The sequence below is a fragment of the Macaca nemestrina genome, chromosome 1 (genome assembly GCF_043159975.1).
Source record: "Macaca nemestrina isolate mMacNem1 chromosome 1, mMacNem.hap1, whole genome shotgun sequence".
NCBI lineage: Eukaryota > Metazoa > Chordata > Mammalia > Primates > Cercopithecidae > Macaca > Macaca nemestrina.
Genome location: NC_092125.1, coordinates 123,116,766 through 123,187,103, shown reverse-complemented (window position 1 = coordinate 123,187,103; position 70,338 = coordinate 123,116,766). Strand labels below are relative to the sequence as shown.

The 70,338-nt window shown below is 50.3% G+C and overlaps 1 protein-coding gene and 1 long non-coding RNA gene across 4 annotated transcripts; both read left to right on the top strand.

Annotated features, from left to right (window-relative positions):
• The first annotated feature begins 19,708 nt into the window (after positions 1–19,708).
• Positions 19,709–42,247, top strand: LOC105479259 (uncharacterized). Its single transcript, XR_985782.2, has 3 exons — positions 19,709–20,178; positions 40,599–41,128; positions 42,057–42,247. It is a non-coding gene; the product is annotated as an uncharacterized lncRNA (long non-coding RNA).
• Positions 42,248–47,119: 4,872 nt separating this feature from the next.
• LOC105479257 (colony stimulating factor 1) lies at positions 47,120–67,260 on the top strand. 3 transcript variants are annotated; one of them, XM_011737183.3, is made up of 9 exons: positions 47,120–47,444; positions 50,709–50,831; positions 52,064–52,126; positions 53,726–53,896; positions 58,120–58,267; positions 59,432–60,456; positions 61,042–61,094; positions 61,410–61,468; positions 65,128–67,260. In XM_011737183.3, exons 1-8 carry the CDS (start codon positions 47,406–47,408, stop codon positions 61,453–61,455), a joined length of 1,668 nt encoding a protein of 555 aa, XP_011735485.2. In that variant the 5' UTR covers positions 47,120–47,405; the 3' UTR covers positions 61,456–61,468; positions 65,128–67,260. The 3 variants fall into 3 exon arrangements, with proteins under 3 accessions (XP_011735485.2, XP_011735486.2, XP_011735487.1); XM_011737184.3 differs by lacking the exon at positions 65,128–67,260 and adding an exon at positions 62,329–63,006; XM_011737185.2 differs by having other exon boundaries at positions 47,123–47,444; positions 60,326–60,456.
• The last annotated feature ends 3,078 nt before the right edge of the window (positions 67,261–70,338 follow it).

Below are 70,338 nucleotides of genomic sequence, written 5' to 3'. Positions count from 1 at the left end.
CAAAACAAAAACAAAAACTGAAACAAAAAACACACATACAAAAAAGTAACATTGAATAGTGATTTGCTATACATCGTTAAGCAATATAGTGTCCAAGTGCTATTTGTGGCAATAGCAAGCAGTTTCAAGAGATGAATACATAGCTCAAGGGGGAAGTAGAATGTGATTGCTTTCTCATTTTAATGTCTCTCTGGGACTGATGATTTAAAAGGACTCACATTCCTCAACTATAAGTTCTTTTCTTTCCTCATGAGCAAAACCCTCTCCCTGCTGCCTGTGCATTGTTGTAGTTTACGCAGTGTTTGGCGGAAGGAACCCAGGCTCTCTCTGATGCTGCCATCTCTATCACTGTTGAAACTAGAACTCCTCCACTCCCTCCCCAGCTCCTGATGCACTGCTGCTAATGTCACAGGGTGAACCCCCAAATTAAGGTTCAGCCTGGGAGGCCTCGTGAGTTCTTGGCTTTGCACAAGAAGGAATTCAAGAGCGAGCAAGCAAAGTGAAAGCAAGTTTATTAAGAAAGTAAAAGAATAAAAGGGGGGCTACTCCATAGGCAGAGCAGCCCTCGTGGGCTGCTGGCTGGCTATACTTATGGTTATTTCTTGATTACATGCTAAATATGGGGTAGATTATTTGTGAGTTTTCTAGGAAAGGGGTGGAGATTTCCCGGAACTGAAGGTTCCTCCTCTTTTTAGACCATATACGATAACATTCAGTGGTTGCCATGGTATTTGTAAACTGTTGTGGTGCTGATGGGAGTATCTTGTGGCATGCTAATGTATTATAATTAGTGTATAATGAGCAGTGAGGACCACCAGAGGTCACTTTTGTTGCCATCTTGGTTTTGGCTGGCTTCTTTACCACATCCTATTTTATCAGCGGGGGGCTCTGTGACCTACATCTTGTAAACCAGTCCTGCCAAAGTCCTATCACACAAACAGTCCAGCTCCTGACACAAGCTGCATTGAGTCCTCCCGCAGTGTCATGCTTAGACAAGACTGCACCACATATGGGCTGCTACACACAGACACCCCTCTGGTGAGGCAGCTGGGCTGCAGGGGTGCGTCAGCCTCAGCCATGCACCGTGCCAGAGGACAACCAAGCCATCGTTTCACACCTCCTCTTCCACTTGGGTGGGTGCAGTGGGAGTGAGCAGTGGTTCTTGGTCATTTCAGGTGGAACCTAGCCATGGATTCAGGTATGACCATTTCAGCCCATCAGAGTTACATTTTGCCTCAAACGAGAAGGCAATGGTTCGGATCCGTCTTCTCCCAGAAGGCTCCTTGTGCGCCGGTATAAATTTGTCCAAATGCTTCAGCAACCAGCTCCTCATACCAAGAAATACGGAGAACAGCCTTTGTCAAGCCACACAGTTGGAAAAAATGTCCAGTTATATCCTCTTCTCAGGATGATGGGTGCCTAGCTGCCCACATTTACGTAACTGAAGGAGACCATTCACACGATTGTTCTAAGAACAAAGACTTCCTCTTAGAAGATTGGCTGCCTCCTCTTGCTAGCTGGCAACCTTTAAGTGGCAGTTTATTGAGGCAGAAAGATGTAAAATTCCACTTTCTAGGCACTCCATTACAAATCTAGTCCACACTTGTACCATGAATTAATGTTGTTTGGAAGTCAGAGGTCGTTAAATTTACCCCATTTACACATTCTTCCGTTTTGAAGACTGACAAACATTTCACACTTCCCTGGCTGTTGGCTTCTTTCCCAAATTTCTCAGAAATCATGGACAGTAGTTCTGCAATCACATCCCCGAGTTCCGAGGAGATTCCTCTAAAACCAGAACTCGAATGTGGCCAGATGCTCCCACCACCTCCTCAGGGCTGCGCTCCACGTTCTTCTGGAATTTGCCTTTACACTTTCCGGTTTGAGAATTACTCTTCCTGAGGGAGAAAAACATTCTGCATTAAAAAATTTGCCTCCTCCACTAAGTGTGGGGCCTGGATCTTCCCGGTTGTTTTCCTTGCTTCAGATGATTTTTCTAAAACAAGGTTTCTGGTTTCTGTCATTTGTTTAAACCTCAGTTCATTTTACATGTTAGTATTCCTGACCCCAGTCTTGTGGGCTGGTGCTCCTTTGGGCGTTTGTTTTTGGCCCTCTGCCCCTTCCCACTGCTATACCTGCTCTTTGAAATTCTGAACTCACCGTGTATTTGAGGTGGTTTCTTTAGATGGCTGCTCTGGGCCCAGTCCACCTTCCTTCTCAATGAGGTTATTAATTATTCCTTGTTCTATGTTTGTGGAGCCCCTACTACGTGCTGGGTACAGCACGAGGAACTACTGATATACCAGGGAACAAAAGCAGATATGGTGCTTGCTCTTACAAACTCAAAGAAAGAGACACTACTCAACTAATTACACAAATAAATATAAAATTACAGCTCAATAACTGTGAAGAGGCACATAGCTAAGCATTTATAAAGAACCTTTCTTCTTTCTTAAATCTAGTTAAAGGTGCAAGAAAGGGATCACTGAGATCTAAAAGATGAGTGAGAAGGATTGACTGAGGTCAAAAAGGAAGGAAACGACTCAATTTAGAAATGAGCAAAAGATCTGAATAGGCATCTCACCAAAGTAGATACATAGATGGCAAGTAAGCCTATGAGCAGGTGCCCAACATCATAGTCACTAGGAAATTAAAGATCAAGGAATTTTTAGGGTAATAAAACAGTAAGGGTGGGTATCTATCATTATATATTTGTGTAAACCCACTGACTGTACAACACAATGAATGAATCATAATGTAAGCTATGGCCTTTGGGTGATAATGACACATCTATGTTGGTTCATCAGTTGTAGCAAATGTCCCACACTATTTCAGGATATTGAGGGTGGAGGAGGCTGTGTGTGTATGGGGATGGGGGTGGGGGTGGGACAGGGAACTCTTTGTGCTTTCCACTCAATTTTGCTATAAACCTAGAACTACTGTAAAAAAAAAATAGTCTATTGATTTTAAAAAGGGTTAGGGGTGCAGATAGGGGGAAGAGAAGGAGCTTTCCAGGAAGAGACTTGCACATGCAAAGGCCCTGTGACACAGGAAAATTTGGTGATTGAGACTAAAGGAAGGCCGTTATGGGTGGAGTAAAGAGAGTAAGACGGAGCTTGATGAAGCTGGAGAGACAGGTGATGCCCAGACTTGGCAGGGTCTGGTAGGTTATTAAAGCTGTTTTTCTTTATCCTGGAGGTGCTAGGAAGCCAGCAAGTGGTTCTAAGGGTGGGAGGTAGGATAGGGATGATGGGATTGCAATCAGATTTATATTTCAAAATAATCACTGTGGGTATAGTGTGGAGGGTGGAGAATGCCTTAAACTCTAAAAGGGGCCAGAGTTGATATGGGGAGACCAGTTGGGAGCCCAGGTGAAAAATAAAGGTAGTCTGAAGGAGAGTGGGTGATACGGGAATGGGAAGAAGCAGCAAGACAAACTTAGGATTTAAATTGGACAGAATTTAAAGGAGGATGAAAAAGGAAACTAGGAAGAAGGTGGGGCCCAGCATGTTTCCTTGGTTCATTTGTGATTACATAATGAGCATTTTACTTCTTGGAAATTTCTGTCCCTCTTTAGCCATATTCTCCTTTAATGTTTTTGACTCATGCAAATTTCCCAACTTGTCGAAATCTGCTTTTCTTGAGTGAGATGAACAGGTCACTCCTGCACCATAAAGAGCTCCACAAAGCCATTACTTTCTCCCAAGCTCTAGTCACTTCTACATCATAAACCAATATTGACATATGTTTTTAACATTAGATCTAACAAAGGAGTTCCTCTTATTTCTTCTACTTTTGGAGAGTTGAGTTCATAAAGCAAATTAAACATTCTTGTGCTGTCTGCAGGATAAGTGATGGCCATGGTTATATAGAGCTTACCATGTACCAGGCACTGTTTTGAGCACATCATTAGCTCACTGAATTCTCCCAAGAACCCAATGAAGTAATACAATTATCATCCTTATTTTAGGGGGAAACAGACACAAAGGGGTTAAATAACTTCATTATGTCCACACAGCCAGGATTTGAACTCTGGTTCTGGAGTCCATGCTCTTAGCCATTATTCTAATTGCCCTCCCCCCGCAAGCATGGTCTTTCTGAAGGATTTTTCAAGCCAGTTCTGGAGAGAGAAATTCTTTTGTCTCTGGGGTCTCAAAAATGGAGAATAGAAATCTGCAGGTGTGGCCAGGTGCGTTGGCTCATGCCTGTAATCCCAGCACTTTGGGAGGCCGAGGCGGGATCACGAGGTCAGGAGATGGAGACCATCCTGGCCAACGTGGTGAAACCCTGTCTCTACTAAAAAAAATTAGCTGACCCTGGTGGTGTGCATCTGTAGTCCTGGCTACTTGGGAGGCTGAGGCAGGAGAATCTCTTGAAGCAAGGAGGCGGAGGCAGGAGAATCTCTTGAAGCCAGGAGGCGGAGGTTGTAGTGAGCCCAAATCATACTACTGCACTCCAGCCTGGCAACAGAGCGCGACTCCATCTTAAAAAAAAAAAAAAAAAGAAAAAGAAAAAGAAGAAATCTGCAGGTGCATATTGTATGGGGAAAAACAGGAAAAGAACAAAGCTGACCCACAGGATAATCTAAAATGGGAGAAGGAAAAGGATGGAGAAAGACAGAGAAACAGAGAGAAAAAGAAAGAGATTTTAAATGGCTGTGGGCCAGGCACTGTGGCTCACGCCTGTAATCCAACACTTTGGAAGGCCAAGGCAGGCGTATCGGTTGAACTCAGGAGTTCAAGACCAGCCTGGGCAACATGGTGAAACTCTGTCTCTATAAAAAAAGCACATAAAAATACAAAAATTAGCCAGGCATAGTGGTGTACTCCTGTAGTACCAGCTACTCAGGGGCTGAGGTGGGAGGATTGCTTGAGCCCAGGAGATGGAGGTTACAGTGAGCTGAGATTGTGCCATCGCACTCCAGCCTGAACAACAGAGTGAGACCCTGTCTCAATCAATCAATCAATCAGCTGCAGAAGATTATGATGGCCAAGAAATGAAAAACAATCAATGCCAGCAACTCTCAAGGACTACTGACTATTTTCCTGACAGTCAGAAGGTGAATGTCAATCTTCTGGGAGGCATGAGCAAACACAGGGTGGACACTTGACTCCTAAACATAGGCCTAAAAGCCAGGTAACTGGAAGAACTTAAAGAAGACCAAGGCAGGTTCACACCTTGGCTATGGTTCTTAATGGAGAATTTATGTAAGGTCTCCAAGGAAATGGAGACCTTAACCTGACACAAGACTTACAGAATCTCTTGGAGTGGGATTGACCCTAGGCATCTATAGTTCTTAAAAGCTTCTTAGGTGATCCTGATAGGGGTCCTTGGTTAAGGCCTCCAGCTGATGCCTGTGAGAGATCTCCTGGGGAAGAATTTACTGGGTGCTTAAGAGTGAAAAATAAAATCCCAACACAAAAGTCTACTTGAGGGTCCTGGAATTAATAGAACCTTGAAGAAGCTTGGGCCAGAGGCCTTGACTTATCCATCTGGACTCCAGGTGGGTTAACTGTGTTCCATGAGGCAGAAGTAGCCTGGCCCCATCTTGAGACAAACCAGAGAATGGGACTAGGAAAAGTGACTCTCCCCTTAAGGAAGGCCTGGGTCTCACATGAAACTCAGGCACCTCAAAACCTCCCTTTACTAGGAGTGTGGAATATGACCACACACATTCAGGGGCTGAACTGCAACTTCTGAACCAAGAATGGGTATTATTGGAATGAGCTAGATGGTTTGAGGAATAATTGAGATGGCATTTTGTTGGTTACCATTATGTCAACACTTGCTGCTTGAGTGTAGAATGTATGTATGTATGTATGTATTTTTGAGACAGAATCTTGCTCTGTCACCAGGCTGGAGTACAGTGGTCCAATCTCGACTCACTGCAACCTCCGCCTCCCAGGTTCAAGTGATTCCCCTGCCTCAGCCTCCTGAGTAAATGGGACTATAGACATGTGCCACCACCCCCAGCTAATTTTTTGTATTTTTTTTTTTTTTTTTTTGAGACGGAGTCTTGCTCTGTCGCCCAGGCTGGAGTGCAATGGCGCAATCTCGGCTTACTGCACGCTCCACCTACCGGGTTCACACCATTCTCCTGCCTCAGCCTCCCGTGTAGCTGGGACTACAGGCGCCTGCCACCACACCAGGCTAATTTTTTGTATTTTTAGTAGAGACAGGGTTTCACCGTGTTAGCCAGGAAGATCTCGATCTCCTGACCTCGTGATCCGCCCGTCTCGGCCTCCCAAAGTGCTGGGATTACAGGCGTGAGCCACCGCGCCCGGCCCAATTTTTTGTATCTTTAATAGAGGCGGGGTTTCGCCATATTGGCAGGATGGTCTCAATCTCCTTACCTCCTGATCTACCCACCTCGGCCTCCCAAAGTGCTGGGATTACAGGTGTGAGCCACCCCGCCCGGCCAAAATTTATTTTATCTAACAATGAAAACCCTTTCCTCTCCCTTTCCTTCTCATAGAACTGTCAGGAAAAAAACGCAAGGAGAGGACTTTGCAAGCGACTGGCAGTTACACAGTAAATGCAATAAAACTATTTACGAAGAAAAGATAAACGTGAGATTTGAGATCATGTTTGTCTCAAATAGAAACAGTGTGGAGGGGTTGTGTACGTGAGGGATGTGGAATAGGAGTGACGGTAAGGTTAGGGATGCTTTTGTTCAGAGTGTTAGCTTTGTGGGTACTCATTGCATTATCAAAATAACTAGCAAACTACTAACCAAATAAATAAATGGAAATAGCCATGCCTGGACTAATGATAATGGTGTGTAACGAAACAAGGATGATAATGAACACTATTCTGTGTACCTAAGGGCCAATTTAGAAATAAATAAAGAGTCAGCCTGGGCAACCTAGTGAGACCCTGTCTCTACAAAAAAATTTTTTTTGATTAGCCAGGTGTAAAAGGCACATAACTGTAGTCCTAGCCACTTAGGAAGCTGAAGCAGGAGGATTGCTTGAGCCCGGGAGCTCGAGGCTGCAATGAGCTATGATTGGGCCACTGCATTCCAGCCTGGGTGACAGAGTGAGATCGTATCTCAAAACATTAAATTAAGAAGTACATATAGAGAAAAAAAATTATCTACAAAAATCCCACCACATTTCCTTTCCAGATATTTTTGTAAATCTTTTTTTTTTTTTTTTTTTTTTTTTTTTTTTTTTTTTTTTTTTTTGAGACAGAGTCTCTCTCTGTCACCCAGGCTGGAGGGCAGTGGTCCGATCCTGGATCACTGCAACCTCTACCTCCCGGGTTCAAGCGATTATCCTGCCTCAGGCTCTAGAGTAGCTGGGACTACAGGCACACATCACCACACCAGGCTAATTTTTGTATTTTCAGTAGAGACGAGGTTTCACCATGTTGGTCAGGCTAGTCTCGAACTCCTGACCTCAGGTGATCCACACACCTTGGCCTCCCAAAGTGCTGGGATTACAAACGTGAGCCACCACGCCCAGCCAAATCTATTTTTCAATAGAGTTGAGATCATACTGTAGCTATGATTGTTTTGTATTCATTTCTTTTTTTTTTTTTTGAGGCAGAGTCTCGCTCTGTCGCCCAGGCTGGAGTGCAGTGGCGCGATCTCGGCTCACTGCAAGCTCCGCCTCCCGGGTTCCCGCCATTCTCCTGCCTCAGCCTCCCGAGTAGCTGGGACTACAGGCGCCGCCACCACGCCCGGCTAATTTTTTTTGTATTTTTAGTGGAGACGGGGTTTCATTGTGTTAGCCAGGATGGTCTCGATCTCCTGACCTCGTGATCCGCCCGTCTCGGCCTCCCAAAGTGCTGGGATTACAGGCTTGAGCCACCGCGCCCGGCCTTGTATTCATTTCTTAAAAGAAACTATTACATTTTATTTTTTAGAGTTGTTCTAGGTTCACAACAAGTTGGTAAGATATACTCCTCTTTTTACTTAACATTAGGGCATACCTATATTTTCATTTCATCAAAAGCTTCTCAAAAACATATTTTTTAATTGTCAACATAATATTTCCTTATATGAATATAATATGGTTAATTTAGCCCTACTGCCCCGGACATTAAGATTGTTTCAAATTTTTTGTGACATAAGTAAAGTGGGGATGAACATTTTGGTGCATAACTCCCCCTACCCCATGCATTTAGCATTTTTTAGGACAGATTATTAGAATTGTTGACTGAATAAATATGAACATTTTAAGGCCTAGTTTACCAAACTGCTAACTTGCTTTCCAGAAATTTTATGAAATTTTACAACTTTACCAAAAGAATTTGAGAGGATATACTCATTGTACTCTTACCAGTTGTGATTGAATTAATTGTTCCTCCCCGCAAAAATGTCTATGTCCTAATCTTCAGAACCTATGAATGGATTGTCTTTCGTGGAAAAGGGGTATTAAGATTGCTTATCTACTGGCCTTGAGATGAGAGAGTATCCTGGATGATCTCGATGGACCCAATATGATCACAATGGTCCTTAAAAGTGGAAGAGGGTGTCCGAAGAGGACCAGAGAGACACCCATGTGAGAAGGACTCGGCCTTATGTTGCTGGTTTTGAAGATGGAGAAAGGGGCCACAAGCCAAGGAAAGCGGGGGACTTCTAGAAGCTGGAAAAGGCAAGGAAACAGATTCTCCCCTATAGCCTCCAGAATGGAACACAGCCCTGCCAACCCCTTGATCTTAGTCCTGTGAGACCCCTGTTGGACTTTTGACTACAGAACTGTAAAAGAATACATTTGTATTGTTTTAAGTCACCAAATTTGTAGTAATTTGTTACTGCAGCAATAGAAAATAATATACCAGCATAGGGTATTTTCATTTCATCCCAATTTTCTTTCTTTTTTTTTTTTTTTGATATGGAGTCCTGCTGTGTTGCCCAGGCTAGAGTGCAGCGGTGCACTCTCGGCTCACTGCAACCTCCGCCTCCCAGGTTCAAGTGATTCTCCTGCTTCAGCCTCCTCCCAAGTAGCTGGGATTACAGGCACGCACCACCACACCCAGCTAATTTTTTTTTTTTTTTTTTTTTTGCACTTTATTAGAAATGAGGTTTCACCATGTTAGGCAGGCTGATCTCAAACTCCTGACCTCAAGTGATCTGCTGGCCTCGACCTCCCAAGTGCTGGGATTACAGGCGTGAGCCACTGCATCCAGCCATTTCATCCCAATGGTATTTGTAGTTTTAATATGCATTTTTTAAATTTTTGGGTAGAACAATTCTACTGTTCTGTTCTGTCACATTTTATTGTTTAGAAAATACCCTTCTTCTGGGAAATGCTCCTTCACCTCCTTTTAAACATGTGGTCCAAAATAGAGCTGAATAACTGAGCCAAACTAAGCCATTCAGAGTCTGTCTTAGTGATTTAAAATGTTTTGATTAGAGAAAACAAGCCTCATCCTTCTCTGTTGGTGAGTCACAGCAGCCGCCAGAGGCATTCTCCTGCCATCTGCACCAACCCTGTGTGAGAGAATGACGCTGATGTGCAGAGAGAACAAGGATGAGGGCTGGAGAGAGTCTCCGTGATCACCTTTGGTCACTGGAGCCAACTGCACTCTGCTCTTCTCCTGGCCACATGATCCTTCCAACAAAATGTTTCTTTGGCCAAAATTAGTTTGAGCTGTGTTTCTGTCACTTACTACTAAATGAGTCTTAGTGCAGAAATTGGAACTTGAAGTAGGATGTGGAAACTGGCAAGCTTCAAATGGCTGAATTAAGGTTGGTTAGTGAGAGCATCCCCAGATCCTAGGCTGGGAAGATTGCATTCCCTAATTTTCTCAAGGAGGAGTTAGACCACTTTCCAGTGTTTCTTGGGACTCAGACCATGTGCTATGCAGGCTTATGCTTTAGGAGACCTGGTATGAAAATATCAGAATAATAGAATGTATTAACAGGATTCATTCTAATTTAGTGATTCAGTGATTTCCTGCAGCCTTTGGTAGGGTGCTGTGAGGGAGAGAAAGAGAAGACCCAGAAGAAGAAGCAAGCAGTCAAGGCACCCCTGGGCAGAGAGGTGCAACTTTAAGAGAGGTCTTTCTGTTAGTCTCCAGAAGTCCCAAATGGCCAAGTCATGCCCTTTGTTCATCTTCATGGCCTTTGTCCAACAGCAAAAACCCAATTCTCTTCCCACACTAAAGTTTCTGCACTGATTAAGAAGCTGTAGAATCCTGAAAACTGAAATAGCGATACCTGGAAAAAGCCATAACCAGCCAAGCATGTTGTGTTGTGCCCTCCTTGCCTGACAAGGAATTACCAACCTCTCCCCACCCCACCACAGTGCAATGTGAAAGTCCCCATAGCAGAAGTAACGTAGCAGAACAGAGTAGCCCTGCCTTCCCTCCCCAGTTTCCTGCTGAGCCCTGGGGGATGGGCAGAGTCTCCAGAGCTGCTGGTAAGAGGTTGAAGCCACATGGGCAAGGGCCAACACACTTCTTGTACCTTCAACATTGCTGGAGTTGGTTATTAGTCACAGAGACCCTCAGAGTGAAACTCACAGTAAGATGATGCAAGGTTTAAGGGTTTGCATGCTAAAAAACCACAAGTTTGCCAAATGGAAGTGTGTGATTGCTCAATCACTAAGGTGGTTATTTTCTAAACTTTCCTGACAATAAGAATCCCTTGGGATGATTGTCAAAAACACAGATTTCAAAGCACCTCCCCTGGAGATTTCATGAATTTGAGGTGTGATTGGAGATCTGTATTTTCACTAAATTTCCTAGGAGATTTCTATCATCCAACAAGTTGGGGAAACTCTACTGTGAGGTAATCTACAGGTATGTAGACCAACAGGAAGTGATTTGTGAGGCACTACAGCCTCAAGCAGGGGGATCCTTTGTACCCCCTTGCTCACTAGGGGTCTTGTGGATGTGGGCAAAGGGAATGTTCCCAACAGGCAAAACCTTCAGAGCCAGACTGGCCAACCAGAGATCTCACTCCTTGCCAAGGATGGAGTGATATTATTCAGCCACAGCCCTGACCTTCCTGTCCCTATCCAGCTGGATGTGGTTTAAATGTTGGACCAGTGTCCATTGAACGTTATTTCCTTGTTACCCAATTTAAATGGTAGCATTTACAATGGTTACCTTGCTTCCCACCAGCATTGTGCATGAAGTGTGTTGGAGGTGGCTGGTGGTTGTGATAATCACATCACCAATGAGGACAAGACTAGATAGTTTAGTCCAAGTATCCTAAACTTGGACTCGCCATCAAATGACCCTCTAAGTTAATGCTTTGAGCACCACTTTCATACACACTAAACTCAATTATTTTCTCCAAATATGTAGAAATAACCCCAACATTTATTAAACACTAACTATGTCCTAGGCATAGTCTATGTGCTTTATATGTGTTAGCTCATTCAACTCTCCCAAAAACCCCATTAGGTAAGTGCTATTATTATCCCCCAGTGAACAGATGAGGAAATAGAAGCTCAGAGAACTGAAGAAGGCTGCCCAAGGCTGTGCAGCTATTAAATCATGGAGATAGGAGCCCTGGCAGCGTGACCCCCGAACCTGAGCTCTTCACCGTCACTCTAAGCTGCCTCCCCAGTGAAAAAGGGGAAAATAAAACAATGCTGCCACATTTCAAAAGAAGCTAAACATTGCCATGGATAAGAAACAGGAAAACTAATATGAGGAAACACTGCCAACAAAAGCAGTCAGCAGGGAACAAACTCCCTCCAGATGAAAAGAAAGTAGTCGAGCAAGATGAAAATGGTTGTCAACTAAGCTGGTTTAGAATCCTCAAAAGATAAAAGAAGAGAGGCCAGGCTTGGGGGCTCACGCCTGTAATCCCAACAATTTGGGAGGCCAAGGTGGGCAGATCACCTGACATTAGGAGTTTGAGACTAGCCTGGCCAACATAGTGAAACCCCATCTCTACTAAAAATACAAAAATTAGCCCGGCATGGTGGCGTGCGCCTGTAGTCCCAGCTGCTCAGTAGGCTGAGGCAGGAGAATCGACCCCAGAAGGTGGAGTCTGCAGTGAGTGGAGATTGCGCCACTGCACTCCAGCCTGGCCAACAGAGTGAGACTCTGTCTCAAAAACAAAACAGAACAACAACAAAAAGATGCCCACTGAGTTCTTAGTAGAATAGGTAGTAAATTCACATCTGTACAGGCTTTTCTAAATCTGCAGAACATCAAGAAGAACAAGAAAATCTTAACAGCTATCAGAGGAAAAAAGAGATTTCTAATTTAGTAGATTCTGAACTTAGAACTGCATGCGGTTGCTGGATAAGACTTGAGTTACATTGCACTGAGATGGGATGGTTGTATTATGTTAAGAGAGGACATTTGGAGGCATTATTTGTATGGGAAGAAAAGTGTGTATATGGGGAATCCAGGGGATATTCATTGTTTTGCATGCCCAGAAGAACACCCACCTCCTCTGAGCAGCCAAACGAAGAAGAGAGAGAGAGTGACTCTTGCCAGTGTGTAAGGATCTCTTCCTAGCTATCTCCTCTAAATTCCCTCTTTAATTTAACTCGTAAAAATTAAAATTATATTCTTTTCAGCCAAATGAATCTTAGTTAATGAAATGTGAGACTGATATTTTGTTATTATTTAATTATTTACATGTTTCCTTTTGGGAAATGTTTTTTTCTTGTTTATCTACTGAGGGCTGCATGGTTTTTTGTTTGTTTGTTTTAAATGTGCAAGACTCCTAAACAAAATTTCTATTCTCCTGATCCCAATTCTCTTTCTCTTTTGCCTTTCTTAGCTACAGGCTTCCCTATCGTCCCACACATCCAAGCCAAAGGTCTCAAGATCATGAAGGAATTCTCTTGAATTCACCTCTCATACCCACAAGCAGCCACCAAATTCCATCAATTCTATCTTTTAAAAATCTCTTTCAAATCCATCCACTCAGACTTTAACAATGACAAACCCACCGACTGAAAGGGCGGCAGGCAACAATCTCATTTGCTGCCGAGTGGAAACTGGAAACACTTTTCTCAGAGAAATTTAAAAGTAAGTTTCAGTGATCTTAAAAATATTTATATCTTTTGACTTAGCAGTTGTACCCCTATGAATAAGGGGAAGGGGAAATCAAAGATAAGAACAAAGACTGTTTAAAAAAAAACGGATGTTTACAATAATGTCATGTTTTAAAATGTATTTTAAAATGTATTTAATAGAATGAGGTGTGGCTTAAGATACAATGTTAACTATGAAAGAATATGAAACATATATACCGTATAGTTCTCATAAAAATATATGTCCAATTCGATGATGATTCAGAAACAGAATAATCAATAGGCTTCTGTTCTTCTGTCTTTGTTCTCTAGCCAGCCAGCTGCTCTTCCTTTCTGTGGATCAGGTGGGTGGGATTAAACGGTGACAGCCTCCTGGTTGCTTGGGGCTTTTCTTAGTTCAGCCTACAGAGTCCTGAGTGTGGTAACATTTTCAACATCTTTACCTTGTGCTTTTTGGGACAGTAGAGACCCCCCTTGCTTCAAATGCTGTTTTCTATTACTTTCACCATCATACAACCCCACACTTCACACTTGTTCATTTTTATCCCCACACAGATCACGTTTTGGTTGGGTTTTACTCTATTTGTCTATCTACATAAAAAACAATAAGTAAACACTAAAATGTTCCTTCTGTGTGATGGAAGTTTGTTGGTTTTAATATTCTCCTGTACCTTTAAATATTGTTGAGAATGGAATTGCTGATGGCCACTTAGCATTCTGACATATGGGGACACTCTAGCCGATTTAATCAAACTCCTTTTCTTGAACATTTAGGTAACTTGCCATTTCCCCTTGCTGTAAGCAATGCTTCAGTCAACACATTGGTACACAAATCTCTGTGCCAACTGGGCCCTGCAGAATCATACAGACGTGAACCAAAAAGGTGACGGCCTTCCCCTTTTCTCCTTAGTAGGGGAGAGCAGACATGTATAGCAATAACTGTACTATAAAACATAACGTGTTAGAAGGATTTCAATCCAGGTAGGGACCAGGCTGCCTGGAGGAGGAGGCATTTGAGCCAGGCTCCTCAAGCAGAAAACTGGAAAGAGGGAGCTCATCTCCCTGGTAACCACAGAGAGTCCTCTCAGTGAGCGACTCCCTCCACGGTTCCTGAGAGCTGGGAAAACAGGCCTTCACACCAGAGCCAGAGAATCTGGGGCCCCGGTCCCCAGCCCTCTTGGGAATACGGCAGCTCTCTTCAAGGGGCAGGAACAGCATCTCTCATCTACAGAAGCCAGGAGATTTCCCCCGACTTCCTTCCAGCTCCACCAAAATCACCCCACACTTAAAGTCCCTGCGTTGGGGGAGGGAGGGTCTTGAGAGCCCCCTGCAACCCCTGCCCCCACCCTGTGCCCGCAGGGAGCAGGGCCGAGGAGCTGTTCCCTGACAGTGCTGAGCCATGCGGCAGGCCCACAGGCTCCCATTCCTGCCGGCTCTCAGCGTCTCCTGCCAAACCTCAACTCCTGGGGTTAAAGGAATGTTGAGCAATCTTAGGAATTTTTCAGTGAGAAATAAGTACTTTCGAATTCCGTTCAGGCCTCCTGAGTAGGGCGCACTGCCTGCAGCGCCTGAATCTTCCTGAACCGGCATCAGGGAGCACTGGGGGACTTTTCAGTGTTTGTTTTCTCCTCCTGCTGGCCAGGCTGTAGGACACTATTACAATGAGGTCATGGGGCCCTGCCCCACTGCGTCCATGGGTGGCTGAGCAGCCAGGATCTTTCCCTTCACAGGCTGGCTCGGGTGTGCACAGGGTTGTACTGGAGGATGGGCGAGGTCAGAGCCCAAGCTCAGCCTGCACCCCTCAGGGCCTCCCTGCCCCATCACTGCTAGGTCTTATTCCCTTTCCGGGGCCTGGCCTTGGCCTAGGATCTTGGGACCACACTCTGTATCTAGTCTCGTGTGGGCTGTGTGAGGAAACTAGTTTTTACTTGCTAGAGATAATGGAACAGTGCCCTGCAACTAGTTCTCAGCTCAGATGGCACCTCCTCTGGGAAGACTCTTGAAACTTCCTCCACAATGTCAAGTTCCCCTATTATACATTCTCATGGTAGCCTAAGCCTCTCCATCTAAGTTCTTGCCTCTGTTATTAATAATAATTATTTGTTAACACAAATAATTTTAAAAAATTTGTGTATTTGCTTAATGTCTGTCTTGCCCACAGACAGTGGGCACCTTGGGGTGCACCATGAGGGCAGGAGTCCATTTTGTTCACTGCTGTATCCCCAATACCAACTGCAGTGCTTGACATATAGTAGGTGCTTTATGGATTGCATTACGCCAAGCAAAGTTTCTCAAGAAAGTATAAGGAGTCTGCCTCTTAAGGCACTCTTGCCAGGACACGATCTCCTCAGGATTTTCTTTTCTTAAGAGACAGGTCTCACTATGTTGCCCATGCTGGACTTGGAATTCTTGGCTCAAGTGATCCTCCCACCGCAGCCTCCTGAGTAGCTGGAACTACAAGTGTGCACCACTGCACCCAGAAATTCCTCTGGGATCTTGTACCAGATTTGGGGGTACCTTCAAGCATGGCCCCACTGTTGGCCTCAATTTCCCTCTGTGTTCCAGGTCCTCCAATTTCTGCCTTGTCTACAACCAGGTAAGTGGGAGACCAAAGTGTCACTGTTTAACTGAAAGCAAATCTCCTTTGTCTGTGATCAAATTGCAAGTTCCCAGGCAAGGGGACCTGACCAGGCAAGGGGTCCTGACCAGGCAAGGGGGAATTTTGAAGATACCGGCTGTGTCAGAATTCCTGGCTCTGGGGCAGGTCCTGACCCCACCTGCATGCCTCCACTTTATTTTAGCTTTGCGTAAGGTTTGAAAGTTCCCAAAGCCCATCACACTGTTATTTCATCTGTACCTCCCACCAGCATTACCCTTCCCATTTTACGGAAGAGAGAACTGTCCCAGAGAAGCGAGCTTCTTTAGTCATGACTAGGAAATAGCAGGGTGAGGTTTCTAGCTCCACGGGCAGGATGAGGAATGTGGGAGACAGGTAGCAGGTGGGAGTTGGGCCCCAGGAAGGGGGAGACACAGGCCAGGCACCTAGAGAGTCATGCCAGGGTCCTGAGGTAGGAACACAGCCACCTCAGAAGGTACTGGAAACACAGCAGTCCCTTCTGCTTTGAAAGAAGGCTTCACTTTGTAAGCCAGACAGTTTTTATGATTCTTATGTTCTCTGTGTTAATTTCCCTGATTTCCTCCCTTAGTGGGAAGTAGGAAAGACTCAGGAAAGTTCTAGTTGGCCTCAGCTGTGCAGAAGGGAGCCAAAGGAATAGGTTTGCATCTCTGCATGTGCCGGAGTGTTTCAAGTGGCCAGCATGCTGGGTGGGGGAGTCATAAAGGGGAGGGGGCTGGGCATTCCTGGGGGCCATTTTCACCCTGACCCTGACCCCAGACACTTGGAGAGAATCACAGCTTAAGCATGGAAAACTTGGAGTTTCTGTCATTAAAATAAGTAGGCTGACTTAACCACCTCATAGGATTGTTGTGAGATTATATCACTCACACACAAATATTTTTTGAGTTCTAAGTGTCTAGGATACATCAGGGAACAAAACACAGATTAAATCAGTAGATTACATGGGAAGCTAGAATGTGCTAAGTGCTGTGGGCAAAAGGACCTGTGAAGTAGGCCAGGCATGGTAGCTCACGCCTGTAATCCCAACACTTTGGGAGGCTGAGGCGGGTGGATCACCTGAGGTCAGAAGTTCAAGATCAGCCAGGCCAATATGATGAAACCCATCTCTACTTAAAAATATAAAAAGTTAGCCAGGCGTGGTGGTGGGTGCATGTAATCCCAGCTACTTGGGAGGCTGAGGCAGGAGAATGGCTTGAACCCGGGAGACAGAGGTTACGGTGAGCCAAGATTGCTCCACTGCATTCCAGCCTGGGCAACAAGAGCAAAACTCTGTCAAAAAAAAAAAAAAACGACCTGTGAAGTAGGTAAAGGAATGAAGGGGGTCTGGGCTAGGGGCGGGGAGCAGTCAAGGTAGGCCTCATAGGAAAGGGGAGACTGAGTCGTGGGGTATCGGGGGCGTGCGCCCCAGGCAAGAGGAGCCTATGCCTGTGTGCTGAGATTCAGGAGGGCAGAGGAACCAGGAGAGAGTGGTGGGAGTAGAGGTCAGGGCGGTTAGCACAAGGGGCAGATCACGAGCTGTCTTCCTGGCCATTGCATGAACTTGGGTGAAATAGGGAGCCATGGAGAGTCTGATTTCTCTGGCTTCTGTGCTGAGAAAAGACCGAGGGGTCACTGGGGGACACGCCAGGATGCTGCAGCCATAACCCAGGTGAGGGACAATGGTGGTGTGGACGCGGGCAGAGCAATAGGAGATGGTGAGAGCAGGTGGGGTCCTGGCTGTGGGGAGAGATGACAGCTTTTGCTGATGGTTCTGGTGTGGGATGTGAGAGAGAGAGGAGTCAGGGATGATTCGATGGTTTTTGGCTTGAGATGGTGGAAAGATGGAGTTGCCATTAGCTTAGATAATTTGTGTTATTCTAGCTACTGACTGCAGACTCTGGGCCAGGGCCTGGGTCAACCACTTTTCACCCTGATCGCATTCAATCTTCACAACCCCACAGGTAGGAACTTGTCCCTTCAGCTAAGAGAGGGTAACTAGCTGACCAAGGTCACCCAGCACGTAAGTGGTGGGGTTCAGATGCCACAGGCTGGTCTGATCCCACCAAGCAAATGTGGATATCCTGTCCCCAGGACTTGGGACACCAGTTCCCTCACCTCACCTGACCTTGCCTGGATTTGCACCTCATTCCGTTTTTACCCTATAGCAAGCTGCCTCAAAGCTACAAAGCTCTCATGGCCTGATGTTGTACACATCCTGAGGCTTCTCTCAGAGGCACTTTAAAACTCCTTATTTGGATATCTGAAATTAAGTAGAGGGGTGGCCAGGACTAGTGTGTTTGGGGACTTCCTCAGAGGCCTTGGGCAGACAGGTGGGCCGTGACTCAGGGGCAACGGGTGGAGGGGACACAGGCAGGCTCTGTAGCTGTAGCAATAAAAATCTGAGATTCTTGTAAATACAGTCAGCTACCCGGCCCACCACCCCCGCGCCTAAGCTGGAGGCACTGCTCTCCCACCCACAGGATTTGTTTTGCTCTTCTAGACCACCATATTCCCAGTTTAGAGGAGAAATGCGTGGGATCAAGGATTTGAAACTGACTTACTCAGACATGGGAGCAATGCTTGTGGGTGTGTGGCGGGGAGGGGGACATCCACAGCACAGCATGACAAGTGCAGCACGGTGGTGTTCAGGGCTCTGACCTCTGCCTGCCCAGGACCTTTTAGAAGCAGGGTGCTAAGAGCTGACTTAGCACTGAGCTCAGGCTAGGGGCTCCTGGATGGCTCTCTGCGCTCCTAAGTTGTGCTGAGGAGTTGGGGATACAGCCCCACCGCCTGCCCTAGTCACAGGGAGAAGAATTTAAGCATGAATAAGCACTTGCTCTGTGCCAGGCGCTCTCACACACACCACCTGCTTTAATTCTCATAACTGTGAGGTCAAGACAAAACTAAGTTCGGAGAGCTTAGAGGCCACACAGCTGGGGGACCCTGATTTTACCCTTGGCTATCTGACTTCAAGGCTCGCAGGACCCGAAGTCTTTGATATCTCTGGCACCCATAACTCAGGCTCCTCTGCACCTCCTCCTGGCTAAGCGACGAATCTGCTGAGGAACAATTCTGGGTCAACCCGGCTTCCTTACCAGAGGTCTTGCCCTCGCTGGAGCCTCCCAGCCAGGCCTGGGATGTGGAGAAGCCCACAGGGAAGGCTGACGCCCTAGGGTAGGAAGTCGGGGAGTTGTGCCGACGTATCTTTGGCATTTTTCTGACTCCCCCATCCTTTTGGACAGAGAGCAGACAAGGACTAAGCATGTAAGCAAAGAAAGGGCATCCCTCTTCTCAGGAGGTGGTCCTGCGGCTGAATGGGGTAACATCTATCTCCACTGATATTCTTAGATGCACTGTCTCCTAAGCCCACTCCTCAGCTGCTGCTCCAAAGCTCCGGACCTGTCTCCCAGAGCTCACTTTCAGCCAGTGGGGTACTAGATGTCTTCACTGGCCCAGCTGCTGAGCCCCTACCTCTGGAGTGTCTCCCCTTTCCCCAGGCCCTATACCCCTACCCAGCTTTTGAGCCAGTTTCTCCTGGCTCGTTCAGTGGTTGGGACTGATGCAGGTGACTGCATGACGAGGTCCTATAAGACAGTGCTTATCCCAGAGGAAGGAACTGCTAGAAAGTGGTTGTCTGACCTCATGGAGGGATGCGTTGCATAGCGCCTGCCCCTGACATTATCAAAACATCAGGGAGATGTGCTGTCCTGGGCTCAAGGCTTCAGGGTCTCAAGAGGCCAATTCAGAGCTTCTTGGAGCCCTAGATTTCTAGGACTGATGCGTACTGACAAGGGCCACCTCTGTGCCTTGGCCTTGAGGTTTGGGGTAGGAGGGGGACTCTGAGCTGTGGTCAGAGTTCAGCTATCCGGGGTGTGACAGGCACATACCTTCTCCACTTACCATGCTGCTGGGTATCCCTACCGCCAATGTCCCCCTTCTAAACTCCCTTCTAACCAGCACTAACCCCTTGTCTGGATGCTGCCTCTCCTCAGATCCTGTGTCTGAGAGCCGCTGCAGAGAACCAAGGGATTGACACATGCAGAAGGCCCCGGTGGAGGCCAGAGACAGAGCCCTAGACGGGGGCAGGGCGGGCGCACAGACAGCCTCTGTTGGCCTGGGAGGCAGGGAACAGTGGCAACTCAAATACTGTTGTTTGCAAATGAACAACCTCAAGCCTAGAAGACAGCTCATCTTTGTTTGCCATGGTTGGTGCTGATGTGGCTTCTGCCCCGCCCCCCATCTGGGGTTCTTTTTTTCTTGCTCACTGCAGCCATGGACCCAGGGAAGCAGGGACAGGGGTGAGTTGAAGCCCAGGCCTGAGGCACCTGATCTCAAGGATTGAGTTCTGGCCCCATGGCCTCTCAGGTGTGACCCCTCTCACCTAGCGCTCATGAGAAGCTGTGCTTAGGATCACAGGCTCCAGACCCCTCCCTGCTGGCCTGGACCTCTGCCTCAAGCTCAGCGTGTTCTCAAAGCCTTGTAGCAACGAGGCTGCGGCTCTGTGCCATGCCCCATCTGAATCCTAGGATACCAGGGAAACTTGGTGTGTGGATAAAGAACCTAACTCCTGAGACGTCAGGTAATTTGCCCAAAGTCACACAGCTGGTGAGTAGCTGAGCTGGCTCTCTATGCTCTTGGAGGCATTCTCTTCCCATTTTTCCTGTGGGCTCCTCCCAGACCCCAGCCCACCCAGGAGAGCCCAAGCTGGGCTGGGATGAGCTCTCTCTCCACACATGTGGTGCTTATCAAGCAAACGTGGCCTCGATGGGTTTCGCAATGAGCCTTGTGTTCTGGTCCCCGCAGTGGGCTGGGAGCTCCAGGAGAGTGGAGGCCCTCCTTTGCTGTTCTCTAACTGCTGCCCAGGTTGCTGTCCCATGCACATCAAGGGGCAGGGCCCAGCAAATCCTTACTCAATGAGAGAAGAGACTAGCAAAACCTGGAGAGGAAATGGACTTAGGACGGTTCAGACTGTTTTCTCTCTGAGGGAACAGAGCCACGCGTTGTGCAGGAAGGCAGGGAGATGTTTGTAGGCTCCAGTTTAGGAAAGGGACTTGTAAAACAGGGAGGTGGCCAAATTCATTCAGATTGGCCTTGGAGCAGGCCCTACGCATGGAGCCAATTGAAATATTCAGAACTGCAGGCCAGCAACCTGTCCCCAGAGGCTGAAGGAGGAAGGCCCAGTCTAGAGCCCACAATGGCAGAATCAGGATCAGGAAGACCTGGGCTGGCAGAGGATGCCTAGGAGAGGTTCATGGTCCTCAGGGAGCAGTGAGGGGGGACTTCTCTGGGAGGCCTTCTTTCTAGGATTAATTAACCCCTCCTCCTCCGCATTCAGCCAGTTAATCAATCGCCTTTCCCATGAGCCCAGTGTGGTCCTAGAGTGCTAGAGGCCTAGAATGGATTGGGGGAGGCAGACACCAGAAATATGAGCCAGTGTCTGCCTTCAAGGGGTCTGTAAAATAGTTGGAGAAAATAAGCAAGCACGTGCAAATCAGACCATGGTTAAGACAGATTAAATAGCAGACCATAGGGGACCAAGTGCAATGGGGTAGGGAATGTCCTATCCGCTGTGTCTCAACACTGGCTTCTGGTCTTTTATTTTTTGTCTTTCCTTCAACCATCCCCCCAGTCCACACAGAGTCCCCTGCATAACAGGGCCAGCAGTCGAGGCTAGGGAACAATTTCCTAGTAAATCAGGGACTCTATGAAACCTTGGCAACATCTCAATTCTCATCTTGAATTTATAGCTCTCAGGGCTCTCGCCGCTGGCCACCAATCCCAGCGCACTACCAACATCTTCAGTTTATTGACTGACAGGCTGATTATCGCTGTGCAAGGCGGCCAGTGCTGGTGGTTTGCAGAAGGATGGCACACAGGCAGGAAAAAGCTGAGAGCAACTTGGCAAAATGCAACAAGCATTCTTCCTGTAGGAAGAAGGGAAAGCGTTAGAACAGCTCTCTAATGACTTTCCCAGAGCAGATTCTTTGGTTCCCACTTCTGAGCCTTCACACTTTCCCCACAGCTGGAACTTCCCCACCTCCTCTCATCCAAAAGCTCCTCCCCAATTTTGAAACCAACTTCTAGGGAAACCGGCTCTAGGTCTTACGCCTGACTAAGCCCATTGGACCTTCCCTGCTCTGTCGATTGAGCTTGGGTGGCCCAACTGTCAGTCTCTAAGGGCCAGGATTGGACGCTGGGGTCCTTCTTGTGCATACACAAGTTTTCTACTCAGTGAACCCTTCTGAGTGCCTGCTCCGTGCCTAGCTCCAGGCTACATCAGTGGGAGACAGTGGGGCAAGCCAGGCCTAGATGCCTACAAGTTCACAGTCTTGTTAGGGAGGGAACACAGACACTCACCAGAACAAGCTTAACCCTACCAGGCGGCCTGGGGTCAAAGTCCAGTGAGCAGAAGCATCATGGCCTTCTTTGTTTTGCTTTGTTTATTATTTTATTTGTTTATAGCGGCTCTATTCACAATCTCTAAAAACTATAAACAAACGATGTGTCCCTCAAAAGTCACTACCTGTAAAAAGTTCAGGGGAGAAAGATGCTTCTGAGTGCTGGGAGATAGCCCAGCTCCTTGAAGAATCTGAACTGTGAAATAATGTGGACAGGTGGAGAAGAAGAGAGAGCATTCCAGGAGAGGGAAATTGCCTGAGTCCAAGGGTGGAGGGCTGCAAGACGTGGGCAAATATATGGCACACGTGCCAGCCCTCTTCTATCTCCTGTCCGTGGCAGACATTGTTGATGTACTGTTTCCTCTGACTCACTGCAGCCGTCACCAATCAATCAAAACTGAGGAGTGAGAATCAGCCTATCTGTCCTGGTGGTCTAGAGTGTGTAGAAGGCATGGGAAAATGGGTCGGGCTGGAGCAGAACATTTGTGCCATGGAGAAAGGCAAACTCATCGAGTTGTAGGATGACAGAGTGGGAATGGGCCACGTAATCTAGCTCCCTAGTCTAACGCTAGAGAAAAAAGAACTTGCCTGAGGTATATGGAAGTTATTGGCAGGAGTGTTGGAACTCAAGCCTCCTGAACCCTGGGCAATGGATTGGGGCCAGACATTCAGAAGGGCCTTGAGCACTCAGCTGCTGAATTGATATCTAATCTTGTGCAATCGAGTTGGACACGCAGGAGCCAAGGCAGGACAGGAAGATCTTCTAAGCTCATTCTTTACTTCCTGACACTCTCTCCTCGCTGTCCAAACTCTCATTCCTCCTGTGCTGGGAGTCCAGGAGGGTGTCCTGGGAGCACTGAGGCAGAGAAACAGGTGGACTCTCCTCCCAAAGACCAAAGGAAAGCACTTTCTCCCCCCGAGCCTGAGGCACCCTGAGGGACTGAAGCACCAGTGAAGAAGCCCCCCGCCACCTCCCCCAGCTTCCAGACCACAGACTTTGAGCATGAAAATGTTATGATAAAGTGATATTTACAAAATATTATTATAAGAGATTAATCTGTCCTGCGTCCTTTTAGGAGAAAATACATCCTGTGGGACATTCCTGGATGACTCTGAAGCTCTGAGGAATGAGGTTCCCCCCTGCATGAGGGCTCCAAGGAATAGGGTACCCGCTGGAGGTGAGGGGGCCACTGGAGGAGTTGAGTTATGGTGGAGAAAAGAAGGGGACCTTTCCCTCAGGAACAAATCCATGGGTCAGAATCCACTGCGGCCCCCAAGGGGGTCAGAATCAAAGCCAGGAGCCATATCTAGCTGCAGGAGCTTTGGATGTGTGTCAGGCTTCATAACTCCCCATCTGGGGTGGGCATGTTCTGCTTGTTTTGCTGTTTGTTTCCCTGAAGGAGATGTGAGTAAAGGATGTTGTAGGCTTGTCCTGGGAGGTAGAACAAATTGGAGACTGGGGACCATCTCTGCAGGCAGGATGTGGGGATCTGAGCAGGAAGAGTGGGAAGCAAACTCCAGGCAGAAGAGTGGGTGACGGCAAGAGAGGGCAAAGAGAAGGATGCAGCCTGCAGGAGCCCTCTCAGGACCCAGAGGGTCAGCCGGGAAGAACCCTGGTCTAAGAAGGGCAGGACTGAGCAGCAGCAGTGCCTAGAGATCCCATTAGCCTGTAAGCCTCCAAAGGTTGGGGACCAGACCCCTGCCTTCCTCATCACAGTCCCAGGTTCTGGAAACTGGACATATAAGCCGTGACCTTGCTTGAATGGAATTGACTTTATCTCTCTTTCTGACCATTCTCCAAATCAGAAACAGTTCTTCCACTTGTAGAAATGGGCAGGGAGGAGCAGCGTTGCCCCTGCCCACAGAGGTGCTATCAGAGGGAAGGTAGAAGGAGCTGGGACCGGAGAGATGAGCTAATTTTTCTCTTCATAGGTCATGTCTGACGTCCTTTTTTCCAACCCTGGGAGCCACTTCTCAGCGTTCACCCTTTCTGGGGCAGCTGACCATGTTGCTCAAGCTTCACTTCTTTAAAAGTTACTCCCTTGGTTTCCGGCCTTTGCACCTTCATGGTTCTCCCTTGAGGCCTCTAGTTCCTCTTTCCCCATTTCTGGTTTAGTTTACTCTTCTTCCTAAGCCCCTTAAATCAGGTGTCCCCAAAGTTTTATCAGTAGTACCTTCTGCTTGGACATCCCCATGATCTCCCTAGGGATGCTCACTACTCACATAGCTCTGATGGTCACTTGCTTATTGGTGAATCCTAAATCTACACCTTCAGCCTGATCGTCCTTCAATTCTAGGCCCTCGTTTGTAACAGCCTGCTGAATAGGTACAACTGGATGCCCTCCACAATCCCCAAGCTCAACACACCCATTGTTCTGGAGTCTTCCATGGGACTTGGGAGAGCCTTGCTGGAGGCCGCACTTCAGTAGCCAGGCCTGGAGATGAAGCCGCCTGGGTTGCTGTACCTTCACTTCCGCTCACCAGCATCAGCCCCGCCATCTCCCCGCAGGAGGCTGCCAGCCCTCACTCTTGTCTCTGGTCACTCTGCCTTCTGATCGTTCCTGTTGACATTCAGGATTCAGATAAACCTGGCTGAGTGATTGGTGTTGGGACTGGAGGATTGACACCCCCACTTAGGCACATCATGGTGTGTAAATTCTAAATCTATTTGAAAACATTCAGTTTTAACAGATGCTCTGCACTGAGAGCTCACAGGAAGGTAAGAGGAGACCTCCAAGGCTGAATGGGGAGAAAAGCTACTCCCTTATTTATCCTTGAAGCATTAATTGAGCTCCTTGTCTGTGCCAGGGACTATGCCAGGGGCTCAGAATCCAATAGAGAAGACAGAGTCCTGCTCTTGTGGCATTCACAGTCTAACAGAGAACCAGGCATTGGCCAGGCCATTAGAGGGTGACAAGTGATCCACAAGGGAAAAATAGGATTGAGGGAGAGCAAAGGACAGAGCCTGAGACCTAAGGGATTATCATTAACTAAGAGGAAAAGAGGGAGAGGAGGAGAGGATTGTTCCAGGCAGAGGGACCAGCATGAGGGAAGACCCAAGGCCAGAGCAGCACTTTCGAGGAACTGAAAGAAGCTCAGTGTGACTGTGGAGCATTGAGAAAGGGGAAGAATGGCCCAGAAACAGGAGGGAGAGGTGAGCAAGGGCCACGTTAGGCAGGGTGTCGGGACCCTGGTAAGACAAGGCATTAGGACCCTGGTAAGGGTTTCCGATTTCAGAATTTAAACCAGTGACATCCATGATAAAATATGAATTTAAATAAGACCATTGGGCTGTTTGTGGCAATCACGTACTAGAGACCAGCCAGGATGGTGTAGCAGGTAAAAGATGGGGTGGCCTTGACTAGGATGATGGCTATTGCTGGAGAGAAGAGGTCAGATTTTAGGGATATTTTAGAGGATTTGGGAGCTAAAGAAGAACAGAGGAGCTCATTCCTGTTGACATTCAGGATTCAGATAAACCTGGCTGAGTGACTGGTGTTGGGACTGGAGGACTGACGTAGCATTTTTCATTTGTACAATGCAGTGGATGGTTGAGTTTGTTTCATGGGAAGTCAGCTGTGGAGATACTGAGTGGAGCTGCTGCGAGGGGTCTCAAATAAAGGTGTCAAGTCTTGCAGGGTTGCCAGATCAAATATGGATGCCCAGTTACACCTGAATTTTAGATAAACAACAAATAATGTTTTAGTACAAATCTGTCCTATTACTTTGGGCGTTGTCATACTAAAAAAGCATCCATTGTTTATGTGAAATTAAATTTAACTAGGCATCCTGTGTTTTTATTCGCTAAATCTGACAACCCTACAGGCAATTGAACCTGTGGATCTGAAGCTCGGGAGGGGTTTAGAAGAGAGGTGTGCTTCATAGCTGCCAGCCTAGAGCAGCACTTGGAGCATTAGGAGTGCAAGGGGTGGCTTAGGGGCAATAAACAGAGGAGACAGGTCTAGGGTGGTCTCAGTAAGTCCAATATTTAGGGTTTGGGTAGAGGAGGACAAACAGGAAAGTGTAACGGAAGCCACGGGTAGGAGAAAGAAGAAGTGACCCTCAGTGGAAAATTCAAACACGCGAGGGCTAAAACTGTTCACTGAATGTATGGAGAAGGTCATTAGTAGTTTGGATGCAGTTTATTTATATTTTGTGAGGGAGGAAAAATCTATCACAGTGAGTTGAGGCGTAAATGGAAAGTGTTTGAGATGTTTTCCTAGGAAGGAGAGGGTAATCATTGGAGGAAGAGATAGAATCAAGGGAGGGCCTGATTTCACATTAGAGACTTGAATGTGTTTAAATGATGGGGAGCTGAGAGTAAAGAGGGAGAAGTTGAAGATAAAGGGAAAGAGGGGATAGGCCAGGTCCCTGAGATGGCAGCAAGGGTTGGGATCCAAAAGCTAAGTGGGCAAATTAGATAGAAGAGTGTGTGCCTTCCATTAAACCAGGAGGCAAAGTGGAGAGGACCTGCACAGCCAGTAGATAGGAGAAGCTGCAGGATGGCCCAAGACTCACTGCCTCAAGGCTTCTGTCTTATTTATTTATTTATTTATTTATTTATTTATTTAAGATGGAGTCTTCCTTTGTCACTCATGCTGGAGTACAGTGGCACAATCTTGGCTCACTGCAACCTCTACCTCCTGGGTTCAAGCGATTCTCCTGCCTCAGCCTCCCCAAGTAGCTGGGACTATGGGTGCGACCACCATGCCCAGATAATTTTTTTTTTTTTTTTTTTTGTATTTTTAGTAGAGACAAGATTTCACCATGTTGGCCAGGCTGGTCTTGAACTCTTGACCTCAGGTGATCCGCCCGCCTCGGCCTCCCAAAGTGCTGGGATTACAGGCGTGAGCCACCGTGCCCGGCTGGCTTCTGTCTTATCTTTGAAAGGAGTAAGAGATAGCATCAGCTGAGAATTCAGATGGAAGTACAGATGTGGAAAGTTTGAGGACAGGGATACTTTTCAGGTAATTCCACCATGTAGTAGAATTACCAGTTTATAGGGTGGTTTTTCCAGGACTAGAAAAGGCATGGCAGGCAGCACTGAGGACCCAGTTGAGCTTGGTGGTCACAGTGCTGGAGGACCTGGCTAGCTTGCTGCTGTGGCCTTCTCCTGCAGAATCACCTGTTACGCCAGTGCAGTTCAGAGGAAGGACAGCTGCTTCATCCACCAGTGGAATTTTGGCAGGTGATGCAACAAGGTGCAATTTATGTTATAGGAGACAATGAATAAAATTCTGAGCTGTGCATCTCAGGTATGAGAAAAGAGAGTGCAGGAAGAAGCAGGGTGCTGGATTGAAAGAAAACAGAGGGGTCCATGGATGGGGCACCTGATGGGGTTAGAGGTCAGGAGGAGACAAAGTGATTGAGTAGAGAAGCTGAGAGGATAGAGAAGGCCGTCAGGATTAGTGATTTCAGAGGTGAGGGAGTTCTGGGTGGTGACTAAGTCTAGGGAGTGGTGATGGGAGTGGGTGGCCAAGTCACAGTGGGACAGAAGGTTGTCAGAGGTGGGGAAAGCCAGCAGCTGAGAGGCTAGGGTGTGGGCTGCCACTCTCACGGACATGAAGTCATCCCAATGATAGCAGGGGCTCCCTGTACACACCACATCTTACCTCTCTTGGCAACACCCCACTGTGTCTCAACCACGTGGGTTGCTGTGGTGGTGGGTGTACGTGGTGTGGTGATAGTTAAAACTGGGAGGGCTCTGTGAGATGTTTCCATAATAGGAAGAGATTTTGTCACTTGTGTAAGCTTTGTGCAAAGTGGGTTCCTCAGAGCCCTCACATAGCTTGTTATCAAGATGAATCAGGATTGAGAAAATCTAAGATTCTTCCTCTACTCCCATGCTGATGGCAGCCCAGAATGGAATGCCTCCTCCCCTTCCCCCACTCCCGGAGCCTGCTCCTCTCTCATGTCCCCCCAGCCACTCTGTGTAGATAATTCAGTCTCACTCCCATGTCACCAACTCTGCCTCTGTCTATTTATTCCCACTGTGCCTGTTCTGATTCATGTTATTGCCATCAGTCTGCTAACATTACATTGTTTCTTAACTGATTTATCTGCTCCACACTTTCCCCCCAACTTTCCCCAGCTCCCCCTTCCAGGGGAGAGAGGCCAAAGAGAGGACACTCCTAGAAATGCACTCTCCAAAATACACCCTCCCCACAGCCATCAGCACAGCCTCTGCAAAATGCGGGTTAGTTTAGATGACTCCTGTCATGGAACCTTCTCAGAGGGTCTCTGTGTCTACAGAACAAAGACGACACTCCTTGCTTAGCATGGTACCAAGACTCCTCCTCACCTGACCACCTACATCTCCTCCTTCCATGTCCTATGCACCAGTTCCTGTGGGCTTTTGTACGTTAGCTGTAACAAGCCATGTACTTTCCTGACTCATGCCCTCCTCCTGTTTCTCTGGCTGGCAAGAGCCTGTGCATCCCGTAGGGCTTAGCCGCAGTCACACCTTCTCTTTGGTGCCTTTTTTATCCTCATCATTTAGAATTAATCAGCCCTTTCTCTACAACAAAGCCAGCATGTCAAATCTCTGTTTAGCATACATTGTCAGCCTTGTATTGCAGTCAACTGTTTAGAAGTGGTTCAGGTAACACTTATCTATAAATATGTTTAGTTGTGTGAGACACTGAGGACACAAAGACAGAAGGCCAATTCCTGCCTTCAGAGTGCTCATGTTCTGGTGGCAGGGGGATGGGGGTTGCTGCTAGGCTGCTAGGCAATGACACAGCTTAGTGGTGTATGCTGTGATGCTTGAAGGACAAGGGTCAGGGAAGACTTCCTAGGGGAAGATGACATTTCAGGCTGCAGGGAGGAGCTGCCTGGCTTTTCAGGTAATTCCACCATGTAGTAGAATTACCAGTTTATATGTCTCTCTCCCCAGCTGCAATCTAAATTACTAAAATTCAGAGAAATGTTTTACTTATCACTGAGTCCCCACACCTCATCCCCAGAGCCTGGCACATCTTAAAGCACAGTGATGGCTGTTAGGATGGGCCTCTGGACTCCTGGAAAGCAGGAGCTCTGTCTTCTCCATTCTTTTATTCTTCTCCCTTCCAGCGCCTTGTCGTGAAGCCTTGGCAGATTGGGAGTTTGTTGAAATGAGTTATGAGAGAGCTTCCCGGAAGTAGCAGGTGCTCTGGGGACCCACGAGCAAACAGTTGGCCTGGGATGTGTCTCAGACTAGACAAGTGCGCACGACTCATGTGACTGCCGTCTAGACCCCAGATGCCAGCAAGCTGATGCTCATCCCGGCTGGGCTCCCTGAGGCTTTCTGACTGAACAAGACCTCCCAGTCTTGGCCTGTTGTCCATCATTCTTTCCTACACACTGCCAGGAAAGGGACAGGGAAGAGACACTTCCAGCAAGCAGAGACAGGGCCAAGAACTCCAGGGACCAGGCTGGAGTGACTCACTGGGACAGCGTGGGGGCACGCTGAGAAGCACCAGCAGAATGCCTCCTGCCCTGGCTGGAGACTGGACCCCAGCATAGTTTTGGAGGCTATAGATTCAGCAGTTGTGGTGTCAGCCATTGAGTCACTCATCTCAAATAAAGGACAGGGGGGACTATTCCCTCAGTGTGAGGCCCAAACAAGAAGCTGACAGGCAGCTTCTGATTTCTCCTGGGGAGAAATTATTGGCTCCTGGGCTGGGTAGTAAGGGAGGGTCCTCCAGTGGAACCTCCTTCCTCCACCTCCCCGCCCGCCACCAATTTGTATTGGGGAGGGGTAGGTATGCAGAGGGTGAAGACATTATTATGAAAACAGGAAAGTGTCCTGAATTCCAGGGCTGAGGAAAATCTCCCCAGGGCTCTCCAGTTCCTACCAGGAAGTGGGGAATTCCCAGCAGCTTGCGGTGGGTGGTGGGGAGGTGGAAAGGGAGAAGTTTCCAGAGGGTCGGGGCTTCCTTAGGGAGGGCCCTCCCATCCTGAGGCAAATCCCTGCTCATCCCTTGAAGATAGAAGTGGACTTTGGGATCCAAGGTGCCCTTTAGCTTAGGATGTAGGGCATGGAATTCTTACTCACAGGACAGCCTCTCTCCTCATGCCTTGGCAAGGAGCCAAGACAGACGCCCTCCCCCTCCAGCAGTCAGCTCCTTCGGGTTCCTCCTCCTCCTCTCCTCCGAGTGCTCCTCCCTGGACTTCTTTATTCCCCTCATTGTCTTCTCATCTCTCCACTGAAACTAGGAGAAGGTGGAGAGTGGGCCTAGACTGTTCTTCTCTGAAAGGGTCCCTGAGTTGGGTAAGAAGAGCTGGTTTGTGGTCACGGCCTGCAATCCAATAAGCTCGGGCTCTGCCTGTGGCCAAGTTGCTCAGCTACTCCAAGTCCAGGCTTGCTCATCTGCAAAATGGGGATGCCCCTTTCCAAAACTGTTGTGCTGAGCCATTGCATGTTAGACTCTTTGCAAATTTGCTTTAGAGACTGTTGTTCATTAGTCGAACATCCATTCGGCACATTTATTGTGTGCTCAGTATGTGCTATGTGCTGTTCTGTGGGCTAAGAATGTAGAGTGAACAAAGCAGACAAAACCCCTGCCCTCCTGGAGCTCACACTTTAGTGAGGAAGATGAACAGGAAGGAAGCCAGCAAATACACAAACATGTAATACATAATAAATACAATTGCCTGCCATGCAAAAAATAAGGAAAGGTGACAGAGGGTGGAGAGTTCTATCTTAGGATGCTCAGCAAGATCCTCTCTGAGGAGGTGACATTTGAACAGAGGCCTGGATGTGGTGAAGGGGATGGCCAGGTGACAATGTCTGGGAGGGCCTTCCAGGCAGAGGGAGCAGTGCCAGCCAGTGCTCTGAGGCAGGGAGCAGCTTGCTCAGGGACCAGCAAGGAGTCTGAGGGTCAGGAGTGGAGTGAGCAGGACACAGTTCCAGGGAAATTAGGTCAGAGGACAAGGTAAGGCCAGGTCTCCTAGGGCCTTGTTTGTCACTTTAGGGAGCTTGCATTTTATTCTAAGTAACGGTTTTGAACAAGGGAGTGACATGATCTGATTTATGTTTTTAAAAGATTCCTCTGCGTGGAGAATTTGCTGGCAAAGCGGGGCCAGGAGAGCAGTCAAGAGGCTGTGGTCATTATTCACCACAGTGCTCCCCTTCTTCCATCTCTCCTCAGCCAAACTCCTCGTTGCCTCCCTACTGCGCCTGGAGTCTGTCTGCACACTCTGGAAGCTGCAGTGGGCTTCCCCCAGGGGCTTTGGCAGCCTCCAGCTCTCTGAGGCTTGCGATGCTCTTGGTCCGCTCCTCCTGTTGGGAACCTCCACTCCCTGGCACCTCGGTGCTGCATCACACAACCTAAAGCGCCCATTCGGGACACAAAGCACAGCACCTGTATGAGGTCCACTCTCTGACCATCCCTTCTTTCCTCCTCTGCGGGCTCCTCTCCTCTCCCTGAGGCAGAGGTGTTCTGTTCTGACTGCAGTTCTGCTGTCACCCCCACCATCCCGTTCCCTGCTGCAGGTGCAGCTGTGGTGCTTCCTGGTGAGTCAGATGCTCCCAATTGCATCCCGTCACCGGTGTCTACTAGGTGTCCACTCCGGGCATGCCTCAGGCACCTCCAAACTGAAGGCAAAGAAGGCAGACTAAACCCCTCCCCTGAGGGAGGTCTCATTCTAGTGGCGGAGATAGAAAAACACATGCACAACCTATGATCTATCAGTCGGGGAATGATAAATGCCAAGATTAAAATTAAAGCAGGGAAGTACATTGAGAATGATGGGGGTCAGGGTCCACTCTAGACAGAAACCTGGATTATTTGGATGCGCAAGTCATGTGAGTGTCAAGGGAAAGAGTGTTTCCGGCAGAGGAAAGAGCAAGTGCGTGGCCCCAGTTGGAAAATGAGCTCCTAAAGAAGGCGAATGTGGCTGGAGGGTGAAGGGGAGCACGACTCACACCCCCATGACCGTGGCCCAGACCATGTAAACTCTTCCCATGTAAAGTCTCTCCACCTGCAGCTCACCCTCCTCCAATCTGTGGTCCCCACTCCAGTCACCCTGGACTTTCCAAGGTGAAATTTTGCACACTGGGAACCTCTGCTATAAACCATTCACTGGCTTCTCATGGCTCTTAGGATAAAGACCAAACTGTGAGGGACCACTGGGCCACTCCCCGCCTCTTCTCACCACCCACCTCACACCCTCTACTCCAAATTTTATGACCAACTTTCAGTTCCTAGAATGCACTGACTCTTGACTGAGGTCTTCCTACTTTCTGGTTCCTCTGGTCCACACATTTTTGCTGCCAGCCTCCAGCCCTTGCTCCCTTACCCACCTACCTCCTACTCACTCGCCAGGAAATCAGCAGGGGTGTGACCTCCAGCCGCCTTCCGTGATCTCAAGGTGGGCGAGGTGTCCCTCCCAGGTGCTACATTGCAAGTGCCTGAGTATGTCTCTGTACCTCTACAAGCCTGACAGGCCCATGAGTGCTTGTCTAGCTCATCAGAGGTGGAAACTTCAGCTCATAGCACGGGACTTGGCACACAGAAGGTGCTCATTAAATATTTTTTGAATAGATGGAAGGGTGATGTGGGAATTGAAATGGGAATGGTGCATCTGGAAAGGAAAAGGCATTCCAAGGAGGGGGATGATGGAGAAGGGCATGGCAAAGGCAGAATTGTGGAGACGGCCGTGTGTGCTATGTCACATGCAGCAGCAAAGGAGGCCAGCCCGATGGAGCAGAAGGTGAGGAGGTCAAAGAGGAGGTTGGGGCCAAGCGAGGGCATTTGGACTTTATTCTGGAGGCAACAAGGAGCCTCTGAAGATTATAATCAAGATGTGACATGGTCACAGCTGTGTTTAAGGACATCAATCTGGTATGACCTGCAGGTGAAACTGCAGGGCAGGGAGGAGAGAGGGGAGGGATTTGGAGACTACCCCCACTTTTGGGGGTCAGCAGGCAGACTATTCTAAACCCCTTCTTCAGCAGTAAGACCTGGTCTAGCCACAAGCCTCAGTGACCCTGGACAGTGAGCCTCTCCTCCCAGGGTTCCTCCTCCCCTCGGCAGAGGCGGATTGCCCTTCCTGGTGACTCACCCCAGAGGGGTCAGCTCCAAGCAGAAAGTCATTGTTGACAGGAAGAGGGGTCAGACTTTCCCTTCTCCGGCCAGCTTCCTGGGTACCAAAATAGCAACGCAGCACAGCAAAGAGCTGGGGTAGTGGAGGCCTCCCAAATGGGTTGGAGGACACATTGGCCCCACCCCATGCTGCCCACCCGCCCATGGGACCCACCATGCCACATGACAGCCAGCCTGACAGCACCATTCGCTGGTGAGTCAGGCAGCCCTGGAAACCCTCTCACAGCCAGCCGAGGAGATGGGAGGGACACAGAGACAGGAGGTGCCATTTCAGCCCCCCGTGCCAGGCAGGTCGGGGTGAGAAGGGCACACCAATTAGGGCTGGTTCTGAGGCTCGCATCCGGAGGGAGATGCTGGAACCAGGGGGCATCCGAGTTGGGGACACAGTCTGGGAAGGTGTCTAAAGGAAGTGAGAATTGAAGGAGGGACAGAGTGCTACCCAGAAGGGCATAAATAGAGGCTGGGACCAGGTCAGGAAACATGTCCCTCTGGTGTAGAAGCTGCAAGTGAGAAACCACTGTGGTAGGAACCTCAGCAGGCTGCCTCCAGCTCCAGAAGCTGTTGGAGTTGAGGATTTGTTCTCTGTAGAAGAGCGACATCACCTGTGTGGTCTGGTTCCTAGGCTAGACCATCCTCTAGAATTCTGTGTGAGCCAGAATGTTCAACTAATAAGAGAAGGCTGCATACTGGGGGTAAAGGGCGGGAAAGAAGGGGGGCTTGCAGCATCTGCAGGGGCCAGAAATCACATGCACAGAGGTGCTTTCTCAGTCAGAAAAGAGCTTAGGAAACATTGAACCAGAGAACAATGCAAGCAAACCTATGTCCGGGAGTGGCTCCAGTGAAACCCACCTCATTCTCTGTGTATGGAATTCCAAACACCCCTTGTACAGGAGGAAGCAGCTACAGACTGTCCTACTCACCAGCTGGGTGGCACCTCCCGCTTTAAGTAATGGGTAAACTGGCTCAAGCAAGCCTGGGACTCAGAGACAGATGTGCGAAGCAGAGATGTTGCCATGCCTAGGCGGAGGGTTTTCAGCCAATTGGTGAGGGGAATGGAGGAGAAAGGAGAGAGGGGTGTTGGGCTGAGGGCCAGGATATTAAGAAAAGGGATGTATCCTGAGAGATGGGCTAAGGACCTAGAGAGTGAAGAGAAACACCCCCTCCCACAGCCTCTGCAGCACCCAGAGTTGCAAGATCCGAGATGTTCCTTTCTGTCCTCTCTTTGCTGTTCCCCTCTCCTCCTGGCCCTCCCAGCATTGCAGACGCTGCCTCTGGTTCGCAGCTGGGCTAAGGGCAAAAGCAGAAGCAGGAGCCTGAGCTGCTTTGTCCTGCCTGGATTTCTGTTCTTGCAGTTGCCACAGAGCTGGCTCCTTCCCATCAGACTGGTCTTGGCTTGAACGTTACATCCTCCAAGAGGCCTTTGCTAGCCACCACAGTGATGTAGTCCACCCTGACATCACTATCACAGTCCCTGCTTTAGTTTTAAGATAGCACGTACCACGAACTGGTATTTTCTCTCGTTTCCTTGTTTATTTTTGTCTCCCCCAACTAGAATGGAAGCTCCCCGAGAGCAGGAACCTTGTCAGTGTTGTTCATGGCTATATCCCCAGCACTCAGAACAGGGCCTGGCACAGAGTAGGTGCTCAAATATTTAGCTGATTCATGATTGAATAATAATTGCTAACATTGGTTCAGTGTTACTACATGATAAGTACTTATTTCAGTTATTAACTCATGGATGAGCGAGCTATAGGCATCAGGGCAAATCCAGCTCCCTGCCTGTTTTTATAAATACATTTTATTGGAACACACGCCCATCGTGTACATGTTGTCCATGAACACTTTCATGATACAATGGCAGCATGGAGTAGTTGTGACAGAGCCTGAGGCCTCCTAGAAGTGCTAGAAGCTTTTCCTTACCCCTCCAACCCTCTACCACTCACATTCACCATACTGAGCCAGTCTCCCCTCTGCCCTTTGTTTTTGCTGCTCCCTCTGCCTGGGACCCCCTTCCTGCCCGGTCCTTCTCCCTTTTCCTTGGCTCACCTGTCATTGGCCCTGAAAATTGCACCTGATCCTGGACCTTCTCCTGGAGGCTCCCAGAGCAACCTGGGCTTCCTCCCCCGTAGCACTAACTATGGGATGCTGTCACTGGCTGCTTACTAGGCTCACCCCTTCCAACTCTGCTGGACTGTGAGCCCATTGAGAGTAGACTATCTTCTACTTTGGAAATCCTAGCACTTAATCTTGAGCCAGGCACACAGTAAACATTAAGTAAAGATTTATCGGCCGGGCGCGGTGGCTCACGCCTGTAATCCCAGCACTTTGGGAGGCCGAGGCGGGCGGATCACAAGGTCAGGAGATCGAGACCACGGTGAAACCCCGTCTCTACTAAAAATACAAAAAATTAGCCGGGCGCGGTTGTGGGCGCCTGTAGTCCCAGCTACTCGGGAGGCTGAGGCAGGAGAATGGCGTGAACCCGGGAGGCGGAGCTTACAGTGAGCCGAGATCGCGCCACTGCACTCCAGCCTGGGCGACAGAGTGAGACTCTGTCTCAAAAAAAAAAAAAAAAAAAAAAAAAAAAAATTTATCAGCCGGGCACAGTGACTCACACCTGTAATTCCAGCACTTTGGGAGGTCGAGTTGGGTGGACCACTTGAGGTCAGGAGTTTGAGACCAGCGGCTAACATGGTAAAACCCCATCTCTACTAAAAACACAAAAATTAACCAGGCATGATGGCGGGCCCCTGTAGTCCCAGCTACCTGGGAGGCTGAGGTGGGAGAATCGCTTGGACCTGGGAGGCGGAGGTTGCAGTGAGCCGAGACTGTGCCACTGCACTCCAGCCTGGGTGACAGAGCAAGAGATCAAGACTCTGTCTGAAAAAAAAAAAAAAGATTTATCCAGTGGATGGCTATCCGATTTTTGTCAGGCATAGGGGTGAATAACGGTGCACACTAAAAATATTTACTATCTGTCCCTTCACAGAAAAGATCTGTAGACCCCTGTAGTAACTCAGTTAATCCTCACCAGTACCATTAAGGTCAGTGCTGTTATTATCTCCATTTTATAGATAAGGCAACTGAGGCATAGAGGCACAGAGGGCTTGTCTAAGATTACACAGCTGTTAAGTACAGAGGCTGGAGTTGAATCAGGCAGTCTCGCTCCAGCCCATGTTGGATCATTCCCTTTCTAAGAATGTTACCTGCTTCATTCTCTTTCTAAGAATGATCAGGAGGTGCTGATGGGGTGGGAGGGATGGGCTGGCCAACGTCATAATGGAAGCAGCACAGCAGGAAGGAGAGCTGGGAGCCCAGCAGAGCCCTGATGGCCCAGGGCTATTGTTTTTGAGGCTTGGCCTGATTCTGGGACCCAGAGCTCTCAAATTCTGTTTCCTAGAGCAGGAGTCCTACCCCTAAACATACATAAACACCCCCAACCTTCCCAATCTGAAGGCTGAGTGTAGAATACTCCCCACTTAGGACTTGAGGTCTCAACATTTTCCTTAAACCTTTGACCCCTGCTACGAGTTGTCTACATGAGAGTTGTCTTAGTCTGTTTTCTGTTGTTATAGCAGAATACTTGAGACTGGGTAATTTATAAACAAAAGAAATTTATTTCCCCAGTTCTGGAAGCAGGGAAGTCCAAGGGCATGGCCCCAGCATCTGCCTGGCATCTGGTGAGGGTCTTCTTGCTGTGTTATAACAGGGTAAAAGGGCAAGCAAGCACGTGAGACACAAAGAGAGAAGCATCAGAGGACAGAATCAATGGATGACAGCACACCCACATGATAACATAAATCCATTCATGAGGACTTCCCCTCGTAGCCCCACCTCCCAACATGGTCACATTGAGGATTAAGTTTCTAACACATGAACTTTTGGGGGACATGTTAAAACCATAGCAAGAACAAGGATCCAGTGGTCTCTGATTTAACACAGTTAGGTTAATTTAAGGCCGAATATACTGTTATTTAAAAAGAGGTCGGGTGAGGTAACTCATGCCTGTAATCCCAGCGCTTTGGGAGTCTGAGGCAGGCGGATCACCTGAGGTCAGGAGTTCAAGACCAGCCTGGACAACATTGTGAAACCCCATCTCTACTAAAATACAAAAATTAGCTGGGCACGGTGGCACACATCTGTAGTCCCAGCAACACAGGAGGCTGAGGCAGGAGAATTGCTTGAACCCAAGAGGCAGATGTTGCAGTGAACCAAGATCGTGCCACTGCAGGCGAGACTCCATCTCAAAAAAAAAGAAATTTTTGTTGTAGTTCCACAAAAGAATGATCTGGCTTCTATGGGCTTCACAGTTTAAACATGTTCAAGAACTTCCCATTCTTCTGATGTTGACATTTGGATGCGGTTCAACTCAGAGGTTAAAAAAAAAACCCAAGAAGTAAATCCTCTAGAATCAGAAGAAAAATTGCAGCCTTGAAAATCACAGCTCTACTCATGAGGCCTCCCAGATGTGCTAGAAGCTTTTCCTTACTGATAAGAAGTGCAAAAAAAAAAAAAAAAAAAAGAAGGCAAGCGCTTTCTCCTTAAGGCCCCCAGAGCAACCTGGGCTTCCTCCCCGATAGCACTAATTATGGGATGCTGTCACCGCCTGCTTCCAGACTCAACCCTCCAGCCCACCGGACCGTGAGCTCACTGACAGTAGACTGTCTTCTACTTTGGAAATCCCAGCACGTAACCTTAAGCCAGGCACATAGAAAACATTCAATAAAGATTTATCCAGTGTATGGCTATCCAATTTTTGTCAGGCATAGGGGTGTATAATGGAAAACAAGACGGAAGCAGAAGGTTGGGACCAACCCGACGAAGGCCCTGGCATCAGTCAAGGGTGCTAGCATTCATGCTGTGGGTGTGTGGAGCCACTGTCAGCACTAGGTGAGGCCACGGCAGGGAGGACAATGCCCATCGGCAGGACTGCCATGCCACATGAGGGCTGGAGCAGAGCAAGGACAGACCAAGAGTGAGGAAGGCCTGACAGGTGCCCCAGCATCCTGTATGCATGCAGGTCTCTGCAGCCTTTGGAGAGCCTGGACAAGTACCCTGAGTTCTGCTAGCACCTGGGTTACACTGACAGAGCAAGTTCTGACCTGCAGCTCTGGTATCCTGCCAGAACCCATGACCTCACCCAAGTGCAGAGGGCCCATGATAAGCATGTGACACAGCAGCCAGCACGGGGACAGGCCACAGTGGGATGAAGGGATGGAGCTTAGCTTAGAAACAGGAGAGGGAAAAAGGTTACTTCCAGCAGGGAGAATGGCCTGGATTCATAAAATCCATTCATTCACTCATTCATTCATCCATTCGACAAAGCTTTATTGAGCACCTAGTATATATGGGGTCTGTGGGAGATAAAAGCTGTCTCTACATTCATAGTTTATTAAGAAGAAGGGTAAGAAATGTACGTAAACACAAGAGAGACACAGAGACCAGAGAACCATGGGGCCAGAGGAGAGAGGAAGCATTCCTGTTGAGAGTGAGGGGGAAGGCTTCCCGAGGAGGGGACATTTCAGACAGGCCCTAAAGATGAGTACAAGGAGATTCCAACAAGAAGACATGGGAGGGGCAAGCAGGGAAGGCAGGAGACCATGAGCTCCTGGGGGTGGGAACCATGGCAATCTGGTTCCTAATTGTCCCTGGTCCCCGCTTGGTGGTCAGTGAGCATTTGTCTTGTTTGTTGAATGAGACAATGACTGTTTCCTGGCCCCTCCTTCTCTCTTCACCTGGATCCACCACTGATTACCCGAATTTCTCCCTCTACAGCACTTAGTCTCCTGAGCTTTGTTCCTTCTGCCAAACCCACATCTTGGCCCTCAAAGGCAAAATGTCCCTTTCTCTGACCCCACACACCCTCTCCTCATATCCTTGATCTCACCCCTGCCTATCCCCAGTACCCTGCTCCTTCAGTGGCCCTGTCTCTCCATCTGCTTAGCTTCTCCCTCTGTGGGCTCCTTCCCATTAGCTGATAAACCTGTATAAGTGTCTGGCACTCCCCCAAGCCCTCACTTCCTAATAAGATGCTGCATTTCCTAAGAACAAGTCCAGGCACCACGGGATGTGCCTCTTCACGGACCCCATCAGATGGTGCCCTATGCTTGGAAAACATTCATTGAATGGATGCATCCAATCCTGTCATCTCCTAGCATCATCAGTGGTCCTCAATGTAAAGTCAAATGTCACGTGTATGACCTACAGATGCCCAGTGAATGGGATTGATCTGGCCTGCCTCTGACTTCCTCTAGTCTTCCTCCCCAGCTCCAGTCTTTCCTGAGTAATTATACTACCCAGAACCCACTACACTGCCCTTGCCTCTCCTGAGCTTTGTGCATGCTGTTCCCTCTCTCTGGAATGCTCCTTCCCTCTCTCTGGAATGCTCATCACCACGTGCACTTTTGCTCTCAATGCAGCTCAAGGGTCTCCTCCTCCCATGAGACTGTGAGCATCCTGGGAGTAAAAGTTGGTCCTGGTTAATAACTTTAGCCCTAGTGCCTACGTAGCTGCTCAATAGATGTTCATCAAATAAGCAAGTTAAGGAATATAGGGAGAAGTGCTAGTGATTCCAGAGGCATATGCTCAATTTTCCTCTTGAGTCCTGGCTCCCACCTGCAAAAAGAGGTGAAATTCCTTAGGGGCACAGAGTGTCCAAGAAGACATGAGCCTATAGTCTGGTTTCCCCTAAACTCAGCTCTAGGAAGATTCTTCTTTTAAGCTGGCTTAAAGAATTAGGCATGTGCTTAATGATTTTCTTTTCATTCAAGGCAGAACGGGAGTATGACTTCTATTGTCACGTTCTAAAAATATTTTTTCTATGGTTCTCTGCTTTCTTCACAGTAAAATAGCCTTGGCATGACCCTGTTTTGCATAACTGAAAACACAATTTAATGAAATAGCACTTTATGAGCTTTAAGGGAAGCAAATATCTGACCTAATCAGGGGTGAAAAAGGGGATAGAGACTCTATGCCAGGCTGTTCCATCTCTGTTAGGAAAGGCCCAGGGCCAGGCAGTTCCCAGCTTTTCAAGGAACATTGGCACTGGAGTCCAGGATCAATTATCCTCAATCAATCAGCAAATATTTATTGCGTGAGTACAGCATGGGGGCCTATAGCTGCAGAAAATAAGATGCTTGTGAACCTGGTTTGCTTTCTATGGTGAGCTCTGTCTGGTCATATCATTCCTGTTACTTCTATGAATAATTGTAGCTAATAGTCACTGGGCAGCCACTCTGCAGCATGAGCCTGGTTGTACACTATGTTGACTTTTTGTAACACTCTGAGACACGTAGTATGACTTCCACTTAGTAGATGAGGAAATTGAAGTTCATAAAAGTTCCTACATTGCCCCAGGTCACAAAGCTAGAAAGTAGCAGATCTGAGATCTGAATGTAGATCTGATTTCAACCCCAAAGTCCTTTACTAATGATAGCCAACATTACGAGTCTTCTAAGATTACAGAGCATTTTCCAGTAAATTTCTAATTTGATTCTGTCACTACTCATTGGAGGCCAAAATTATGATAATTCCCATTTTACAGATAAAAGAACTGAGGCTTGGAGGATTCAAGCAACTTGCCAAAGGTTCCTGTTGGTAAATGGTATATCCAAAAAGATCTGAGCTGAAGCCAATTCCTGCATTCCTTCTGCTACACCTTGGCAAGGACTGGATCACTTGAGTGTTGGCCCCTCAGCTGCTTCTAGCAAAGAGCTGGATACTGACAGGCAGAATTCTCACCTAACAGCCCCAGCGAACACCCTGGTGCCAAGCCATGGATGGCCCTGACTGGACTCTGCCCCAGACACCTGCCCATGGAGGACAGAAGAGGAGGCTGTTCCAGGCCAAGTGACCAGCTGCTCTGGGGACTCGCAGCCCGGCACTGGGAGCTGACAGGGAGCAGGAGGGGCAGAGCGCTCTGCCTGGGCTCCAACAAACAGGCTTTCTAGTGAATGGACCAATTGGCAGTTGTGGGTTATGTGGCCAGTTGTGGTTAGGGGAAGGGAGGAGCTCCTGGAGGAACACTGCATTCCTGCTCCTGTCAGTGACTCCGAGAGAGTTCTGGACTAAGAGGTGGGAGCACAAGCCGTGTCAACTCCTCTGGGCTCCAGAATTAAGCCCACTCCCACATCCTCCTGGCCCCTGGAGCAGGAGCTCTCCCCATGACAGGATTCAGAAGGGGCTTTCCTGAGTGGAACCAGCCTTGGTCATACGCCACCCCGCTCCCCGCACCCCCGCCACTGTTCCCTGACTGAGAAGGCATTAGCACAGACACTCTGGAGTCCCCCTTTAATGACACCTGAGGTAGCACTGACTGAACAACAAATGCAGTGCCCTCTCTGCTTCACCAGCCCCTCAACGACGACCACTCTACGCCTTCTCTAGCTATATTCTGTATTCTATATATTCTAAGCAATGCTTTAGGCATTTTATGCATAATCACCTAACTGATCCTTATACCAACCCTACGAGTAAGGCACCATTATTATTACTATTTATTTTTTACTTTTTTTTTTTTTTTTTTTTTGAGACGGAGTCTCACTCTGTCGCCCAGGCTGGAGTGCAGTGGCCGGATCTCGGCGCACTGTAAGCTCCGCCTCCCGGGTTTAGGCCATTCTCCTGCCTCAGCCTCCCGAGTAGCTGGGACTACAGGCGCCCACCACCATGCCCAGCTACTCTTTTGTAGTTTTGGTAGAGACGGGTTTTCACCGTGTTAGCCAGGATGGTCTCGATCTGACCTCGTGATCTGTCCTCCTCAGCCTCCCAAAGTGCTGGGATTACAGGCGTGAGCCACCACGCCTGGCCGAGTAAGGGCACCATTATTAACTTCATTTTACAGATGGGAAAACTGAGGCACAAAAAGGTTAGGTACCCTACCAAGGGTCATGGAGTTATCAGGAGGCAGAGCTCGGATTTTAGCCCAAGCAGTTGGGTTACAGAGCTAATGCTCTTACTCGCCACATTCCACTTGTGAGGGCTGTGAGACTTTTCCTTCCCCCAGGGAGAAGTGCCTAGCAGCAGCCAATGGAAAGGGCACTTGTCTTCTGGCTGGAGGACCCGGGACTGGGCTCGGCTGGGCCCCCGGCCCGGGGCTCACGGCAGCCACAGAAATGAGTGAGTATTGCTCGTTGTATTTGGAGTCATCCATGACTTTCCTCCCTTCACACGGGGAAACCTTAGGAAGGTATCCTCTCCCCACTTACTCTCCTGCTCTAGGCCTCCCCCATCTCTGCCCAGCCTGGCCTCCACACAGGCATCCAAGCATCACCTTGGACTTCCCAGTTGGCACTGGGCAAACCAACATAGAGAACCAAGACAAGGAGCAACCTTAAATCACGTAAGTGGAATAGAGGGGTCTATCTCTCTGGCTGTATCTAGGACCTGATTTCTTCTAATTCCCAATCTCTTCTCTACTCCAGGTTTCTGATTTCCTTCAAGTGACTTCTGAAGCCAAACCACTTTGGGCCTTTGGGGCACTGGAACATTTCTTCATTGTCATACTCATACCCCTTGATGTGTGTGTCCCTGGCAGTCTGTGAGGAGGGAGGCCATGTAATTCAACAAAGTGTGGACAAGCACAGGCCAGGCATGCAGCAGGCACTAAAAATGTTTATTGCACTAACAGATGACTACAGATGGTGTAGGTTCTCACTTCCTGTTTCTAGGTAATTCTCTGCCTCATTTACTCTGAAGTCACATAGGGCCAGGATAGGAAGTGAGCTTGCTGTGATGCTTGGGCACCAGCTGACACATCATCCTTTTCATGATTCTCTTTTTCCGATGAAGGTTGGAAACTTTCATTCTAGAAGGGTCCTCAACTGAGGGGTTGTGACTTTAGGGGGTAGGGAGGCCACTTGGGAAGCCAGAATTCACTGTGGATTAATTGCTTATCAATTTCTGGGTTAGATTTTTCAGTTCTGAGGGGTTCATGAGAGCAACCTAAGAATCGGTCCTGCTGAGGTCCAGGAGACAGTGCCGGGCCTGGTTGTGGCAGGAAGCTCCAGGAGAGGAAAGTGGACAGGCTGCTGATACAGTCTTGCATTGCAGCAGTGCTTGCCCTTTGTGGGTGGCACAAGTCCTGAAGCCAGCACGTATTTCTGTGGCTCTGGGACAAGGGGGACAGCTGACTTTCCCCCAGCCATAGGATGGCGTCGTCTCAACAAGTATCAATAGTTCCAAAGTACCAAAGATTGGCTCTCAGTAGTTTGCCAAACACAAAGGCTTCACAGCAGCCCTAGGAAGCTGGCAGGTGGGAGCTGCTGTTCCCATTTAATTGACAAGGACATTCTGTCCAAGATCCTTCCCTGGTGGCTGCTTTACCAACCTTTATGCTGCCCCTCATCTTGAAAGTGGGAGAAGACATGACTGAAAGGGCGGGCTGCAGTACAAAGGACATAGGTGCATGGCTGGGAGATGGGACGCTCTGGCTCTGACGTCCTGCTCCCAAATCTGGTCAGCCAGGAGTCCTACATTCTGGCCCTTTCTGTAGCACTGGGACAAGAAAGTAGCATTTTCTTTGCAGCCCCAGCTTCCAAGGTAGCTGCTGTCCACCCCCAGTTGACTTTCTAAAGAGCCACAGAGCCACTTAGGTGGAAGAAAGAAAGCTGGGAAGGAAGGAGAAAAGGAAGGGAGAAAGAAAGGAAGAGAGAAGGAATAGAAAAAAGAAAGAAAAGAGAAAGAGAAAGAAATGAAGAATGAAAGGGAGAACGAACAAAAGAAAAGTAGGAAAGAAAAAAGAAGAAAGGGAGGAGGAATGGAGGGATGCATGAATAAAGGGAGAAAGAAAGAAAAGAGAAAGAGAAAGGAAGAAAGAAAGCTCTTTGTGATAGAAGGCCATTCCCTAGAAGAGATCTCAAGAGGAAATTGGCTGTCAAATAGTTTCAAGGAAATGACATTTGGACAACCAGCAAATGAGGGTTTCCTCCCACTTCCTGCCATCCATCTCCATTTCCCTCTGTTCAATCTCTCACCTCCCTCCAGTGGTTCGCTCCTCTGACAAATAGCATCTCTCCCATGCTCCCTTCTACTCTCTTCTGGGGTCAGCTGAGCACTGCTTCCTTGATGATGCTACATTAGGAAATAGTCACAACCCCAAATCTCGGATGCTTCCAATTCCCCTATACCTGTCCCAGAACCTGGCCTGGGACATGACTTCACTGGTAGTCAGCAGGGAGGCCAGCAGCTAAGCTGACCAAGGTAAGCATGCAGAGCTGAGTCCTCTTACTCCAGGACTCACTCTGGAGGTCCCCGCCCTCAACTCATCATTCATGTGTGACTCTGGAGGAGGAGGCTTATCCTGTCTGGGCCTCCATTTTTCATCCGAGGCAACATGGGGTGAAAAATCTCTTTCTGTGGTACCAGCACTCCTTGCCCATGGATGGGTACAAACAGCTTGCATGGATGTGAAGAACTAAGACACCATGTGCAGACAGACACCATCCTGCTGACTTGGCCCTAAGATGCAGGCAAGACCTGCCAGCCACAAGTCTCCCAGCCAGCCAGGCAGACGCACTGGGGCTGGGGGGCTTGCAGAGGGTGGAGGGAAGAACATCAGTTCCAGGGCAGGAGCAAGCGGAGGAGACTCAGGTGAGTCACTTGAGGCTAGCCATCAGCTTTTCCAGCCTCAATTTCCCTGTGTCTGGTGACAAAACATGTCCACATCAAGCAGATCCACAATCCCTTCTTTTAAGGTAACAGAGAAGAGACAGCTGCAAGTCCCACTGCGGAGTCATGGTTATCAAGGACCTTGCTCATCCCTCTGCAACTCCGTGAAGGCAGAGCCTCCCAGAGCCCCACAGCCCACATGTCCAAAGAGCTTTCATCACTGAACCCCTACTGTGTGTTGTGCATTGCCCTAGGGACTCCCATATGACCCATTTGACCTCATGACCACTCCTTGGGGAAAGTCTTAAAATTGCCACTGTACAAATGAGGAAAGAGAGGCTCAAACAGCTAAGGAGTTTGTCCAAAGTTACACAGCAAATGAATGGCAGAGCTGGGACTAAAATCTGACCTTGGGACTCCCAAGTCCACTGCACCATTGAGGTGTCATTGCTTTAGAACCCATGTGAGTGAACAGATAATAGTAACAATAGCACTTACTGTCTTCAGGCCCTGTGCTAAATACTTCACAGGCCTTATCTCATTCAATACTCATAACGCCTTAGTTCAGAGAGAGAAATTAACATCTCCGTTTTATAGACAAGGGAACTGAGAGAAGTTTGTCCAATGTCACACAGCAAATAACTTGGCAGAGCTACCAAGGTCAAATCACTTGTAAGTAGTGGAGTCAGGTTCAAACTAGGGTATGTAAAGAACTTCAGTTTGGGGAATGAGGACCTCAAGCCTTGCACCAACGTGGAGAATGATTACGCTCCTCCAGAAGCTGAGCAAAGTCCAAATGCCAGCCTCAGTGAACCTGGGCCAGGGCTGGGTTGGTGAAGGAGGGAGCAAGTAAAACTGGACCCCATTCTCAACAAGTCTGTTGGTTTATCTTTCTCAGGTTACTTCCTCTAATCTTTTATCAGTCTTAAGAACTGTAGTGTCAACATGTTATCTTAAATCATTATTGTACAGTGACCATGTCATTGGTGTATCCCCAGGGCCCAGCACAGTGCCTAGCATCTGGTAACACATATTTGTCAAAAGAACAAAGTATTCTCTAATGGCCTAATTCAACTCAACCATCATTAACTGGGTACCCATTATGTGCTAGGTACCATTGATCCAGAGGTGACTGAGCATGGGTGCCACCTGGAGGAAGTCTCGGTCTAGGGTGGGGACAGAATGTAACCATCGGTACCACCTTACACACTTCAAAAAGTACTGTGGAGAATGAATGGATGGCAAACGACTTATCGGAGCCAGCACTGAGGAATGAGCCAAGTCCAGTGGGAACACAAGAAAAGGACCCTTTGCTCTGCTGGGAGAGTCACAGAAGGCTTTGCTGGTGGAGGATGAGATGCGATTTCAGCCTGAAATGAGGAGTTTGTCTTCAGCCATGTGGAGAAAGGAGCATTCCAAGCAGAGGGACCAGTCTGAGCAAAGGCATTCAGGTGTAAAATTATTGCCTAGGACTGGAGTGAGGGATATGTAGTGCAACTGACAAGAGACTCCTCTTCAAGAGCAGGCCACATATCCTTTATTTCCCAGGGGGTGGAAATGGGCAGCCTCACAGAGGAATTGAATCATAATGAATTGAAGAAAGAAAAAGCCCCTGAAGTTGGCATTATAATTAATAGGTTTAGGCTCAGGCTCATCCTACTAGTCCTCACTTAGATTCATTCTCATATAGAAACAAAACGTGATTAATCACCTCAGTAAGTGCAATTTCCGAAAACATCCAGGGAAATCTAGGGTCCAGGTGCAGGACCTTTCCAATCTGAGCTGGATTTTGCCTCCAGGAGAGAGCATGGGTACCAGCCAGCATTTTCATCATCTAAGGGTCAGGTGCCCTGAAGTGTCTGCTGGCACCCAGGGAACAGCCCCCCAGCTTGCTGTCGTAGGACACAGCTGCTCCCTTCCTGGTCAGGTAGCTGGCATCCCTCCCATAATGGGACTTGAGGCTGGGCGGGCTGCTTGGGGACTGCAGAGGAAGAAGGGGGCTGCCGGCAAACCTGCTGACTCAGGCTCCACGAGGGAGCAAGTAACACTGGACTCCTTTCGGCACTCCGAGAATGGGGTGGGGGCGTCTTCAAAGGATTTTCCTCCCTTCCCAGTGCTTGTCCCTGCTCTCGGTCCGTTTTCTGCTAAGATTTGGGGATTTTCAGGCCTGGAGGGAAAGTCCCTTGGGAAGATCATAGAAAGAGCGCTAGCACCGGATCAGTCTGGAGAGCGCGGAAGGAAAGGGTCGGTCCGCAGAGGGCGCGGGGAAGGCGGGGTGGGGACGCGGTGGAGCCCGCGCTCCTTTGCTGAAGGCTTGGAAGTGCAGCGCAGAAGACAGAGGGTGACTGGGAAGACGCGCGAGCGGGGCCGGCCGGCCGGCGGGTGGGGGAGGGGGAGGCGGGGGAGGCGGCTGAGTGGGCCTCTGGAGTGTGTGTGTCTGTGTCAGTGCGCGCGTGTGTGTGTGTGTGTGTGTGTGTGTATGTGTGTGTCTGGCGCCTGGCCAGGGTGATTTCCCATAAACCACATGCCCCCACAGCCTCTCTTAAAAGGCTGTGCCGAGGGCTGGCCAGTGAGGCTCGGCCCGGGGAAAGTGAAAGTTTGTCTGGGTCCTCTCGGCGCCAGAGCCGCTCTCCGCATCCCGGGACAGCGGCGCGGCCCTCGGCCGGGGCGCCCACTCCGCAGCGGCCAGCGAGCGAGCGAGTAAGCGAGGGCGGCCGACGCGCCCGGCCGGGACCCAGCTGCCCGTATGACCGCGCCGGGCGCCGCCGGGCGCTGCCCTCCCACGGTAAGCGGCAGCCGCGGCGCGGGGCCCGGGACAGGCTGGGACGGGGGCTCGGCGGCCAGGCGGCCGGGCGGCCGGGAGCTGCCAGTCGGAGCCGACAGCCTGGGCGCGCAGGCTGCACTGGGCTGGCGTTCCCGCCGCGGACCAACCGCCTTTGCGCACCGACTGGGCCCCTGGCGCCAGGGCGGAGGCCGGTGGCGGCCCTGCAGCTGCACCCCGACTGCCAGGCTTCCCTGGGAAACGGAGGGCTGCTCACCCCATTGCACGGAGGGGAACACTGAGCCACCTGCAGGCACGAGCCCCCGCTCAGCCAGGGTGCCCTGCCTCTCTCCGTACCCGCCACCACCAAGGCACGGGCAGAGTGGCTGTGCGCTGTGTGCCCTCCCCCGTGGGCACCTTCCTCATCGGCCACACACGTGCTTCCAAGGCCCTGCAGGGGAATGGGCGCTTCTGGGCAGGGAAAGTTCAGGGGGTCAACCAGATTATAGAACGCCAGGGCCTTGCTGGCAGAGGGACGGAGAGGGGCAAGCCACTGCTTGTTCCAGCCCACAGGCAGGAGCTGCGGAGGACTTGGGTGGCTGTTTGGGGGGGGCGGGGGCAGGGGACGTGGGGTGGGGGGACGGCAACAGCCCCTCGCTGGGGCTGCTTGGGGCTAGCTCAGAATCTCTTTTTCTTGCAAATTCTGGTTTCATCGGTTGGGGAGATTCTGGGCTTTGTGGTGGTTTATGGTGGTTTGCAGTGCTTGAGGAAAATGGAAAGAGGGTTTGGTGTTGCAGAGCTGTGTCCAGGGGCAGGGTCTGCTCCTGACTGTGCAGGGGATGCCCTTCCCTAACTATGGCAGTAGCAGATGCAGCCGTAGAAAGTGAGCGCGGCACTGTTCATGACCAGTCAGTGGGCTCATAATGGGTTTGCTTCTGAGGAGTCCTAGAAGAAAATGAGAGGGGAAACCTGGGGGGGAAAGAGCAGAAAATTATTTAGGGGTAGAGGAGAGAGGGTTGCAGGTGAGGTGAGAGAGAAAGGGAAGAGTGGGTCCACAGAAAGAAAGTGCCCCACTGAGAGAGAGGAGATAGGGTTGAGAGGGGAAGGGAGAAGGGCTAGCCATAGGCAGGAAAGCAAAGCTTCAGGGCTGAAGGGGAGACCATGAGGAAAGAAGAGGAAGACAAGGGGGCTGTGTTTAGACAGGGGAAATCCAAGGGCCCAGTTCTGCCAGGTCTCTCCAGAGGCCTTGTTGAGGGGGAAGATGAAATGGAATAGGATAGGTGGCAGAGGAGGCTGGACAGCTGGACAGAGGTGTCCTGGCATCTCTGAGCCTGCAGCAGAGATTCCTTCTGAGGGCTGCTCCCCAGGCAGAAGCCAGGGCTGGGAGTGGGAGGAAGAGGCAGTCAGAGGAGAGCCTGCCCAGCCAGATGCAAGCCAGAGTGTTAACCCCCCACTGTCTGTCCAGATCCTCCTGAGGCAGAATGGAGGCCCCAGGTCCAGGGGTATCCCCTTTGGCCACCTTCGAAGTCAGCCTCTCATGTGGTGGCTGCACTCTCCCCACACTGATGCCTGAAATATCACCAAAGCCAGACAGCCCTTGGGGTTAAGCATTGCTCCCACCTTGCTCTCCTCCAGGGAGGTTGTCATCCTGAGCGGTCCCTTTCATACGCACCATTCACTCCAGACCTTGAGTGGCAGCCAGCCTGGGGTAGATACACCGTCTAGTGGCCCAGTTTCCTCCAATCATTCTTGAACCTAAGGTTCCTGAGAACCTGGGCCATTGTTCCCACCCAGGGCAACCTCCCCAACAGAGCTTGAAGTCCCCCCAGCCCCCATGACTGTCGTCACGTGCGCTGAGTGTGTGCCCTCCCTCGTGGGCACCTTCCTCATCGGCCACACATGTGCTTCCAAGGCAGCCTCTTCCACACTTTCCCTCCCTCAGATCGGCCAGGACCCTCACCGTCCCTGTGCTGAGTGGTATTAAACTGTCCTCTGCCTCTTCCTTCCATGCCTCCCACCCCTCTCCTGCCATCAGCTTCTCCCCATCTTTCAAGGGCTCACTGAGGTCCCTCCTCTCTGCAGTCTCCCTGGTCACCCAGCCAGAGCTGCCTTCTCCTCCCCATAAGAGCTGGCAAGCATTTGGGCTTTTGGTGATATGTAGATTAGCACATTGTTGTGGGCTGTTTCATAGCCTCCTTGTGTTTTTCCAGTGAGCAACTTATTTGCAGTATTTGTCTCAACATCTGGATTACTGAGGCAAAACCCAGAGTCCAGGATAGTGTCAACCCTCACCCTACCCTGCCAGCATTTCCCTGAATCTGGGGGCATCAGCTGCCAGGAGGCTTAGGAGCTCTCAGGAGGTGACCTCAAGCTGGAGAAAGAAAGCCCAAGAGTCCCTCTGCTTTTGGCTGAAGAAGGAGAGACCTAGGGCCAAGTGTAGGGATGAGGAGACCTCAGTGAAGAGAAGGAAGAGAGGAAGAGGAAAGACAGGGCATCAGGAGCCAGTCCCATCACTCTGGTGCTGAGCAGCTACTGGGCCAGGTGGGTGCTGGGAGAGAAGAGGGGTCTCAGAAAAAACTTCTCTGCCATGATAAGAGGTGGCTGGCTGGAGGCAAAGCCTGATGGTGCTCAAATAGGCAGGTGGCAGGCAAGAGATGGCCCGTTACTGGCACTGGTGCCTCTGATTAATCAGTTGGGCTCCTTTTGAAACACATACCCAGGGCTCCAAGAGGTCTCTGGCAAGGGATGAGTTCCAGTGAAACTGAGTTTGATCCCACAGTCTTTCCAGTGGCAGAGCCAGATCTGCATTGAACCAGGTGGGAGGAAGTGCTGGGCCCAGGGGAGGTGTCTCTGGCTTGCCATCTGAAAGCCGGTGCGTGAACGTGAACTTGAGGGCAGTTCAAAAAGTGCTTGGCTCAGTGTTGATGTTACAGAGACAGAAAAAATGGGTAGATGCAAGTCCTGCCCTCGAGTTTCCTGTGTCATTAAAATTTAGACTGGTAGGCACACCATCTGTGTCACTATTAGTTCAATGTGTAGTTAGGTTTGGCTTAATCTGGGAAGGCTTCTTGTAGGTGACATTTGGGTTGTTTTCATGGTAGAACAAGGTTGTGCTGTGGCTGCTAGAAATCCTGGGAAAGCTGGGTTTGAGGGATGCTGTATCCTGAGGTAAGGGGCAGAGCCTGTAGCATTGTAGGTTTGAGGCCTTTGTTTTTCTGCTGTGAGCAGGGCATGGGGATAACTGGGGAGAGTGAGGGCTGGGGAGAAATGACACCCTCTCTGTCACAGACATGGCTGGGCTCCCTGCTGTTGTTGGTCTGTCTCCTGGCGAGCAGGAGTATCACCGAGGAGGTGTCGGAGTATTGTAGCCACATGATTGGGAGTGGACACCTGCAGTCTCTGCAGCGGCTGGTGAGTGCGTGGCCGTGCTGTATTCTACCTTCTCTCTACTGGGGAAATGGAGGCAGGAGCCAGGGAGCAGGTCAAAGAGAGCAGTTGCAGGCAGGAAAATAGGGCAGTGCAGGACATTGCTTGTGGTTCCCACTAGCTCCACCAGTGATATCCTTCACTAGCCTTCCCAAAGTTAGGACCTCTGGTCTCCCCAGCTCTGAAGCCCTCTCTGACTCCCCTGCAGGCAGTGGATGGGGTGGGCTTGCCTGGGTTAGTGATTGCCCAGGAATATCAACCACTGATTCTGAAAAGGCTGCTGAGGTCTGCTGTCCCTCAGTGGGATGCCTCCTCTGGGAAGCTAGCCCAGGCAGCCTGCTGTGTCCAGATGTTGCGTCTAGCTCCTGGACTCTCATGTGTGGCGCCAGTCTGGCATCAGAGCCCCACCCAGATTTGGAGGGGAAGTGCTCACTTAACTCCCAGCCTCCCACCCTCACTTCCCTGGCTCTTGCCCATACCCTGAGGCTGGGAAGGCCTGCTCGTCTAGGCCATGAAGGAGCCCGTATCTCATTCTAATCAGGCCCATACGTGGTCCAGCCAGGCAGAATCAGGTTGCTGTCATGGCTGCCGTCCTGCTCACTGGGAATTTACCATCCCTCTGGCCAGCTAGGCAGGGTGGGGCCTCACTGGCTAAGGCCAGCTCCAGGGCCCTGAGCTTGGGGCCTGTGGGCTGTGCCTTCCACCTCTCTTGCCCTAGCACTACTTCTCCTGCATGTAGTTGCTGTAGCAATCCAAGGTAGACCAAGAGCCCCAGCATTCTCTGAGGCTTAAAACCCAGAACTGCTGCTCTGGGGCTAAAGAGGGCTTTAAGGGCATCCAGCTCCAACGCCTACAGATGTTCAGTCCCCAGAGCTTGTCCAGCCTCTGCTTGAATTCCTGCCATGACAGGGTGCTCACTACCTCCCAGGGAAGATTATATCCTATATTCTCCTACAGACATTTCTTTCTTAAAACAAATGGGCATTTGTCAGATTTCCTGGGGTGGCAGATGGAAGGAAAAGACTTGTTCTTCTACAGCCTTCCCCTGGGCATATGGAAGGCACTGATCTTCTCCTAGACTTGACTGTCTTTCCACATGTGGTTGGCAGGGATGAAGTTCAAACCCCAATGTATTCAGAAGTTAAGGTCCCCGTTCTGAAGAAGGCTGAGTTGAGCTGTAGGTTGCCCTGCAATCATTGGCCTGCTCTCTCTTACAGATTGACAGTCAGATGGAGACCTCGTGCCAAATTACCTTTGAGTTTGTAGACCAGGAACAGTTGGTGAGTGATAGCTGTTTACAAAATCCATGTACCAGTCTGCATGCAACTCCCAGGGTGGGGTGTGTGTGGGAGCATGAAGGCAGCAGAATGCCTACAGCTGGAAAGGTTGAGAGTGTGAGGATCCACGGGTGCTCAACTCTGGGGTGCCAGTATCCAGGGCTCAAGTCCCCTGCCATTCCCTTCTCCTGGCTTGATACATAACAAACGCTCACTAGGTACCAAGCACTTTGCTAATTTAGTTCTGACAGTACCACTATGTGGTACACAAATACTGTTTATTATCCACAGAGAGGTGAAAGGAGCATAGCTAGTAGGTGGTAGAGGCCTGATTTGAATCCAGGAAGGTTGGTTGTAGGGCTTGAGGCAAATCAATACTTCTTCCAGGTCACATGCTTCGCTTAAGGATGTCACTTCTCTTCACTAGGCCAACCAGCAGGCAGGGAGGCAGTCCAGCCCTTCCTGGACTTGCCCCACACCCAGCAAGCCACCAAGTGCTGCTGGTTCTGCCTCTCAGCATCTCTGGGTTCTGTCTCCTCCATCCCTACCTTCACCCCTCAATCAGTTGCTTGGACAATTTCAGGAGCCTCCTAACTGGTCTCCCTGCTTTTAGTTCACTCTTCATCTTACCACTAGGGGGAATTTTCTGAAACGCCAACCTGCTGCCTTTACCTCACTCTCCCAAAACCATCAGGGGCCCCATCACTCCCGAAGAAAGCCAAGGTTGTCTAGCCTGGGTTACACCAGGTCTAGCCATTCTCCACCACATAAACCTGTACACCGCCTCCCCATTCCCTGCTCCTTCCTGCCTCCCATCTTTGCACAAGCTCTTCCCAATGACTGTCATGCCTTTCCACCTGCTCCCCCAGTCACTATTCCACATCTGTTCATCTTTATGCCTCATGCAAAACTGCCATGGTATCCAGAAGTTGCCCCTGTCTCTGAGCTTCCACACACCAGACCCATAAGCACCTCTGTTAGTACTGGAGACCACCTCATGGTCCAAAGAATAGCCTCAGTATTTTATAGCCTCACTCACTCGCTTGCTCTAGCATTCATGCCTGAACTAGCATTTGCTAGGAACCTACTGGACTAGATGCTGGGGGTAGGGAGCTAAAGCAGAGTGGGTCTTCAAGGCAACTACCATCTCTTTAGGGAGACAAAACACAGAGGTTATCCTTTGTACCATGAGATAGTCTTCACCCCCCCTATATCCTGGAGGATTTGAAGGGGCCATATGGTAAAAGACTTTTGTGAAAGGAAGCCAAGAGGAAGACAGAAAGAAAGGCAGGGGGAGGTTCCCTGGAGCCCACCTTCCCTATGTACATCCATCCTGATTAAAACCTCATATTCCAGAAACCCAGAGAACTCTCTAATCAGAATCCACATTTCCTTCACTCTAACCCAGTCTCCAATAGTGCTAGATCCCAAAGAGAGAGAAAGACAGGCAAGCTGAGGGCAGCTTTCTCCTCGTTGCTGGCATGGTGTGGTCCCTCCCCTGGGGGAAGGGGGAGAGCAAGCTGCAACCCTCCATCTGCCTGGGGTTGGGGGTTCCCAGGCCACAATGGCCAGGCTATAAGCCCCAGGTTCCTGTTTTTTCAGAAAGATCCGGTGTGCTACCTTAAGAAGGCATTTCTCCTGGTACAAGACATAATGGAGGACACCATGCGCTTCAGAGACAACACCCCCAATGCCATCGCCATTGTGCAGCTGCAGGAACTCTCTTTGAGGCTGAAGAGCTGCTTCACCAAGGATTATGAAGAGCATGACAAGGTAGGAAGCCCTGAGGCCAGGAGCACTGAGTGAGGGCAGAGGGCGGCTACAGAGGCGCCGCTTGGTCCACAGTCACAGAGGACGTTTGCTCACCTCGCCTCATGCCGTTGCTTACTCACTCTCATTCATTTGTCATCCCACCAACCTTTACCAGGCAGGAGGCACGAGGGATCATGCTGGGCCCTGACGATGTCATCATGAGCAACAAATACATGGTCCCACCCCATGCAGCTTATAGTCAAGTGAGCTTGGCAGCTGTTAAACAAACCATGACACCAGTCAATAGAATTACAAACTATAAAGACTGTTCATTCCAACAGCAAGCAGTTTTTGTGTGTCTCTTGTGTACCAGATACTGTTCTAGACACCAGGAAACAGCTGTGATCAAAACAGACAAAAATCCCCACATTCCTGGAACTTACATTTGGGGATGGTGGTAGTGGTGGTGAGACAGTTAACAAAATATGTATGTAAAATATACAGTATGTAGCATGGCAATAACAGCATTGGAGAAGAGTAAACCAGGGATGAGACGACCCGAAGGAGGTGGAGGAGTGAGCTGGGAACAAGAACCGTGAAGGGCTCAGGGAGAGCAACAGGGAACTCAGACTTCCATGGAGTTGGGGAGGCAGAGACAAGGAAAGCTTCTGAGTAAGCAAATATTGATTTGAGCTCCAAAGATGAGTAAGAGTTGAAAGTGGTAAGGCTAGAAGAACATTCTGGAACAGGAAAAGCTATGCACAAAGCCCTAAGGTAAACAAACAGGAAAGTGCACATTCAGGGACCCAAAGGGTTATAAGCATGGCCAGAGCATGGGAAGTGCAGGAGGGAGAGGAGAGAAGGCAGAAGCCAGATCATGTGTGATTTTAGAGATGTGGGATTTTGTCTTAAGGGTGAGGGAAGCTGTCATGAACAGGATGTGGCTTACTCTCAGGTTATAAGACTGACCTGGTTGCTGTGTGGAGGATAAACCACGGGGCAGGAATGGAGGCTGGGAGACCAGCAGAAGGTGCGAGTCCAGGCTAGACGCTTGGACCAGGTGGTACAGTGAAGGTGGAGGCAAGTGGACTGGACATTTTCCCATGGGCTTGGGGGCCAGAATCAACAAGACTTGGTATGTGCAGTGGATGTGAGAAGCTGAGGGAAAGGAAAAGCCAAGGATGGTTTTTGTCTTGAGCACCTGGATATTCCAATGATGCTGAAATGGGGATGATCCATGGGCAGAGCAGGTTTGAGGGAAGACAGTTCAGTCTGGGGCACAGCAGACGTGAGGTGCTCATGAAATGGTGAGTGGAGACATTGAGCAGGCAGCTGGGTGTGCGGGTCTTCAGTGTGACTGGCAATGCACAGATCTGTGAGGCATGGGGGTTCGGCTTATCTGTGAAGCCATGGGACTGGACAGCACAGACACTGTGAGAAGAGAAGCAGGCCCAGGAACCCAGCATTTGGAGGGCAAGCAGAGGACAGCGGACCTGGCAAGGGGCAGCCTGAAGGTGGGAGGAAAAGAGGGAGAGTGCAGAGTCAAGGCACTAGGTTCCAAGATGGAAAAAGGGATGGAATTTCATAAAAGAGGGTTGAGAAATCAAGCAAGGGGAGGGCTAAAATTATCCATTGGATTTGGCAACGTGTCACAGGTGCCGGATCAGGGTGAATAGAAAGGAAGTAGCGACACCACTGTGGAAGAACTTGGATCCGAATGGGGGCAGGAAAAGAGATATAGCTGGAGGGAGTGTGTGATTGAGGGAGGACTTTTTGTTCTGTTTTTGTTGTCATTGTTGTTTTGAGACAGGGTCTTACTCTGTCACCCAGGCTGAAGTTCAGCGGTGCAATCACGGCTCACTGCAGCCCCAACCTCCCAGGCTCAATTGATCCTCTGACTTCAGTCTCCTGAGTAGCTGGGACAACAGGCACACCCCACTATGCCCAGCTATTTTTTGTAGAGACAGGGTTTCACCATGTTGCCCAGGCTGGTCTCAAACTCCCAGGCTCAAGCGATCTGTCTGCCTTGGCCTCCCAGAGTGCTGGGATTACAAATGTGAGTTACTGTGCCTGGCCAGGAAAACATTTTTAATAAGACAGGTACTAAATCTGTGATTTTCTAACATTAAGATTCCTAAGAATCACTTGGGAATATGTTGAAAATGCATATTCCCAGACACACCCCTAGACAGTCTGATATACTGGGTTTAAGAGTGGCTCCAGGGCCGGGCATGGTGGCTCATGCCTCTAATCCTGGCACTTTGGGAGGCCGAGGCAGGTGGATCACCTGAGGTCAGGAGTTCAAGACCAGCCTGCCCAACAGGGTGAAACCCCATCTCTACTAAAAATACAAAAATTAGCAGGGGCTGGTGGCGTATGCCTGTAATCCCAGCTACTCAGGAGGCTGAGGCAGGAGAATCGCTTGAACCAGGGTGGCAGAGGTTGCAGTGAGCCAAGATCAAAACTCCATTTAAAAAAAAAAAGTGACCCCAGGAATCTGCATCTTAAGCAGCTGTCCCACTGATGATTCTGATCCCCTTGGATGTTCACCCATAGATGGGTGTGAATGCTGTGGGGCAGGCTTCAGGAGAGAGGGTGGGTGAAGCTGGAGGAGCTAGCTCCCATCAAGTCTCCAGAGAAGACAGTGGGAGGGATTCGGAGCTCCTGAGGGAACTCAGAGTGAGACTCCATCAAAAAAAAAAAAGTTGGGCATAGTGGGGTGTGCCCAACTCTAGCCATCTCAGCTCACTGCAACCTCTGCTTCCCGGGTTCAAGCGATTCTCCTGCCTCAGCCTCCCGAGTAGCTGGGATTTCAGGCACGTGCCATCATGCCAGGCTAATTTTTGTCTTTTTAGCTGGGATTACAGGCACGTGCCACCATGCCCGGCTAATTTTTTTCTTTTTAGTAAAGACAAGGTTTCACCATGTTGGTCAGGCTGATCTCGAACTCCTGACCTCGTGATCAGCCTGCCTCAAACTCCCAAAGTGCTGGGATTAGAGGCATGAGCCGCCGCGCCCGGCCTATCTGATAAACATTTCTTAAGAGCCGACTATGCACAGGCCAGGGGGATGCAGCGATGCCTTCAAGGACTTCACAGCTTAGAAAAGCCCATGGTTCTTCCCTGTGAAGCTCAGTTTAAGGAAAAACTTGGTATTTGTGATTCAGTGGCAGTTAGGCCCTGGATGAAGCTGTGGGCATGCATGGCATGGCCTTTGTGAAAGGAGAGGTGGGCCCAGGAGTGAACCCTGAGGGATAGCAGCATTTGGACATCAGGAGGAGAAGGGGAGCTTGGTAAGGAGACAGAAGCAGCAGCTTGAGAGGTGGGAGAAGACCAGGATGATGCAGCTTCTCAGAGTTCTAGTAGGTGTAGGAAGCCGGGGCCCCTTGGGCAGCACAGAAGACAGGCTGGGACCTCCTCAGCCTTCCCGCCAAGACACACCAACGCCAGCAAAGGACCCACAGGCCTAGCAGCTGCCTCGTTCCCTTCTCCACACTGCAGCTCGATGATTTTTCTCAAACTGAACTCTTACCATGCCACCGCCCACCCCTAACACCCCTTCAGATGTTTTCCCTTTGCTCTGTGGACAAAACTAAAAGTTCTGGGCTTGGCCCACAAGGCCCTCAAGACCTGGCGCTTGCTAACCTCTCTCCTTTTGCATCTCTTGCCATGCTCCTCCTAGATGGTAGTGCTGCAGCCACGCCAGCCTTCTTTTAGTCTTTGGACCTTTCATGCATTTTCTTGCCTCAGGACCTTTGCACAGTCTGTTCTTGCAGCCTGGACAGCTCTCTGGAATCCCATCTCTTTCCTGGTTAACTCTTGCTCATCTTTTAGTTGATTCCTTGGGGAAATTCTCCCTGAACACTTGTTTTGTTTCCCTTGTTGCACACTATCGGATGACCCAGTACTTCTTCATAGGACTCATTGCACTTGTAACAATGTGTTTAGTCCCTGCTGGACTCAGTGTCCAACTCAGCCAGGAACCACCTCTCTCTTGTTCATTGCATGATTCCCAGGTAATTACCATATGCCTGGCACATAAACATGTGTTGAATGGGTTGGTGAATAAATGAGATATCTCATAACCTCAGGACTCATTCTGCTGCAAACCAGGGGAAAGGGGAGGGAGGAAACAAAAGGGAAAAAGAAGACAGATGTGAGAAAGGCCAAGGGAATTTGACAAACAAGACGGAGACATGGGGCCAATGGTCATGCTCACAAAAGGGGGCCCTGATCTCCTTCCAGGCCTGCGTCCGAACTTTCTATGAGACACCTCTCCAGTTGCTGGAGAAGGTCAAGAATGTCTTTAATGAAACAAAGAATCTTCTTGACAAGGACTGGAATATTTTCAGCAAGAACTGCAACAACAGCTTTGCTGAATGCTCCAGCCAAGGTAAGCATGGCAGGGGCCAGGAAGTGTGTGGGGGTGGTGGCATATGGAACGGGGATTGGGAGGTGAGATGTGAAGCTGGGGGGACCCCTGGGGAGGCAGCCTGGCTGCTACTTGTGTTCCTGTATGCATGAATGTGCTTGTTCCGTGTACATATGTGGCTTCACGTGCCTCTGGTCCTGGGCACATGTCTTTTCTGATATGTGTGTGCATGCACACCTACTTCTGTCTGCATGTGGCAGCGTCAAGAAGGATCATGCTGGTGCCTTGAGATTAGAGAGTGGAAATGGGAGCCTGTCTTGGGAGCCCTGTAGGTATGGAAGCTTTCCCCACTGGCTCTGCAAGCTGACTGAACATGTGGGGGGTTCTGTGGAGACAGCTGACACCCATCTGGGAGTCAGGGCCCTTGCTCCAGGAGCTCTGCTGCGAATCACCATGATACCCTGGCTCCCGAAGTCCCCAGGATGCCTTGGGCGTTCCCTCAAGGGACAAGGCTGGATTTGAAGTCTGAGCATCATTGGAACTCCCAGGGCTGGCTCAGCTGCATACATGTGTACGCTGCGTGTCCTCGTCTCTGCGTCTCGTGCCACACATGCCCTCCTACATTCAACCTTGCTTCCCAAGGCAGGGTCTAGGGCCCTGCAACCTGCCAGTGGCCAAGTCTGGTCTCGTTGCTTCAATCCCAAGGCTTCAAGACTTGGCTGCATTCTAGCCCCAGCTTGTTCCTGCCTGGGGCTGTGGCTGTGGCTGTGTGGCTCCTGGCTATGCATGAAACCAGTGTCTTTGGGGCTTGAAGTTGTCTTGTGTTGATCTGGAAGGCAACTGTTCAACCTCCTGACCTGCTGCTGCTCACCCCTAACTTGGCCTGTGGCCAGTGGGTACCCCTGCATGGGCTGTTCTCTTATCTTCCTTCTCTCCTACCCCCAGTGTGTACATCTCAACCCTGTTCTTTGTCACTGCTCATGAGACCCTGCATATGGCACCTTCCCTGTGTCATGAGCACCCACTCTAGTCCCATCCTCTTCTCAGCTCCAGGGCTGAGCTAGGAGATGAGGGCCCCCCAGACTCATATTCCCCTCTTGCCCCGCTCTAGGAAAGCTGTGCTGGAGGCTAGTGACTCTATCTCCTCCCCATCTTTCTCTCTCCCTCTCTCTATGGTTCTTTCAGATGTGGTGACCAAGCCTGATTGCAACTGCCTGTACCCCAAAGCCATCCCTAGCAGTGACCTGGCCTCTGTCTCCCCTCATCAACCCCTCGCCCCCTCCATGGCCCCTATGGCTGGCTTGACCTGGGATGACTCTGAGGGAACTGAGGGCAGCTCCCTCTTGCCTGGTGAGCAGCCCCTGCGCACAGTGGATCCAGGCAGTGCCAAGCAGCGACCACCCAGGAGCACCTGCCAGAGCTTTGAGCCGCCAGAGACCCCGGTTGTCAAGGACAGCACCATCGGTGGCTCACCACAGCCTCGCCCCTCTGTCAGGGCCTTCAACACCGGGATGGAGGATATTCTTGATTCGGCAATGGGCACTAACTGGGCCCCAGAAGAAGCCTCTGGAGAGGCCAGTGAGATTCCTGTGTCCCAAGGGACAGAGCTTTACCCCTCCAGGCCAGGAGGGGGCAGCATGCAGACAGAGCCCGCCAAACCCAGCAACTTCCTCTCAGCATCTTCTCCACTCCCTGCATCAGCAAAGGGCCAACAGCTGGCAGATGTAACTGGTACCGCTTTGCCCAGGGTGGGCCCCATGAGGCCCACTGGCCAGGACTGGAATCACACCCCCCAGAAGACAGACCATCCATCTGCCCTGCTGAGAGACCCCCCGGAGCCAGGCTCTCCCAGGACCTCACCACCACGCCCCCAAGGCCTCAGCAACCCCTCCACTCTCTCTGCTCAGCCACAGCTTTCCAGAAGCCACTCCTCGGGCAGCGTGCTGCCCCTTGGGGAGCTGGAGGGCAGGAGGAGCACCAGAGATCGGAGGAGCCCCGCAGAGCCGGAAGGAGGACCAGCAAGTGAAGGGGCAGCCGGGCCCCTGGCCCGTTTTAACTCCGTTCCTTTGACTGACACAGGCCATGAGAGGCAGCGCGAGGGATCCTCCAGCCCGCAGCTCCAGGAGTCTGTCTTCCACCTGCTGGTGCCCAGTGTCATCCTGGTCTTGCTGGCTGTCGGAGGCCTCTTGTTCTACAGGCGGAGGCGGCGGGTGAGCAGATCCCCATGAGGAAGAAGAGGGCGTCCCTTAGGGCAGGGGCAGAGCCTGGCGGGGGTGCAGGTGAGGGGGACAGCTTGGTTGTGGCCTGAGTTCTTCAGACGCAGAGAGATAGGGGCTGGCTCAGCACAGAGGATGAGAGGTGGAAATTGAGGATTGCTTCGAGAATGGGGAAGGCTCAAGCTATAAGGTCAATGGGAAGGGAGTGGAGCAGAAGGGAGCGGGAGAGAATATTCTTGGGCTGACAGCAGGATGACATCCAGACAGGCAGGGAGCTGGAGGAGGAGAGCAATGCTGTGTGAGTGTGTCAGGGCGGGCGTACACTGGGAGTTCTGCAGAGCCTGGGACAGGAGGACCGATAGGGAGCAGCCTGCAAGGGCGTGAGGAGAGGAGAGGGAACACCATCAGCAGAGACCTCACAAATCTCCCTTGGGCCTCTGGCTGATCCCCACTTTTGGGAAGCTGGAAGGACTCTTGCAACTCTCTCATAAATACCTGGGGCAGCCCTTACTGGGGATGGGGCCACCGTCCCCCCACCCTCCCCCGGCTCCTCAGTGAGATGCTCTTTCCTGTCCTCAGAGCCGTCAAGAGCCTCAGAGAGCGGATTCTCCCTTGGAGCAGCCAGAAGGCAGGTGAGAGCTTGAGGTGGGGCTCTGGGAGGCACTGGGGGCCTGGCTTGGGATCTGTTTCCCCTCTTCGTGGTGGTGGGGCTCTCCTGCTTGCTCTGAGGAAATGGAGCTGCGGAACAGGATGGGGTAGAGACGGTCTTCTCTCCTTTCCCAGATATCTGGGCTTTTTCCTCATTTCTCCGTAGAGTTAGACGGTTGTGGGATTTTTCAATCTGAGAGGGCCTAGAGCATGTGTGGGGCTTAGGGGTAAACTTACGGGGTCCCCTTACTCCCCTGCTCCTGCTGATGTCTAATGCCAGTGCTGTGCTCTGCCTACAGCCCCCTGACTCAGGATGAGGACAGACAGGTGGAACTGCCAGTGTAGAGGGAATTCTAAGGTAAGATTCTGATTTTGATCTCCACTCCTAAAACTTAGCTATACCCTTTTCCAGTCACCCTCACCTGTTGGTGACACCAATTCCCCTGAGACCCCCACACTGACTCCCTTGCCTCTCTCCAGTTCCCTTTCTATACATTGCCAGCCAGGTCCAGCCACCATCTCCTTTCCAGGTCCTCAGCTATCCCCCTGCCCCTCCATTCCATCCACCGCCGCTGAGGCCAGGGACTATTACCTCTGCACTGGGCTTCTAGTGTTGCTGCCATCTTTGACCTCAGAGCAGCTAAACCCCCCTTCTTCGTATGTGGCCTTTATAAGGTCTTTACCCACCTGAAGAATCTTCAGTAGCTCTGTGTGGCAGCCACTGCAAGCCCTATATTCTTGGCTTGGCTGCCAAGACCCTCCAACAGCAGCTGCTTGCCAGATCGCCCCCACACCACCAGTTGACCCTCCTCCCCAGCCGAGGACAGTTCTGCTTCCTTGCTTTTAGGATCATGTTGACATAGAACCTGAGTCTTGGAAGGGCTCTCAGGGGTCATTTGGCCCTGGGTCACACCCCAAAGGGACTGCCCCTCTCCATGTCCCCAACAGGCAGCCAGCCAGCTGACTGTCACACACTCCCAGTTCCAAGCCAGCTCCCTGCCTAGCCACAGCCCGTGCCATCTTCCAGTCAGACTGGGAGAAATGTCTTCCTCATGCGAGGCAAAACTGGCTTCCCTGCCCCCTCCATACTGCTCCTCCCTCCTGTTCTCATGAAAGCCCTCAGATATTTCAAGTCAGGTATCCATGTCCCCTTTGAGAATTCTCTAAGCTAAGAATGGCCAAGTCCCTCAAACGTTCCTTATATGATATGGTTTTCAGACCCCTCACCATCCTGGACACACTCGTTTGTCAATGTCCCTCTGAAAATGTGGCGCCCAGCCCTGGACACAGTACTCCAGATGTCTGACCAGCTCAGAGAGAGTACAGTGGGACTGTTACCTTCCTTGATATGGACAGTATTCTTCTATTTGTGCAGATTAAGATTGCATTAGTTTTTTTCTTAACAACTGCATCATACTGTTGTCATATGTTGAGCTTGTGGTCTATTAAAACCCCTAGTTCCGTTTCCCATAAACCTCTGTCAAGCCAGACCATCTCTACCCTGTACTTGGACAACTTAACTTTTTTAACCAAAGTGCAGTTTATATTCACCTTTGCTAAAGCCACCTTGTTGGTTTCTGCCAATCACCTGAACCTATTGAAGTTGTTTGAAATCCTAATTCTGTCATCTCTGTAGCCCTCCCTTTTGTGGCTCCTGCACATTGATGAGTGCCTGTTGTTGTCCTTGCCCATGTTGTTGATGTAGCTGTGACCCTATTGTTCCTCACCTCTGGCCCCCCCAACCCCAGCTGGCGCACGTCTTCCCCCTCCCACCCAAGCCCACAGCCAGCCCATCAGGAAGCCTTCCTGGCTTCTCTACAACCTTCTGACTGCTTCTTTCAGTCATGCCCCTCCTGCTCTTTTGTATTTGGCTAATAGTATATCAATTTGCACTTATTTGGATGTTGTTTTCATATTTTTTTAAATCTTATTTTATATGTATGTGTACATTCCACATCCCTAAGATTGTAAGCCCCTTGAGGGCAGGAACTGTCTTCCACTTTTTTTGTGTTTCTTTTTCCATCCTGGGTTCTACTACAGAGAGGGCCTCTCCACATTTGCCAAACATGAAATAAATATTGACTGACTGGCTTCAGGGCTGACTCACGGACTGACCCTGGCCAGCTGTCTCTAACTGACCAGCCTCTAGCTGACCAGTTAACCAGCTAACTGACTGACTCTGACTGACTGGCTGACCAGCTGGCTGGGTGAATGACTAACCAACCAACTATCTTGGTAACTGGCCAGCTGTTGCTTGGGGAGCCCATTGAGCAACTGACTAGCTGATTTCCTGACTAATTGGCTGGTTGGCTGACTAGCTGGGGTGGCCGAGTCAAGTTTCCAGTCACACTCTTTACCAAGTGCAAGCCAGCGCTGCAGGGCTCTCCCATGTGTGGAGTGACAGGTCTGGGCCCTTTCTAGAGAGATAAGGAATTTGGCAAATGCTCAAAACCAGGGGAACCTATTTAGACAAGAGCCAGCAGTAACAACATATCTAGAATCCTGGGGTCTACCTTGTCAGTGGGGTGGGCTAAGATGGGCGAGTGGGTCAGCTGGGGCACTGGCAAGACTGTGAAATGACCCAGGCCTCCTCAGAACTGGTGGTGGCTGGTGGCTCAGTGCCACGACACCCTTCCCACTGGTCGCCTGTCCCCCAAACCCCTTGCCATGGTCTTGGCCCTCTGTCCCATCCCTCTACGTGCCCACCCTCCTTTCCCCACTTGCTTATTCTCAGGCCCGTCCCAAGCTTTCATTTTCCTCCCTTCAAGATTTCACTTGGAGAGGGAACCTGGGGCAAGGGGCTACATCCAGATCCCACTTGGCCCAGCAGGTCCAGCCCTAAGGTGGTCTCCAGGCGAGGCACCAGTGGCCTTGGAGAGATTGAGTGCCAGCCCCTAGACTGACTGCTGCTCTGATGGAAGAAGTGAGAGAGGGAAACAGAGGCAGAGACTGAGATAGGGACTCAGAGCCACAGAAAATGCAGACACCAGCACCTCAGCCCTAAGCAGCTAGGAGATGGGGCAGCAGGCTAGAACTTGCCCACTGGGTCCTTCTCCCCTCCTGGGCCTTAGCTGGGCCTGTGGCCTGGCTGTACCCATCATGGCTCATGTCCAGTTTATGGTTCCCCTTCTTTCCCTCTAGAGCATGGGAATGGGCAAGGAGCCAGAGGCTGTGGTTCCATCTTCCCTCCTTACCCAGTAGGGCCTATGGATGTTAGGGAGGGAGGCTCCACACAAGGTCCAAAGTCAAACTGTTGGATGGGGTCCAGGGGATTTCTGCTCTGGGAACAAAGCGTCCTGAGGATGCTGGGCAAGGGACAAGGATGGGGGTGGAGCAGGAGAGGGCAAGGCCCTGACTCCCATGGATGATGCAGGAGGCAAGGCCCTCGGCCCATCCAGGAGGGGCTGGGTTGCTTAGGGGTCAGCATGCCAAATGGCAGTGTGGGAATTTCCTTGTCCCGGCACTACCTCTAGACTTTTCCTCTCTGGCCCAAGTTCTTCCTCTTCAGCTAGCTCTGCCCGACTGTCTTGAACGTCATATGTGATGCCCCTCTGATGAATGCTGTGGAGGTGGAAATGAAAGATTCTTCTTTGCTAGTGTTAGCAGGAATCACCTTTTGTTCACTGGGCCAAGACCAATGAGATGACCTTGCCTGAGGAGGGGTCCAAAGACATTCAAGTGCCCGCTTCGCTCCTCATCAGAGCCCTCGGCTTGAGGAGTAACCCCTCTTCCCAGCCTTGCCCAGACCTCTCCTGGGCCCTGTTATCTTCCACTGAGGCCCTGATTCCCCAGGAGGAGATAGGAGGTGAGGCCAGTTTGGCCAGAGGCCTGGGCTGGTGCCAGAGAAAGCCGCCTGCTCTCTCTGTGGTGTCTGGAAAGGCTAGGGAAGGGAGGAAAGGAAGTCCCGCCTGCAACACCACCAACAGCCCACAGGAATGCCACACCTCCCAACCCATGTCCTCAACGACCCTCCCCGCACTCCCACTCTGCTGACTAGCCTTTCCTTCTCTCCCACAGCTGGACGCACAGGACAGTCTCTCCGTGGGAGGAGACATTATGGGGCGTCCACCACCACCCCTCCCCGGCCATCCTCCTGGAATGTGGTCTGCCCTCCACCAGAGGACCGGACCAGAGCAGCCAGGCTAGGGCCCCTCTGTCTCAACCTGCAGACTGTTGACTGAGAGAGGCCAGAGGATGCTCCCCATGCTGCCACTATTTATTGTGAGCCCTGGAGGCTCCCATGTGCTTGAGGAAGGCCGGCGAGCCCGGCTCAGGACCCTCTTTCCTCAGGGGCTGCACCCTCCTCTCCCTCCCCTCCATGCCAGCACCCAGGCCAGGGACCCATCAGCCTGTGGTTTGTGGGAAAGTAGGGTGGACGTTGAGGAGTGAAAGAACCCTGCACCCAGAGGGCCCGCCTGGTGCCAAGGGATCCCAGCCTGGACAGGCATGGACCTGTCTCCAGAGAGAGGAGCCTGAAGTTCACAGGGCGGGACGGCGTCGGCTTGATTTCCCGTAAAGGTGTCAGCCTGAGAGACGGGAAGAGGAGGCCTCTGGACCTGCTGGTCTGCACTGACAGCCTGAAGGGTCTACACCCTCGGCTCACCCAAGTGCCCTGTGCTGGTTGCCAGGCACAGAGGGGAGGCCAGCCCTGCCCTCAGGACCGGCCCGACCTGCCAGTGATGCCAAGAGGGGGATCAAGCACTGGCCTCTGCCTCTCCTCCTTCCAGCACCTGCCAGAGTTTTTCCGGGAGGCCAAGCAGAGGCTCCCCTCATGAAGGAAGCCATTGCACTGTGAACACTGTACCAGCCTGCTGAACAGCCTGCCCCCGTCCATCCATGAGCCAGCATCCATCCGTCCTCCACTCTCCAGCCTCTCCCCAGCCTCCTGCACTGAGCTGGCCTCACCAGTCGACTGAGGGAGCCCCTCAGCCCTGACCTTCTCCTGACCTGGCCTTTGACTCCCCGGGGTGGAGCGGGGTGGGAGAACCTCCTGGGCTGCCAGCCAGAGCCGGTCTTTAGGCTGTGTTGTTCGCCCAGGTTTCTGCATCTTGCACTTTGACATTCCCGAGAGGGAAGGAACTAGTGGGAGAAAGCCAGGGAGGGGAGGGCACAGACAGAGAGGCTGCAGGGCGAGCTCTGACTGAAGATGGGCCTTTGAAATATAGGTATGCCCCTGAGGTTGGGGGAGGGTCTGCACTCCCAAACCCCAGCCCAGTGTCCTTTCCCTGCTGCTGACAGGAACCTGGAGCTGAGCAGGTTATCCCTGTCAGGAGCCTTGGGCTGGGCTGCATCTCAGCCCCACCTGCATGGCACCCAGCTCCCATCCACTTCTCACCCTTCTTTCCTCCTGACCTTGGTTGGCAGTGATAACCTCCATCTCTCACCCACCTGTCTACCATCACCTCTAACCAGGCAAGCCAGGGTGGAAGAGCAATCAGGAGAGCCAGGCCTCAGCTTCCAATGCTTGGAGGGCCTCCACTTCGTGGCCAGTCCGTGGTGGTGGCTCTGAGGCCTAGGTAACAGGCGACAGGGTTGCCAGTTGCCCCTGGGTTCCTTTGTGCTGCTGTGTGCCTCCTCTCCTGCTGCCCTGGGTCCTCCACTGAGAGACCCTACCCTGCCTGGCCACTGGGCCCGTGACTTTCTCTTCCTGCCCAGGAAAGTGAGGGTCTGCTGGCCCCACCTCCCCTGTCCTGATGCTGACAGCTAAGGGAAGGGCAGTGAACTTGCATATGGGGCTTAGCCTTCTAGTCACAGCCTCTATATTTGATGCTAGAAAACACATATTTTAAAATGGAAGAAAAAAAAAAAACAAAAAAAAAGGCATTCCCCCTTCATCCCCCTACCTTAAACATATAATATTTTAAAGGTCAAAAAAGCAATCCAATCCACTGCAGAAGCTCTTTGTGAGCACTTGGTGGCATCAGAGCAGGAGGAGCCCCAGAGCCGCCTCTGGTGTCCCCCCAGGCTACCTGCTCAGGAACCCCTTCTGTTCTCTGAGAAGTCGAGAGAGGACATTGGCTCACGCACTGTGAGATTTTGTTTTTATACTTGGAAGTGGTGAATTATTTTATATAAAGTCATTTAAATATCTATTTAAAAGATAGGAAGCTGCTTATATATTTAATAATAAAAGAAGTGCACAAGCTGCCATGTGAGTCGTGGGAAAGTTGCTTTTGGGGTGTGGGTGGCAAACATCAGGGTGGGTGGGCAGCAGTTGCTGGATGAACCCCAGCTCAGAGAACCTTTTTCCACAAAACACAGGGGAGGAAGGTTCTCTCCAAGTTTCAGTCTTGTTACCAAAACCTCCTGTATTTTTTTTTTTTTTTTTTTTTTGAGACGGAGTCTCGCTCTGTCGCCCAGGCTGGAGTGCAGTGGCCAGATCTCAGCTCACTGCAACTTCCGCCTCCCAGGTTTACGCTATTCTCCTGCCTCAGCCTCCCAAGTAGCTGGGACTACAGGCGCCGGCCACCTCGCCGGGCTAGTTTTTTGTATTTTTTAGTAGAGACGGGGTTTCACCGTGTTAGCCAGGATGGTCTCGATCTCCTGACCTCGTGATCCGCCCGTCTTGGCCTCCCAAAGTGCTGGGATTACAGGCTTGAGCCAATGCGCCTGGCCGACCTCCTGTATTATTGCTGTCCCAAACACATTCATCTGCATATCTGGTCGTATTGGGCAGAAAGTGGCCAAACCCCAGGCCTGGTCACCGGCCCCTGCTCCTGCCCAGCCTAGGAAAATGGCTGGTTGGGCTCTGTCCAAGGACCCCGGGGGCCTGTGAGGATAAGGCTCCTTGACCGTTGAGCCCTGCTGACCAGGGCAGAGGGAGCTGGCTAGGTCCTTGCAGGCTCTGGGATGAATGAGTCCTGTTTCCAGGCTGCGAAGGGAGTGTGTTTAGCGGGGGAGAGCCAGGAGTCTGTGTGAGGGCCCTCGTTCGGGCTTGACCTTCCTACTGGAGCTGGAGAGGAGACTGAGGGTGTGGCTTTCCATGGGGAGAGGGGTATTAGGCAGGGCCAGAGGAGTTGAAGGCCCAAACATACACCCTGGGCAAAGCTATGACAAGAGGGGCCTCTCAATCCCTGAGAGTGTGGTAGACAGCTTTGGATTAGTGGTTCCCAACGCTGGCTTCCAGGAGAATCACCTGGGTTGTTTTTTTTTTTTTTTTTTTTGAGACGGAGTCTTGCTCTGTAGCCCGGGCTGGAGTGCAGTGGCCGGATCTCAGCTCACTGCAAGCTCCGCCTCCCGGGTTTGCGCCATTCTCCTGCCTCAGCCTCCGGAGTAGCTGGGACTACAGGCGCCCACCACCTCGCCCGGCTAGTTTTTTGTATTTTTAGTAGAGACGGGGTTTCACCGTGTTAGCCAGGATGGTCTCGATCTCCTGACCTCGTGATCCGCCCGCCTCGGCCTCCCAAAGTGCTGGGATTACAGGCTTGAGCCACCGCGCCCGGCCACCTGGGTTGTTTTAAAAAAAAAAAAAAAAAAAAAAATCTGATCCCCTGAGCCCCACCCTAGATCAATGAAATCGAATCTTAGGGGCGAGGCTCAGGCACCAGGTGTCAAAACTTTTTAAAAGACATCTCAGGTGATTCCACGGTGATCCAGGATAAGAAGTATCTAGAGCTGCACTGTCAGGTAAGATGGCTATTTAAGTTTAAATTAATTAGAATGAAATAAAAGTAAACATTCAGTTCCTTAGCTATACTATCCACATTTCAAGGGCTCCGTAACTACATGTGGCTACCATGTTGGACAGCACAGAAATACAACATTTGCATCATTCCAGAAATTCTACTGGACAGCGCTACCCCAGAGATTAGGTCCTTGGACTTAGGGACCAAGGATACAGGGCCAAGATTGGCATCAAGCAAATTTGACCAGGGGCTAAGTGTTCAGGCGTCTCAGTCACCCCTTTCTGTGCCCTCACCCCTACCACCCTGTCCCTTATCATTTCCCTTAAGATGGCTCTTCCCTTTCTATCAAAAGAGCTACAGAAAAGATTTTTGAAGAAACTTAACATTTTATTGTTCAAGGCCCCTCTGAGAAGACTTCCCAGCCTGACTCGAGCTCCTGAGGCCTACCCAGGTTCAATTCTTTCCCCACCTGTGCTTCTCCAGATTTGGAATTTGGAGCCTGTTTGTCTGTGTGTCCCACCAGGCCATGGTCAGTGGCAGACACTGCTACATCCCTCCTTTTATTAAAGGGGGACATGCACCTAGTGCCTTAGTGCCTAAGAGTATCTGGCACTCGGTAGGTGCTCGGTAATTGTGTGCCAAAGGTTAATACTGAAAGCATGAACAGAGGCATCATAATGCAAATTCTGACCAGATGTAATGGGTGGCCTTTTCTAGAGGCCTTATTGGTATTAGCAAATGAGAGTAGTATCTAATAACTACTGTTCAATGGCCATGCAGAAGGATCTTCAGCAGAGGAGTCTTCCTGGCTTCTGACAGAGATGGGGCTAGGTTAGAGCCCTTCCTGATCACTGGGCGGTGGTGGATGGAATGTACATTTCAAAGCCTCTAAGCAAGGATTGGTGATGAGGGGAGCAAAAGATCCCTTCCCCTTAGCTGCCTTTCCAGAACCCCCAGAAAGAGCTGAGAATCTCAGCAGGCCTTTCCTGGGCTTCATGTGCTGCAGGGGCTGCTTGGGAAGCATCCTACCTATACAGCAATATTCACTTTGAATTGAGAACCAGAGAACTGGCTAAGGGTGGTGGCTTACACCTGTAACCCCAGCGCTTTAGGGAGACTGAGGTGAGAGGATCACTTGAGCCCAGGAGTTTGAGATCAGCCTGAACAACATAATGAGACCCCATTTCTACAAACAAAAAACTAGCCAGATGCGGTGGCACACACCAGTAGTCCCAGCTACATGAGAGACTGAGGTTGGAGGATAGCTTGAGCCAGAAGGTTGAGTCTGCAGTCAACCCTGATCGTATCACTGCACTTCAGCCTGGGAAATGAAGCAAGACCCTGTCTCAAAAACATCAAAACCCAAAAACCAACAGAACTTAGGTTCTTGACTTGAATCTCTCATTGGCTCTTACTGTTTGACCTTAAGTAAGTTTTTAAACTCTCTGAGCCTCAGGTTTCTCTTTCGTCTGTAGAACTAGTTTAAGAGTACAAACCAGGTGGCTGGCTACGGTGGCTCACACCTGTAATCCCAGCACTTTGGGAGGCCAAGGCAGGCGGATCACCTGAGGTCAGGAGTTCAAGACCAACCTGACCAACATGG

Bases quoted from the DNA above. Each gene is read 5' to 3' on its own strand.
- LOC105479257 (XM_011737183.3), top strand. From the start codon at position 47,406: ATGACCGCGCCGGGCGCCGCCGGGCGCTGCCCTCCCACG. The intron at 53,897-58,119 runs GTAGGAAGCCCT...ATCTCCTTCCAG, and splicing joins ATTATGAAGAGCATGACAAG to GCCTGCGTCCGAACTTTCTA. The intron at 61,095-61,409 runs GTGAGAGCTTGA...CTCTGCCTACAG, and splicing joins TTGGAGCAGCCAGAAGGCAG to CCCCCTGACTCAGGATGAGG.